This window comes from Tenrec ecaudatus, chromosome Y (assembly GCF_050624435.1).
Source record: "Tenrec ecaudatus isolate mTenEca1 chromosome Y, mTenEca1.hap1, whole genome shotgun sequence".
Classification (NCBI taxonomy): domain Eukaryota; kingdom Metazoa; phylum Chordata; class Mammalia; order Afrosoricida; family Tenrecidae; genus Tenrec; species Tenrec ecaudatus.
Window position 1 is genome coordinate 1,244,432 of NC_134549.1, and position 60,948 is coordinate 1,305,379.

Sequence of the window (60,948 nt, forward strand, 5' to 3'; positions counted from 1 at the left end):
CCTATCAACAGAAACTATGAAGAAGTGGAAAGAGTGGAATAACATATTCCAAAAATTAAAGGAAAACAATGCAAACCCAAGAATACTCTAACCAGCCAAATCATCGATCAAGATAGATGGAGAAGAGTCTTCCCAGACAAGGAAAAACTCAAAGAATACGTTAGAAGAAATCCAGCCCTACAAAAAGATCCACTGACCCAGTATGGGAAGAAGAATAACACTCACCAACCATAAATAAGAGACCGCCACATAGAACAACCTCACTCGGGCAAAAATGAGAAAACAGACCTAAAGATAGCATTGGCTTAAAGATGGAAAGAATTCAGAGGTTATCAAGCCCCTGGACCAGATGGCTTCACTGGATAATTCTACCAAGCATTTAGAGAAGAACTAATACCAATTCGACCCAAACTCTGCCAGAACATAGAAAAAGACGGCAAACTCCCGAACTCCTTCTATGAAGCTAGTATAACTCTGATACCAAAACCAGGCAAGGATCCCACAAGAATAGAGAACTACAGACCAATATCCCTAATGAACATTGATGCAAAATTCCTTAACAAAATACTAGCCAAGAGAACACAAATGTATATAAAACAAATAATTCACCATGACCAAATAGGATTCATACCAGGGATGCAAGGATGGTTCAACAAAAGAGAGACCATTAGTATTATTCATCACATTGACATGAAAAACTATAAGAACCACATGATAATATTGATAGATGCAGAAAAAGCATTCGACAATATCAAAAACCAATTCCAGATTAACACACTTGAGAAAATAATAATGGAAGGGAAATTCCGCAAGACAATACAAGCTAATATGAAAAACCAACAACCAACACAGTAGTCAATGGAGAAAAGACTAACACAATCCCACTGAAAAAGGGGACCAGACAAGAATGCCCCTTGTCCCCACTCTTATTTAATATCATGCTGGAGGTTTTGGCTAACAGCATAAGGCAAAGAAAAGATAGCAAAGGTATTAGTCTGGGGAAGGAAGAGGTAAAACTATCGTTATTGGCAGATGATATGACTTTGTATATGGAAAATCCCAAAAATTCTGCAAGGGGAGTACTGGAAGCAATAGAGGAGGCTGGAAGAGTGGCAAGGTACAAAGTCAACAAACAGAAGTCCATTAGACTGTTATACACATCGGATAAGACCACAGAAGAGATCAAAAAGGTGGTACCCTTCACAAGAGCCAAACACAAATTCAAATATCTAGGGATACACCTGACTAAAAGAACAAAAGATCTAAATGAGGAAAACTAGAGAATACTATTAACAAGAAACCAAGAGCGACCTCAGTAAATGGAAGAATATTCCACGCTCGTGGATTGGAATACTCAATATAGTCAAGATGTCAGTTCTGACAAAGGCACTACTATGTAAGTTAAATACAATCCCAATACAATTACCATCATCTTTCTTCAAAGAAATGGAAAAACTGTTGACCAACTTCATATGGATGTGGAAGAGTCCAGAATTAGCAGAGAACTCCTCAAGAAGGACACAGCTTGAACCTTAGGAAATGCGATGGTGGTGGTCTTGAGGCTGAGTGCCTTCAGCGGTGCCCAGGAGTCCGAAATCTGTTCCATCGAACCCCAGTGGTCAGACTTGCACTTGCCTCAGCATTTCTCCAGGACCACTCTACTCTGGGAGTGCAACACATCTACCTGTCCCCAGTCACCACGCTGGCTCCAAGGCTTCATTTATCCATTCGACTGGTGAAAGGGTGGTCAAATGTTTTGCTCCTTGGCCTGCTCCAAGCTGCTTATTTGAATCCCTGCTCTGCAATGGACTACTCCTTGACAGCAACCCTCACACTTCATGGTCACTTGGGCATTGGACAAGCTGTTACTATGTACACGGGGATACTTCCCAGAAAGTTGTCAAGGCAGGCCTGTTGGCACTCTCAGCTGTAACCTTTGCTGGTCTTTGTTACTTCAACTACCACGACGTCGGCATCTGCAAAGCTGTGGCCATGCAATGGACACTCTGACTCTTTTTACTTCACACCCTAAAAATTGATTGTACACTTCTTTGCCTCTGCTGTGTTATGCCATTCACCTGTCTATAAGGAGGAAATAACAGATATGTCCAAAGATTAAACCTGCAGAGAACCATATGACTAGGAAAAAGTGTGAGAAGAATTGTATTCATGAAGAAGACTGAGTTCCATTTTCTAGTGAGATGATACAGGAACTAACTCTTAACTACTCCCCAACCCCACAGTATAACAAAAGGAATATGAGCCCTTGCCTTTTAATTGGGTAGTGTCTAAGTGAGGATTCAGTTGGTTACTATCAGCACGTTATGATTAAAGGTCTTCAGTGTTCGTTCAGGCAATGACGGAAAATGGGCAAGACTGATAACTCTTAAAGATTTAACAGAAAATTAAACTATGCTTAATTGTTGAAAACTGCTCTCTCTTTTGTTGAAACCTCTTACTGATGCCCTAGGGTAAATTGAAAGTTAGCGAATTTTGGTAATCTCATATTATTAATTTCTCAATCCTAAGAGTAAAAACTTGAGGAAATTTTGAATATAGAGAAGTTCCATTGAGAGAAGAGGTTGCCTTGTAGATTTATTAATTTCTTATTGAGTCCAAAATGAATGTTAACCTTAAATATTCTTGGCTAATCTCTCAACAAATATAAAATTGTGAGGCAACAAACTTCTGTTTTCTTACTTTTGTCTTATGGGAACATGTACTCTATGAGAACCAAAAACTTAAATGCTCACTAATTAAAGTATATTCTACTCTTGTAAAAAAAAAAGAAGAAGAAAGACACAGTGGGAGGGCTTGCTTTACTTGACTTTAGCATATCCTACACAACCTCAGTTGTCAAAAGAGCATGGTATGTGGTACAATGACAGCTACTCAGACCAATGGAAAAGAACAGAAAACCCAGAAATAAAATTATCACCATACAAACAACTGATCTTTGATAAGGGCCCCAAAAATATTCAATGGGTAGCAGATGACCTCTTTAACAAGCAGTGCTGGAAAAAATGGATATCTACCTGCAGAAAAATTAAGCCAGACCCTTATCTAACTCCAAGCACAAGAATAAATCCAAGGTAGATCACAGACCCTAAAGTTAAACCCCAAACTATTAGGGCCACCAATGAGGAAATTTGGACCAACTTCAGAATTTTGGCACTGGGAATACATAGGCTATCAGAAATAGGGAAGGACACAAACAGAAGGAAGCACAGTATAACAAATAAGATATACTGAAGAGAAAATTCACCAAGAGCTTAATAAGAGAGTCCATGAACTGGGAAAACATCTTTAGCAATGACACATCAAAGGCTTATTACGAAAATCTACTCTGCTAGCTTCCAAAAACAAAAGAACTAACTGCCCAATGAGAAGTTGGGCAAAGGACCTGAATAGAAGTTTCAGAAGCAGAAATCCAAATGGCCAACAAACATATGAGAAATGTTCCTGATCTTTAGCCATAAGAGAAATGCAAATTAAAACAACAATGAGGTACCACCAAACAGCCTGAAAGGTAGCCCAATGCAAAAAAATCAGAAGGCAACAAGTGTTAGAGGGGCTGTGGGGAGACAGGAACTCGCATCCATTGCTGGTGGACCTATAAGTATATACAGTCACTATGGAAATCGATCTGGCGATATCTAAAACAGATGGAAATCGAGTTACCATTCAATCCTGTAATCCCCCTACTGGGCATATACCCTGAAGAGGCAAGAAGCAAACCAAAACCAGACATCTGTACTCTAATGTTCATTGTGGCACAGCAGTTCACAACAGGAAGGATTTGGACACAACCCAAATTTCCATCAACTGAAGATTGGATTAAAAAGCTGTGGTATATACATACAATGGAGTTCTACACATCACTAAAAAGCAGTGATGAATGTATGAAGCACATCGCTGCATAGGAAGAATTGGAGGAAATCATGCTAAGCAAAGTAAGCCAAGCACAATAGGGCAAGTACAACATGAGTCCCCTAAGGTAAGCTTTTTAAAAAAAATGCAAATGGGGCATAGGGAAAAAACTACTGTATACAAACATTCCTGGGGTGAAGACCAGGTAATATGGCAGGGACCAGACAAAATACAGGGATACACAGGGTAGACAACTAAAAAGGAGGTGGGGAAAGGAAAGAATAATAACAAAAAATGAAATGGGTAGTGTGGGCACAGGGCACTAACCCACCCAAGGGGAGGGTATTGTTTATATCTCCACAGGGAAAGAGGAACCAGACTTCAAGCCAGTGCACCAAGATGTGAATGCAACTTGCTTCCATAGAGTAGGGAACCAGGAGAGAGGTCTGGGGAGCCAAGCCGAATCTGAACTACTATATGGACACCTGCCTGCCCCTCCCCCAGAATTTGTTTCAAAGGACGGCATTGAATCTGCAGCTCCAGGAGAGGAACATACATAACTGATGGGAGCACATGGGAGCAGATGAAGGGGGAGGAGGAGTGGAGCACATCCTGACCCACCAGGCCAAGGACAATGTTCCTAATTAGAGCAGCCAGCCAACAGAGAGGATGGCACATGGCTGGCCCCACTATGAGACATTTCACCCCTCACTGACCTATAGCTCTAGAGGGGACAACATAAGAGATACAGTGTGGGAATTGCACCAGATCTCATCCTGCCATACCAAGGCAAAACACTAAGGGGATTCAACAGAACAGCATGGGAATGGAGCGGCTAGGTCCCGAAGGAATTCTGAAGGTGGACTTTGGGGCCAGGACCCCCAAATGGACTGAATGGACTGAAAAACACTCCTAAAGACCAACAAACAATCCTTAAACTAACTACAAGCTTTTCTTTCTTGTTGTGCTTTGTCTTGTTTTTTGTTATTGGTATGTTGTTGTTGTTGTTTTGTTGTATCTTGTTGCTTGGTTTTGCTCTGTCTTGTTTTTGTGCATGTTATTATCTCTGCAGGTCTGTCTAAAAAGGCTGGATAAGCAATCTGGAGAAAACAAGGTGACCAACAGCTCCAAGGGGACATGGGAGAGTGGGAGGTAGGGGGAAAGGTAGTGGTGTTAACAAACCCAAGGACAAGGGAACAACAAGTGATCCAAATTGGTGGGGAGCAGGGTGTGGGAGGCCTGGCTGGGCATGATCAAGAGTAATGTAACCAAGAGGAACTGCTGAAACCCCGGTGAGGACTGAGCATAAATAGTGGGACAGGAGGAAAGGCAAGGGAAATAGAGGAAACAGCTGGCAGGCAAAGGGCATTTGTAGAGGTCTAGATAAAGACATGTACATATGCAAACATCTTTATATATAAGGATGGGGAAACATGTATGTGCATAGATTTATAGGTTTAGTATTAAGGTAACAGAAGGACAATGGGACTCCACTCAAGGACTCCATCATACAAGAATACTTTCTTCTATTAAATTGGCATTTATAATGCTCACCTTCCCAACACAAGCACTGAAGACAAAGAGGGTGAACAATCAAATGTGGTGAAGAAAGCTGATGGTCCCAATGGTAGCCAACCAAACACCCCTTGCTGAGGGGTTGTGGAGAGGAGATGAACCAGGTAGGGTGCAGGGTAGCATTGATGAAACATATAACTTTCCTCTAGTTCTTTAATACTTCCTCCCCACCACTATCATGATCACAATTCTACCTTGCAAATCTGGCTAGACCAGAGGATGTACATTGGTACAGATAGGAACTGGAAACACAGGAAATCCAGGACAAATGACTCCTCCAAAACCAGTGATGAGAGTGATGATGCCAAGAGGGTGGAGATAATGTAGGGTAGAAAGGGGGAACTGATTACAGAAATCTTCGTATAGCCTCCTCCCTGGGTGAGGGACAGCAGAGAAGAGGGCAAGGGGAGATGTCAGACAGTGTAATATATGACAAAATAATCATAATATGTGAATGATGAAGGGTTCATGAGGTAGGGAGGTGTGGGGAGGGAGGGGAAAATGAGCAGCAGATATTAAGGGCTCAAGTAGAAGGCAAATGTTTTGAGAATGATGATAGCAACAAATATACATGTTTTTGACACAATGCATGTATGTATGTATTGTGATAAAAATTGTACGAGCCCCCAATTTTTTTTTAAAAAAGAAGAAGAAGAAAGCTGATGATGCCCAGCTATCAAAAGATACAGTGTCTGGGGTCTTAAAGGCTTGAAGATAACAAGCGGCCATCTAGCTGAGAAGCAACAAAACCCATATGGAAGAAGCACACCAGTCGGTGTGATCATGAGGTGTTGATGGGATCAGGTATCAGGCATCTAAGAACAAAAAAATCATACTATTATGTGCTCAACTTCCTGATATGACTGCTGAAGAAAAATGGGTGCATAAACAAATTTATCGAAGAAAGCTGATGGTTCCTGGCTAGCAAAAGATATAGCAGCTGGGGTCTTAAAGGCTTGAAGGTAAACAAGCGACTATCTACCTCAGAAGCAGCAAAGCCCACATGGAAGAAGTACACCAGCGTGTGCAATCACAAGGTGTTAAAGGGATGAGGTATCAGGCATCAGTGGAACAAAAAGATCTTACCTTGGTGAATGAAGGAGTGGGTGGTGGTGCAGAGTGGACACCCAAAGCCCAGTTGTAGGCCATTGGATATTTCCTCACAGATGGAGGGTCTCAGGGAGGACAGGAGCCAATCAGGGTGTGATGTAGCAACGATGAAAAATACAACTTTCCTCTAGTTCCTAAATGCTTCCTACCCATCCCACCCCCACTATCATGATCCCAATTCTACCTTGCAAGTCTGGATAGATCATAGGATGTACAATGGTACAGACAGGAACTGGAAACACAGGGAATACAGTGCAGATGATCCTTTCAGGACCAGTGGTGTGAGTGGCGATACTGGGAGGGTAGACGGAGGGTGGGTTGGAAAGGGGCAACCAATTACAAGGACCTACATGTCACCTCCTCCATGGGGGGACTGACAACAGGAAAGTGGGTGAAGGGAGACGTCAGACAGGGCAAGATCTGACAAAATAATAATTTATAAATTATCAAGGGCTCATGAGGGAGGGGGGAAATATGAGGCCCTGATGCCAGGGGCCTAAGTGGAGAGGGAATGTTTTCAAAATGATGAGGGCAATGAGTGTACAAATGTGCTTTACACAATTGATGTATGTATGGACTGTGAAAAGAGTTGTGTGAGCCCCTATTAAAACAATTTTTTAAAGCTTCAGTGTATAATTTACTTTTAAGTTTTGTGCTTATTTCTAGTGAGTCTTATCACATTTTTAAAAAGCTATTGGTAATATGAAGTATAACTTTTCCTGTAATGTTTAAATCTGAAAACCTTCTTGAGTTTTTATTGCAATTGCACTCATCAATTTGGGGAGAATTCTTATCGTTATAATGTTAGTTATTCCACTTTACAACTCTTTTTTAACTCAGGTCTTCTTATATTTAAGACATATTTGTATTGTATTGTTAATTTAACAAATATCTATAAGGGGTACCCAAAAGAATCCAGAGTTGTGTTCATCAGAGCAATGCTTTCTTAGTACACATTACTTTCTCCATAATTTCTCTGAGTTAGTAAACCCAGTGGTTTTGCTTGGGAATGTTCTCTTTTTTTCTTAAAGGCAATTTTTCTCATTGCTTTTAGTGATGGCCGATTTAAGAAAACAGCATGCAGCTGTGAAATTTTGTTTCCTGCTTGGGAACAAATGTTACAGAAGTGTTGCGTTGTGGAACACAAATTACAAGGATAGCACTATGGTAAAACAAGTGTACCAGTAGTTTTCTTATTTTAAAAAAAAGATGAAATGTCATCAATTAATGACAAGCCTCCTCTGGACCTCTGGAATCACAGTGTATTTGGACTTTATTCCCCACATCAGACTGTTAATCAAACTTTCTATTTAAAGGTTCTGAAAAGACAGCATGAAAGTGTGTGCCGGTCTATCTAGATAAGATAGGCGGGATGAATAGTCCGGAGTAGAAAACAATGGGACTAATGGTTCTGGGGGAACATCTGAGAGAGGGAGGTGGGGGAAAGAAGGTGGTGTTGACCAACCCAGGTAGGGGAACAACAAGTGATCCAAAGACAAGGGTGAGGAAGGTGTAGGAGTCCTGGTAGGACTTGATCAAGGGCAACAAAACTGAGAGAAATCACTGAAATCCAAATAAAAGCTGAGGTAAGTAAAAGGAAACAGGAAAAAACTAGGTGGCAAAGGCATTTATACAGGTCTAAATACAGGCATGTACATATGTAAATATATTTACATGAGGATGGGGAAATAGATCTATGTGCATAAGAATTTATAGGTTTAGTATTAAGGGAGTATATGGACATTAGGCCTCCACTCAAGTATTCCTTCAACACAAGAACACTTTGTTCTATTAAATTGGCACTCCATGATGTTCATTTCCTAATAAAATCGCTGAAGATAAATGTGTATATACACAAATGTGAACTAAGCTGATGGTGCCCAGGTATCAAAAAATATAACATCTAGGGTCTTAAAGGCTTGAAAATAAATAAGCGGACATCTAGTTGAGAAGCAACAAAGCCCACATGGAAGAAACACAGCAGCCTATGTGACCACAAGGTGTTGAAGGGATCAGGCATAAGGCATTAAAGATCAAAATATTATATCACTGTGTGCCCGCCTTCCCTATATGATCGCTGAAGACAAATGTGTGCATAAGCAAATGTAGTAAAAAAGCAGATAGTGCCTGACTATCAAAACATATAGCGTCTGGGGTCTTAAAGGCTTGAAGGTAAACAAGCAGCCATCTAGCTCAGAAGCAACGAAGCCCACATAGAAGCACACCAGCCTGTGTGATCACAAAGTGTAGATGTGATCAGGTATCAGGCAAGATGGAACAAAAAATCGTATCATTATGACGGGCAGTGCAGATTGGGGATCTAAAGCCCATCTACAGGCAACTGAACATACCCTTACAGAAGGGTCACAGGGAGGAGATAAGCCTGTCTGGGTACAGTGTAGCAACAATGAAAAATACAATTTTCCTTTAGTTCTTAAATGTTTACCCCCCACTCCCACCCCACTATCATGATCCCAATTCTACCTTACAAATATGGCTAAACCGAAAGGATGTACACTGGTACAGATAGGAACCGGAAACACAGGGAATTCAGGACAGATGATCCCTTCAGGACCAGTGGTGAGAGTGTCAACACCGTGAGGGTGGAGAGAAAATGGGGTAGAAAGAGGGAGCCGATTATAAGGATCCACATTTAATCTCCTCCCTGGGGGACAGAGAGAAAGGTGGATTAAGAGAGACGTCAGAGAGAGTAAGTTATGACAAAATAATAGTAATTTATAAATTATCAAGAAGGGTTTATGAGGAAGAGGGGAGCTGGGAGAGAAGGGGAAAAATGAGGAGCTGATACGAAGGGCTCAAGTAGAAAGCAAATGTTTTTTTGAGAGATGAGGGCAACAAATGTTCAAATGTGTTTGACATATAATGGATGGATATATAGATTGTGATGAGTTGTATGAGCCCCCAATAAAATGATTCTTTTTTTAAAAAAGAAAGTAAGTGTAAATAATGGCCTGGTTTGTGGCAGATAGATAACTGTTTTTGCTACCACAACAATACACCGCTCACACAGCTATGTCAGTGTGCCAGATTTTGGCAAAATACAGTATGCCTCTCTTGCCTCATGCACTTTACCTGCCCCGTCTCTGTTCGACTTCCATAAATGAAGAGGGACATGCAAGGATTATGATTTAAGGACTCAGAAAAGGTGACAAAAAAAAAAACAAAACAAGGAAGGTGCTGTCAGCCATCCAAACAGATGAGTTTGAAAGTATTTCCCAGAATCAAACTGTAGATTTGACAAATGCATTATGCATATTTGAGAGTACTTTGAAGGTAATAAGGTTGTTTTGTTAAAAAAAATTTACATACATAGCTTTGGAAAAATATTGTTCTTTTTTGGGGGGTATAATAATATGATTAACTAGTAAGAGCAGACATAAGAGATTTGCTAGATAAATATATATATATACTTTTTGCAAAGGCCCATACATAAATTCAACCAGTACTCCATTTAGTGGAATATATTATCAACCCATTTTGAACTAAAAAACCGATGTTGACAAAAAAAAAAGGCTTATTTAAGAACAGTTTTTCATAGTTTCTCAATCTTGCCTGAGTCTATTCTTAAGTGTTCTATAAAATGATCTGGAACTTCAAAATTTTCATCTACATATGCTATTTTTATAATCAAGTACTTAATATAGAGACTACTTGATTAGTAATTAAAATATCACTTTAACAACTCTCCTTTCATACATCACACAACTCCAGTCTGTCTGATATTGTTGCTGCTGTTGTTAGGTGTCAAGGAGTCAGTTCTGGCATATAGCAACTTTATGCAAAACAGATCCATCCTGACAATCTTTTCTATGTTTGAACTCATTGTTGCAGCCATGGTGTCAACCCATCGTCTTGAAAGCCTTTCTCTCCTTCACTCACCGTTCTAACTTTACCAAGCATGTTGATAAATATTATATATATATATGAAAATGCTTAAAAGGATACACAAAATCAATAGAATAAGACATAGTCACACAGAGAACCACTGACTTTACAGGTATAAAATCCATATGGATGTTTTTCTTTCCCAAAAGAAACTGATAAATCAAAATATTTTTTGACAGCTTTTTCACAGCTAAAGATCTGTATAAAGATTATTTTTAGAAAGTATTTGTCTGTCTTTTATACTGTTCTTTCACCTATGACTCTGTACACCAGTTAACTTTGTAACTCATTCGTCTTCTCATATTTTTAACTCAATCTTAGCTGTTTCCCCTGCTAATCTTCTCACTAACTAGTCATTTTATAATCTATGGGATAACTGAAGAGGAAAATAAGAATGATTAAATTTCACTGTCCCAAGTATACATATTTAATATACACCACAGTTACTACAAGAAAATCAAAATAAGTAGACTGTTTAAATCGAGATATAATTCAGTATAATACACAGACACAAAAGAGGTTGAGGTATAAATGAAATTCATTACAAATAAACAAAAAAATCTGTCATCTAAACAATTGCAAATTATTGACCCTATGCAGTTTTCAAATTGTAACTGTATTCAGAAGAACAGAGTTTTTCTTTCTCGTGAAAAGCAGTTTGTAGGTTTGAACTGCCAACGACGTAGTTAGTGGTGCATATACTTACCTGAAAACACATAATAAAAATCTCATTACTATCCGATGCTGACTCAATAAAACTGAGTATAACTGCCCTGTGAGTTTCCAGGACTCTACATAGATGGAAAGTCCTGTCTTTTTCCAATAGAGACACCACTGGTGATTTTGAACTGCTGACCCAACACACAACCATTACAATTAACAGGGCTCCTTCTAAATGAGTAAAAATCATGAAAATATCTTTAGGAATGGCAGGGCTGATAAAGAAATAATACTTAAAATATATGGAAAATTGCCACAACTTAAGAAAAAATAACCCAATAAAAAAACTAAGCAAAATAAAATGGAGACCATTATAGAAGATAGTCAAAAGGACAACAGATACATGAAGCGAAACTCATATAATTAGTCAGAGAGAAACATAAATCAAGAACACAATGAAGGGCAACAAACAGACCTTGAACTACTAGCAATTTTTTTTTGGCTTTCTTTTTGTTTTGTCTTTTTTTTTTTGTACGTTATAAATTTTGTATGTTAGTGGCTTTTCTGATTATCAGCGTGTCGGTTTTGCTGATGTTGAAGCCATGTTCTTATGGGCCACTTGGGCTCTGTCAACGTCATCTGCATTTGTATGCACATATTACTTTATCAGCAGGTCCACCTAGACAAGATAGGCTGGACAAACAATGAGAGAAGAAAATAACGGGACCAATGGTCCTGGAGGGTCATGAGAGCATGGGAGGTAGGGGAAGGGAGGAGGTGTCGGCCAACACACGGACAAGGGAACAGCGAGTGGTTCAAAACCAGAGGAGGGAGGGGATGGGAGGACTGGTAGGGAGTGACCTAGGGCAAGGTAACTGAGAGGAATTACTGAAACCAGAATGCAGGCTGAACATGGTAGTGGGATGGGAGGAAAGCGAAAGGAAATAGAGCAAGGAGTAGGAGGCAAAGTGCATACAGAGAAGCCTAAATACCGACATGTACATACGTAAATATATTTATGATTATGGCGGAAAAAGACTTAGGTGTATATATTTATAGGTTCAGTAGTAGGGTAGCAGATGGACATTGGGCCTCCTCACGCATACTCCCCCAATACAATAGCACCTCACACTGCTAAACAGTCATTGCAGGATACCCACCTTCCTGACATGATCACTGAAGACAGACGTGTGTGTAAGCAAACATGGTGAAGAAAGCTGATTGTGCCCGGCTATCAAACAGATATAGTGTCTGGGGTCTTAAAGGCTTGAAGGCAAACAAGCAGCCATCTAGCTCAGAAGCAACAAAGCCCACAGTGAAGAAGCACACAGCAAGCGAATACAAGGTGTTGAATGCACCATGTAGCAGACACCAAGGAACAAAAGCAATCATTGTGTGATCACCTTCCTCACATAAACGCTGAAGACGAAGGTGTGCATAAGCAAGTGTGGTGAAGAAGGCTGATGGTGCTCGGCTACTGAGCGATATAGCGTCTGGGGACTTAAAGGCTTGAAAGCAAACAAGCAGCCATCTAGCCCAGAAGCAACCAAGCCCACACGGAAGCAGCACACCAACATAGGTGATTGTGAAGGGCAGAGGAGACCAGGTCTCAAACAACAAAGGCTGGGAGTGGGGGTAGGAATCACATCACCGTGAATGAGGGGGAGTGCGTGATGGGGACCCAATGCCCATCTGTAGACAGCTGGACATCCCTTCCAGAGGGGTAGTGGGGAGGAGATAAGTCACTCAGGGTTCAGTGTAGCAACAATGAAACTCAAAACCTTCCTCTAGTTCCTGAACGCTTCCTCCCCTCCCAATTATCATGACCCCAATTCAACCTTGCGGACATGGTTATACCAGAGGATGTACATTGGTGCAGTAGGGATCTGGAAACACAGGGAATCTAGGATGGACAAACCTCTCAACACCCGCGGTAGGAGTGGCGACACCAGGAGGGAAGGGGGTGTAGAAAGGGAGAACCAATCTTGGAGATCTATACAAAAGTTTTTATTTTAACTATGATGGAATGCAAAGTAATTTTTTTCTGAAAGGCAAATAAGTTAGAGAAACCATGCTATGAAATCTCATCTCCTCTCCTCCATCCCCATCCCCGCCCACCAAAGTGGCTTGAGGATTTGAACCAGAATAAGGGTATATGTGATTATGTGCATACATATTCACATACACAATAAAATACACAGGGACACAATTACAAATACTTCTTAATCAAACACTTCATGTGATCATTTCCTAAGTTTGAATGCTGAAGACTAAATAAAATCTCCCAGAACAATTCAGTCAATCAGTTAACACAGTTATACAGTATATCCTGGTTTGCTAAGTAGTGCCTCAGAATTTAAAAAGGTAGAAGTGGTCATAAAAGATACAATTATTTGTCTCTACATGTCTGAAACAAATGAAAAACAGAACCAAATACCCAAGGAACTTTGTGGACAAGTAGTCTACATGAAAACTTGGGGGATCAGATTGAACCTGACCATGTCTACTGGTGATTCTAATCTGAAGCACACTATATGAGCTCTGACAGAAAGGGAGAAAAAGAAAAAACAAAATTACCAATTCTCTTAAAATCCAAGATGCTTAGATTGGCTGAGACTAAAGGGCCCCTGAAAAGATTACTATGGCTCTTTGAGGTATTTTATTTCATCTGAATGAACTATAAACACAAAATTTTTCACTGATACTAGTGTTTTTATAGTTTGTTTATCAAGTTTTCTAGTGTTTTAGCTAGGATATTTGTAAACCTATACTCTAGGATTTTTTAGAATAAAATCATAAAGAGGGAAAAATATGCACTGCCATCTTGTCAATGCTCACTCATAGCAAATGCCCTGGGGTTTTCCAAGACTGTAACTATTTTCAGGGGTAGAAAGCCCAGTTTTTCTCACCCAGAGCTGCTGGTGGCTTCAAACTGTGTGGATAACGACACAACACATAACCACTTTGCCACCAGGGCTCCTAAAGGGAAAAAATCATTGTAATTCAATGTAGAAAGATTTTATAACATATTTGTTAGACATTAAATGTCTAAGAAATATTACACTTAAGCAGTTTAAAGGTGGATTAATTCCACAATATTAAACTTTATGGTAAAGATCACTATGGATTCTGTGTACTCTGGTATGGTAAGATGTCTATGGTTACAAGAGTATGAAATCATGAGCTACCATCCTAGGTGGTGACACTTCTCAGAGAATCTTCAATTTTTGGACCAAAACTATCCTATGGTCACCTTTTAATAATAGATGGAGCTCTTAAAAACAAAAAAAATATCACTATAAATACTGAGATCCTTTAGGAAAAAATCTGAGACCAAAAAGGTCAATAATCATTTTTTGGAAGGCAATAAAACTAGACTAGTTGAAATGAAAGAAGTTGATGATAATCATTTGACCATTCAAAACACTGTGAATAATATAGGTGATACACACATGGCCTGAAAAATAGTCACTGCTAAACTGTAACTTAAATTGCTTTAACGTTTACTAAAAATACAATGCTTAGAGAGAAAAAAAACTGCCTCACCCAAAAAAAATATATACAATTCACAGGAGAATTTTACCTAACTTTCAAGAAATATATGTTGTCTTTTTACACAATCTTCAGAATAAGGGAAACTCTACAAATGGTTTTCTAAGGTTAACAAACGCTTGGTATTATAAAGTTTTTAAAATTCTACAAAGGAAAATTACAGAGTAAGATGTAACCATCCTGAGAATTCAATGTATGTTTAAAACAAGAAAATCTAGGATGACAATGACCATATAGAATTAAAATGAAAAAAGGATGTAATCAACTCAATATAGCAAAATCATTTTAATATGTAACTCTTCATATTAAGAAAATTTTAATTGTAAACAGAGAAACTAAAAAGAGTATTCAAGAAAATACTAAAATGTAAAGTTAAACACAATAAATATATAGAAAAGGCAAGGAATCAAAAACTAGTGTTTACTGTACATTTCTTTTTTTTAAATCATTTCATTAGGGGCTCATACAACTCTTATCACAATCCATAATACATCAATTGTGTAAAGCACATTTGTACATTCATTGCCCTCATCATTCTCAAGACATTTGCTGTCCACTTAACCCTTTATCTGTGCATTTCTATGAATTTTAAAATGCCCTCAAGTCATACAATATGTCACTGGTTAGTATACCATTAAGAAGCCAAGTAAACTGAAAAAATTTTAATATCATCTGAAATTTTTATTTTATTCATGTAGTATAATCCTGACCTATTTGTATAGCACAGTCTTGGCTTATTATATCACACTATAAATCATATTATTTTTGTCAATGTATAAATGAAAAATATGATAAAAACAAATTTTTCAGGTTAAAACTCCATATTCAGAGTGCTACTCTGTATAATAATCTACTTAAAGCTACTCAATGTCCTTAATTTTCTAACCAAAGTTTTATCTTACCAGTAGTCTGATGCATGAAGCAATCTTCTCCAAAATCTTGCAAGTCACATTATAATGCACGGTTACTGCTTTTATTTTAGCAACCAACTAAATATTTTTCAATTATTTTCATCAACAAAGCCATGCTTTTGTAATTTAACCAAGTTTATAATCAAATTTGAAAAATTGCAACTAACAGACACAACTCAAAAATCAATTATCCCAGAAGTATGGCATGAATCAATCACAATGACCTTAAATGGCTTTGTTTCCACTTTTCCCAGGAATGAGGCAGTTTAATTCTACCCTCAGTTGCTTAAGTTGACAGGTATCAAGTTACTGTAGCTATTATTAATCATGTACATCTCATTTCCACTAATGATCAAATACAGTCTTGAGCTTACACACACATTAAGAATACTGCCTAATGACTAGAAGACCACTATTTCAATGATGTTAAAACATTACATGAATTCAACAATGCTGCATGATCAATACATAAAATTTAACAGAAATTAAAGTAAATTAAAAATCACAATACCTAACAAAGTTTGCATACACTGCATAAATTTATGCCTTTATAAAAGGTAGTATGCCAAAAAGTATAGAATCTGGAATAAGAATGGCTAAATTAATGGTAAAAAGATTGAAGTTGTCAAGGATTTGATCTTGCTTGGATCCACAATCAAGGCTCATTAAAGCAGCAGTCAAGAGATCAAATGATGTAGGGCATTGGGTAAATCTTCTGTACAAAACTTCTTTGAAGTGTTGATAAGCAAGGATGTTATTTTGAGGACTAAGGTGCATTTGACAAAAGCCATGGTATTTTCAAATGCCTCCTATCCATGTGAAAGTTGGGCAGTGAAGTAGAAAGATTGAATAATGGATGTATTTGAATTACGGTAATGGAGAAGAACAGTCAAAGTACCACAGACTGGCAAAAGAACAAACATGTCTGTCTTGGAAAACGTACAACCAGGATGCTCCTTAAAAGGGAAGATGCCAAAATTTCATCTCGAGTACTTTGGACATGTTAGCAGATGAGATTACCTAGGTCTTGGAAAAAGACATCATGTCTGGCAATGTACAAGGACAGCAAAAAAGAGGAAGACCTTTGATAAGATGGACTGCCACAGTGGCTGCAACAATGGGCACACATTTTTTAGGTTGGTTTATTTGTACATTGGGTCACTATGGGTTAGTAATGACTGGATGCACTTAACATAAAAATTAAAAATAAAATGATTTGTTTTAAAACATATATGTATGTTATACATGCTAATTTGAATCTATTTTTCTTTCTGTCATATGAAAAAAATCAAGTGCTTAAAAACAATTAGGTCAGTGAACTAAAGGACCAATGTGCACCAGTCTCCAAGATCATTAGAAGAAACAGATGACACCTGTGATCGATATCCAGGGCAGTGAAACGGACCATTTTAGAAGATTCTCAATAAAGAAAAGGGATGTAAAAAAACTTTTTTAAATGATTAAAAAATAATAGCCTTACTAGTCAGTTAAGAGTTTTAGAAGCCTCTAGATCAGTGGTTCTCAACCTGTGGGTCACGACCCCATTGGGGGTTGAATGACCCTTTCACAGGGGTAGCCTAATTCATAACAGTAACAAAATTAGTTATGAAGAGCAATGAAAATAACTTATGGTTGGGGATTACCACAACATGAGGAACTGTATTAAAGGGTCGCAGCATTAGGAAGGTTGAGAACCACTGCTCTAGACTATAGCACCCAGTCACTCATCATCTGGAAATGAACTCATCCGTGGCTCAATTATCAGCTTAAAACAATTGACAGGTCTATAAAGAAGCCATTAATGCTAGAGAAGTTACACACCCATTAGAATAGTTAAATACTTGGGATCCACAAAACAGAATATTCCCAAAGACAAAGTTCAGGAAACTACAAACAGAAAGGATATAAAGCAGGAACTCTATAGAAGTTCTATTCTGGCCTATAGGATCATTTTATGTACATTTGTAATTGATTAAGTGGTAACAGGTAGGGGTAGGTTCAGTTTTATGAAAGCACACACACAAGCTTAATACTAAAAGACTACCTTCAAATTAAATTTTACTCAACAAAACAGAACATAAAGCAAAACATCAAGATACATTAGACTGAGCAAACACATTAATATGTTAAAAATCAACAAACTTTTTATCCAGAAAATAAAAAAACAACATCCATAAGTCAATTAAAAAACACACTTAAAAACCAAAAAAAAAGTGCTAAGGATATACATAAGCATTTACATAAAAAGAAACAAAAAAGGCCAAAGAGATGTAAAAGAAACCAAAATGACCAAATTAATGAAGGAAAAACTAAAAGCTCAAAATCTACCTTGAAATCTAATTAACAAATGTAGAAAATTGAAACAGCAAAGACATAAAACTTTATCTACAAAAGATTGAATTTAAAATGTCATGTCTGACATTTCTGACATATATGAGGGATAAAAATTATACAGAAAGGTGCATATTTTGAAATTTCAAAGAACTAAAAAACTACACTAAAATACAACCATTTAATCTATATACTGCAATATATCTAATTTGACGGAATTCAAGTAATAATTTCTCACATATTTTTACCTCAAAATCCTTTCACAATCGTTAAGTTTTGACCCAATTTTTAAGTGGGCTACATCCATACTTATGCTTTTAGATATTAAAGCAGAATAATTATGAAAACAATTCAAAACTTGCAAAGCAATAATTTCAAATTTCCCAAATTAAAATTAGTTTTACAAGTCTTTTTAACATCTAACTTTAAAAAACAGCCCAAGAGCTTTGTTGTGTCAGCACTCACTTTTTATAATTTCATCAGATAAAAAGAAAGAAGAAAAAAACACAATACCAAGTTCCAAGCCATCAGGCTGACTTAAGACTCATAAAACCCTACGGGGCAGGGTAGAACTGTTCTTGTGGGTTTCTGAGTGTAACTCTTTACAGTAATAGAAAACCTCAACTTTCTCCAATACAAACCAGCTGGTGGTTTTGAACTGCTGACCTTGCAGTTAGCAATCCAATGCCTAACCAATATATCACTAGTTTCCTGGTATAACTCCAGGTAACCTCTGGAAAACTTTACTTAATATCCCCAAGAAAACCAAAGTTAAATGGCAAATAACTTAAGTTTTTGCCAAACCCACTGTCATCAATCTGATGTGGACTCATAAGACCCTCTCAAACCAAAACCCACACTCACTACTATCAAGAAGCAGCAATCATAGACACCCTAAATGATTAGGTGAAACTTTCCTGTAAAATTTTAAAACTAAACTCTTTACAGGAATAGAAAGTACTCTCTTTCTCCTGCAGAGCAGCTAGTTGTTTTGAACTCCAGAAATTGCAGTTAGCAGCCCAACTTGTAACCATCATACCATACCACAAGGACTCATATTTGACCCTCTAGGACAAATAAACTGTTTGGGCAACTACTATGTTTCATAAAACTTTATTTCTGCTGTGTTGAATATAAAATGGAAATAAGACTTCTGGGTAGAGGTGTTGAGGAGGAAACTAAAAATTCTAGATAGGAAACATAAGGGCAAGAAAAAGGATAAACAAGTGGCCTTCAAAAAAATCCTACATTTACATGATGGAAAGAAGAACCATAGAAGATAAACAGACTTCTTTGGTGTGAAACAACCATCTATATGCTGTGAAATTATTCCTCTAATTTGGAAAATACTATACTGAAAAGCAAGAAGAACAAAAAGAAATACTAATGAAGCACTATCAAAAGGAAATAGAAAACATATGAGGATTTTTGTTAAAGACAAGCAAAACTATGAATATTTACAATATAGAAAGCATCATAAATTCAGAAAAGAGCAGAGAAAGAAGCAACTTTCCAATCAGGACAATTATTGGACCAAATGCTCAATTAGAAGGTCCATTTTTCCTTCCTTTTGTAAGGTGATGTTGAGTCCGTTCAGACTCCCATTGACCCTATGCAAATAAAATTAAGCACTGCCTGGTCCTGCACCATCCTCACAATTGTTATGTGTGAGTCCATTATTAAAGCCAGCTTGTCAATCCATATTGCTCACAGACTTTTTCTTTTTCCGCTGGCCCTCTACTTTACCAAGTATGTCCAACACAACACCATGTTCAAAGTACTTAAGATTAAGTAATCTGCTGTGGTACAGTATTTCAAGGACTAGTCTTCAGGATTTTAAGAGTCACAATAATCAATTTGAGGCCCTATGGAAAGGGAGGTCAGGGAAATATCAAAACCCAAACTCACTGCCATCAAGTCAAAAAAATTTTATAATACTTTTATTGTGATATACCTCACATTCATACAATTTACAGTAATAGAAAACCTCAACTTTCTCCAATACAAACCAGCTGGTGGTTTTGAACTGCTGACCTTGCAGTTAGCAATCCAATGCCTAACCAATATATCACTAGTTTCCTGGTATAACTCCAGGTAACCTCTGGAAAACTTTACTTAATATCCCCAAGAAAACCAAAGTTAAATGGCAAATAACTTAAGTTTTTGCCAAACCCACTGTCATCAATCTGATGTGGACTCATAAGACCCTCTCAAACCAAAACCCACACTCACTACTATCAAGAAGCAGCAATTATGTTACAAAGAATTAAGCAATCATCACCACAAGCAATTTCAGAACATTTTCCTCTTGTACTGTCATTAACTCTTCATTTCCCCATTCTTACCTGTTATCCCCCAAAGTAATTACCAATCCAGTTGCTGTCTCTTGAGACCTACCCATCCTGGGATCCTTATATAGAAAATCATACGAAATACAAAAAAGAAGCAAAAAAACAAGCAAATCTCAACTCTCAACTAGACAAATCAGAAAAATCTCCATCAACAAGAAAGTCTCAAATATTAAAAACTTACACAACTTCAAATTAGATCTTTTAAAAGGAAGTCAAATGATAAGGTATAACATTTTAACCTAGCATCTTTCTCCTGCTGACCAGAAGAAAAAAAGCTAAAGTAACAATGTTCTTCTATTATAAAGAATGTAACTAATGTAACTGAAAACACATGTGTAGAAAATATTGAGTGTGAACTTAAATTGCTATGCAATACCAAAATAAACACCAAAAAGCAAACACCAAAATTCAGAGCCATCAAGTTCGTGACCAAATCACGTCGACCATATAGGACATAGTACAACTGCCTGGTGAGTTTCCCAATTGCAGATCTTACAATTAATAGCCCAACATTTAACCTGTGTAATACAATATATTTTAAATATACTTTAATTTTTTAAATGCACAATAAGAGAATTAAAATTGAAAATATGCACAAATACAAATCAGCAGTAAGTGGTAATAAGAGTAAGGTCTGACAGTAAATTTTTACAAAACACACTGAGTATAAATTTTTTAAAGGGCTCCTTAGCATTCATCTGAAAAATAAGTTTAAAAACACTTCATTTATACAAGGTTAATGTTTCATGAGTTTTTCACATCAGAATTATTTTGCAAAAAAAAATCACATATATATATATAACTATTGCTACCCCAAAGACTTTATCTATCTTAATTATGCAACTTTCAACTAAACTTCTTAATCTTTAACATCTTTATTGTTGCTATCCTGAACAACTATGCAGCTATATAATTAAATAATATTTGTTAATACGTCTTCCCAACAGTTAAGACATTTTAAAAAATCCTTGATAATTCAACAACTCCAGCCTGCCACAGATTGCTTACTGCAATCTACTGTTCTCAATTTAAGTCACAGCTTTAGAAAATCTAATAAACATGAATCTCCAATTCCCTTTTCCTCATGGAACACCAGTGCTATGACTTGTTCAGTGTACAAAAATGAAGACATTTTTTCTATTTCAAAAATCTGAAAGTTTCATTAGCATACCAAAAACCAAAACCTGCACTCTAAAAGGTTATTTTTCCCTAAGTGAAGGGCAACATGTCGATGCCAACTAATAATGGCATTATAGGGCATAGAAGTGCCCCTGTGTAGAAAGTCAAGTATTTCATCCTTGGAAAGAAAGGCTATGGTTTCAAATTGACCTTGCAGGTGGCAACCAAATGGATAACCACCACACTACTATGGCTTCTAAAGTTTGTATAGGACCACCAAGACCAAACAATTTGTAAATGCCCTCATAACGTACTTCTCAAAAACTGCCTTAAAATATTTAACTATTGTAAATTAAACTTACTATAAATGCTGTAATTTTTAGCAGAAATTATTTAGGATTAGACTAAAAACGGAATAAAAGTAACACTCTACCTTGCAGAGATTAAAACAGCAATGTTCTTAATAATTTTTTTTGGTAAAAATGTACGAAGCACTTTGAATTTACTACGCTCATGATTTCTCAACTTTGAAACTCTTCCAACTCTTAGTGTACACAAACAAGCACAGTCAAGTTTATCACTTCTTTACCACTTTGAAAGCTTCTTGGCTCTCTGTCCTTCTAGTAAACACATGTGCTTTCCCACTCGGCTGAGTTCAATCCATCACACTCAAGACACATTGTATGTTTTCCTAACACATATTCCAATTTCCAATTTTGGAATGCTCTTTCTCAACCACTACATTTACCTTAAAAAGCTCTACCAATCCTTCAGTAAACTTTTTAAATTGTTACTTCAGGAATTATTTTCAGATGTTCTGGAAATTATCTTTCGCCTTTTGAGTCTCAACAATCAAAGTCTTGCAATATTTTAATAAAACTTAAAATTTTTCTTATCACCTAGCACTATGCAACTTTAGCAGTTTCCAGATTGTGTAATGCTCAATCAAAAGTACTTTGAGGGGAAAAAAGTTATTTTAGGAACGGGACTCTACCTTGTAATTTGTTAAATAAACATGATCTGAAATCCAAGTAGTATAAAAAATAAAGTACAAAAATCTCATCAATTCTCCCTCAAATAAACACAGGTTCAGCCTTTTCCCCCTATTTTCATATAGAATAAAATTAGTACAAAGATATTAGGGTTTCGAGAAAGCGGTTTGCAAATGAAAACGTCAAAATGTTTTATCTATGGATCAGTGATGTCCACTTGCATATTTCTTTACTTTTGTTTGCACTATTAGGCCACATGTTTTATGAATTTCTGGCTTGCAATCAACTCGCTAGTAATGGGAGGGTTTTTTGTTTGTTTTGCTTTTGGGTGGGTAAACTAACTACTCAGATACAAAAGGAAACTGTTGAAGATCTCATTTGCCTTTAAACAAAAAGCCGTGATATCTATTACAAATTCAGGGAACAAGTTCTAAGTAACTGCAGCAGTTAAAACACTAAGAGCCGCTTGTAGTGGCAACGGTAAAATAGAGAGACGGCTCAGTGCAATTAAAGTTGCAATTAGGAGACTAAGGTAGAGAAAACAAGAAGGTGGCGCTGCTGCACAGTATCTGGAGCCTTCACGATCATGGCGTCCAGCGTAATAACCAGGGCGGTACGCCCCCAGAGCACGCAAAGGACGCTGCACCGGGACTCCTGGGGCCAGTCACCGGCGCCTAGTACTCTCCGCCCCTCAAAGTGTTAAGGAATTTTCTCACGATACCGCCTTCAATATGGCGCCTCACGCTCCCGACAACCTTTTCAACCGTCCTCAACAGTAGCCGCCATTTTACCCCCCATCCGCTTCCCTCCCCCCTCCCACCCCCTCAAATATTTACATAGCAAAAATCACCCTAGCGGGCCTGAGGCCTTCACCCCACGCCTGCATCTTTCTTCTCCTCGCAAAGTCTCGACCTTGTGCACTGCCGCAGATCGACTGCAGCACTAAAGTCCTCCAGCCGTCTCACCCGCTACCCAGCTGTCTCCCATAGTCCCCGCCCGCCTGCCGACCGCGCCTCCGCCACCGACCGGGAAGTCGGGCTCCTCCCCGGGCCTAACTGCAGCCTCTTCAGCGCCTGCTCAGCGCCGTCAACAACGCCGTTCAGCCTAGCGCGAGAGAGCACTTCGCGGGCGGTCGACCAGGCCAGGGCCAAGACCAAGAGCCTCGCTGGCACTAGGGACTCACCGGATGGACTTGTGGGCCGTAGACGACGGTGGCGGGCGCTGTAGACCGGTCTTTCTGTAAAGCACTGGGCCGAGCTCCGGATGGTGGGACGGGCGGAGGGAGGGAGGAGGGGCCGATTCTTAGCTGACAAAAAGCGGCCCAGCTCCCCGGCACGGGCCCGCCGTCAGCACGCACGTCACCGACCGGTAGAGAGACCCAGGAAAATGCGGAAGGGTACAGAGACCCCTCTTCCGCCTGGTGTGTGCCCCCGTACCTGGGGTCAGAGTAGTTTGAGGCCCCGGGAGTGGAGTGGTCTTGTGGCACCCGGGCGTCCGAGACAACGCTGTACTTTACACGTTCTCTGCGTTCTCGTCCGTAGCTGCCTCTTCGAATGTACAACCAGCGCTTCGCTCACCCGCGGAGAAGCTCCCTTCAGGTTCCTGAACTGTCCGCCTCCCATACATCTACAGTGAGCTTCGGCTGTTCCCTGAAGCTCTGGGCGCCTGCTACAACTGTTTGCAGGCCTTCAGTGGCCCAGGAGAAAGAAAGACAAAATTAGCAGCCTGCTGTCAAGTGGCTTCAATTAAAATTTTTTTTAAAATGAATTTGGCAATTTAAATTTATGTGTTCCCCGCAAAACGTGGGCTGGGAAAAATAGCGCAACAATGAAAACACTCGTGTTTTTGTTTTTTAAGTTCAGCATAGAGCCTAATGGATTTGGTGTACGGAAGATTAAGGGAAAAGATTATTTTTACATCATTTTATGTAGCAAATAAAATTCTAATATATAGGTTTGTATGTATTTCTGAGTTTGGGACCAATGAAATGTAAGTCCCCTCATTCCCCACTCCTACCCCAAAACCTTGATTTTGTTTTTCCAGAATCCTTATCTTGATACTTTTTGTTTCCAAAATAAAAGGATACAATGTAAATCACCCAAGAATGCCCAATCAGCTGTTCTTGGCGTGGTTTAGTTAAAGAGCATAAAATTCTTCAGTGAATGCGTTAGAGAGAAACACTAAGAACTGTGCAGGCCTACAACATGATATATTAAGAAACAATAACTTCATATTTTGACCCATTGTTTAACAAGGGTATTATGATTTTGTAGCTATCTTTTTAACTTATCCTCATTTCTAGGACTCTTCTCTTTAAGACAATATAGTAATCTTGCATATATAGATCTCATTGTATTTCTTTCCCTGTTGAGGGAGAATTTTACATATATCTGCTCTTAATTTTGCTTTTAATACCATAAGTATGCATAAATACATACATATACACACTCAGGACTTCAAGAAGTTTCTAAAAATCTGGAATTAAAAGACAAATATATTTTATTCTTCAACATAAATTCCAGGAAGGAATTTGTAATTTATACTACCAGTTATTTAGTCCACATGAGAAACTAGAATGTAGGAATTTAATCATCTCACTAGTGACTGAAGGTAAATAGACCCTTTAGGGTTTGGTTTTTCTTTATTTTTTTTTAGACTGATAACAACAAGAAATCCAAAGGAGCTAAGCTACTATGGCAATGATTTCCCATTAAACAGTACCCAAAGTACCATTATTTTGTGAGAAATAAGCAGGAGCACTACTGGGGTTGAGGACTTATGATGGTGTTGTGCTACATTTTTGGCTAGCTTTCTCAAAAGACTGTAAGAAGTAGATCACATCATTCACTGATCTTTCTAGAAAAAAACAAACCAAATATTTTACTGTTGTCCTTATGTACTTTCATTAGTTCCAACTCATAGCCCACCAACAACAGAATGAAACTCACCTTGTTCTGCACCATCTTCACAACCCTTCTGTTCGAACCCATTGCCTCAGACATAGAATCAATATGTCTAAACCTGGATTTTGAAATGTTTTCACTGCCCTTCCGCTTTACAAAGCATGATATTCTATTCTAGAAACTGGCCTCTCCTGATAACATGTACAGAGTACATGAGATGAAGTCTTGGTGTCCTAGCTTCTAAAGAACATTCTGACTATACTTCTGTTGCGCCAGGGACAGGCTGTCAGGAGCCTCAACCCTTCTCCCTGCACAGACCACGAAAGGAAGCTGACAGACAATTCTCAGAACCAGTTCCAAGAAAAAACATCTTTCCTCCCACCTGCAATGGCTGGACAATTAGACTAAGGGAAAGCATGAGAGCAGTAGAAAATCCCCAGCAGCTGCAGGCCCAACCCCTTCCCTAATGGACACTTCTTGGCCCCCTCCTTTAAAATCACGACTCTCTTCACTGGGCCTGACTTCCCTGGACTACTTGCTAGACCACAGAACCTCATCCAGGAGCTTCTTTTCTAATAAAGAACTGTCACAGCCTCTTTTTCTCTCTTTGTTCTTGTGCCTCAGTTTACCTCTCAAATTCTTCCAAGATAGATCTATTTGTTCTTTAGGCAGTCATTGATATTTTAATTCAATATATTCTGCAAATACTATAATTCAAATTCATTTATTGTCCTACAATATTCCTGATTGAATCAAGATCCAACTTTCCTGTGCACAGAAGGTGATTGAAAATATCATTGTTTTGTCAAGTGTCCTTTGGTTCTCATAACACCCTCGTTCTTCAACGCCCTAAAGAGGTCTTGTGCAGCAGATATACCCAATGCAATGTATCTTTTGATCTCTTCCAGCTGCTTCCGTGAGTATTGATCGTAGATCCAAACAAGATGAAACCCTTGAGGATTTCTCTTTTTTTCTCTCCATTGATCATTATGGTACATATTGATCAAATTGTGAAGATTTCGGTTTTCTTATATTGAATCATGATCCATACTGAAGGCTGAAATCCTTGATCTTCAACAGAAAGCACTTCAAATATTTCTCAGTTTCAGCAAACAAGTATGCAATCTGTTTATCAAAAGTTCATAATAAGCCTTCCTCAAATCCCATTGACACATCCTTCTTCAGAGTCCAGATTATTTGTTCAGCATTTAGATAGAATAAGTATAGTGAATGGATATTAACTTGATGCACACACTTTCTGATTTTAAACTAGGCAGTATTACCTTGGACTATTCAAATGACTGCCTCTTTATCAATGTTTAGGTTCCCTACTAGCACAATGATGTATTCTTCTAAATGCTATAAATACATAGGTTATCATCCACACAGAAAAATATCATTTTATAATCAATAAAACACAAAATGTCTAACATTCCTGCTTTCAGTCAAAAACTATCTGATGTCAACAGTGATATACCTTGTTCCATATCCTCTTCTGAATCTTATCTAACTTTGGGCAGGTGGCTGCCAACATATGTAAGCAAGCTTTATCTAGTGTGTAATATTAATTATATTCTTCAATAATTTCCACATGTTGTGGGATAACCAGGGAGGAGCTCTAGTGGCAATGGTAGTAAATCATTGGGATATTAACCACAAGGTCAGAAGTTCAAAACCACCTGCCATCATACTGGAGAAAGAAAAGGCTTTCTATTCCCATTAAGAGGGGCAATTCTACAATGTTCTGTAGGGTCATGATGAGTCAGAACCATAATGTAGAGTAACTATTCTATGATTTGGGTACTTAGAGATAAAGATACTATCCAGTCAATAATGTAGCTCTCTTCTAATTTTGACAGATGACTCCTGGCAGAGTGGTTCCAGTGCTATGACAGCAAGTTGAAACATTTTCAAATAGTATTCCACCAAGTCCTGTGGCCTTCTTTTTAGCTAATGTTGTCAGTGTAGCTCAGATTTTTTTCATCATACTATCATCCCTTCACCATGTTACTTCTTGCAATATTTAAGTGTCAACTAGTCCATTGTTGGTATAAGGATTTTGTGCATTTTTCTATCTTCTTTTGATGATTCCTATATCCATCAAAATTTTGGTGATAGAATTTCAGTGTTTCTTTGTCTAACTTTAGGTTTTTCTATAGTTCTTATAATACTTCACCATTTCTTCTTGAGCTGCCCTGTGGATTTTTCTGTTTATTTCTAGTACTTCATTATTTCTTTTATTTGCCTTCACAGCTCCGTAACTTAGAGCAAGTTTCAAAATCTTTTCGGACATCACTTTAATTTTTTCTTTGATACCTGTCTATTTTATGTCCTTTCTTCACTTATGATGTGATTGACATCTTTTCCCAGGTCATCAGTTCTTGTATCATTAATTAGTGTTCAATGCAGTAAATTTGATTTTGAGAAGTTCTCAAAATTTAGGGATAAAGTCAAGATCCCCCCATTTGTGTGTCATACCATTTGTATGGTGGTGGCAGCTGAGTCACTGGTATTTCAAATACCTGAATGATTGTCCAAAATGAATAAGTTTTAAAAGGCTGTCTACTTATGAGGGATTGGCTGTGAAAACTTTATGAATATTATTGAATTACAGTCACATATTAAAGGCCTACTGAATAGAAGCAGAACATTGTCAAAGAGGGCCAGGTGACAAGACCCTTGATTCAGAAAGCACTCACTAGATTACTGAGGATGAGTTACTTTCACTAAGCAAAACTGACCATAATGTTGTGATTGGAGTAAACCCTGTGGAATTAAAGTCATTAGGGTCTTCATTTGCTGGGGGATATGCATATAAAAATTTGATGGTGAATACAAAAGATTAAAGAATAATACATGTGTCTGAATTACAAGATGAAGGATATTGGAAGTACCATGGACTACCTAAAAAACAAGCAAGTCTGTTTTAGAAGAAGTAGAGCAGAATGATCCTTAGAGGCAAGCATGGTGAGACTTTGTCTTATGTACTTTGAACATGTTATCATGAGAGACAAGTTCCTGGAGAAAGCTATCATGTTCAGTAATTTAGATGGTGAAAATAAGAAAGCTCTTTAAAAGATGGATTGACATAGTGGCTGCAATAAAGGGCTCAAGCATAAAAAGCAACTTTGAGGCCAGTATAGGATAGGGCAGAGTTTAGTTCTGTTGTATATCAGGTCATTAAGTGTCTGAATTGATTCATGGCACCAAGAATAATAAGGTAGTATATTGGCTCCCCTGACTTATTTTCAGTTTCCTCTACTGCAATTTCAACATACATGTGAGCAATTGATGATCTGTTCAATAGCCAGACCCTGAGCTCAATTTAGCTGATAATATTGAATTTATTCATTGTCTCTTCTTATAGATGTAGCCTTTTGATTTCCATATATTCTACCAAGAGAAGTTCTTGTACATGTCATTGTGTTGTTGAAATAAGTTATTTGCAATGAAGAACTCATTGTTCTTGCAAAATTCTATCATGCATTCTATCTTCAGTTTCATTTCCTGCATCAAGGCCATATGTTGCAATCTCTTCCTCTCTCTGTTTCCAGCTTTTGCATTACAATTTCCAGTGTTTATAAATTGCATGCTTAATCAATTTCAAATTGAAGACATTAGTAAAGTTCTTCCATTTCTGCAACATTAGCTTTAATGGTTGGTTCATACCTTCGAATAAGAAAAAATAGTCATTGAATTTTCTTCATTGCAAATACTTATAATCCATCATCGAGAGCTTTCTTCTTAAATATATATCTTTAAACCTTCTTTTTGATGATGGATGCCACACCATTACTTTTGAATCTGTCATTTCCAGCATAGTAAACCATATGGTTTTCTGTTTAAACAGGTCAGTATCCAGTCCATTTCAGATCTTGGACAGTGATCTTTATGTGTTCCACTTCACTTTGCTGACTTCCAATGTTTCTGTATTCATGCTTTGGACATTTGAAGTTCTGATCATTAATAGATGTTTGTAGGGTTTTATGTTTGTTTATTTATTTATTGTCGTTTTGGGTCATTACTCATCAGTAAATGAAAGTCCTAAAGGCTTTACTATATAAATACCATTTGGGCAACACTACTTTGAGAAGGTAGCTATTCATCAGTCTATTTTGAACTTTCCAACATGAAGACCTCATCTTACTGGTAATGTTCTGCTATACATGAGGTTTTCAGTACTTGACAATGTTCTGCTGGTGTTCAATTTTTCAGTGGCCAATTCCTCCAAAGTGGAATTTTATGGGCAAATCCCTTCTTTGTAATCTGTTCTTAGCCTGGAAGCTCTATTGAAACCTGTTCATTTTGGGTGAACCTGTAAGTATTTAAAATAACAGTTACATAGCTTTCAGCATCACCACACCACTTAAGGCACTATAAAGCTCAACCAAAACACTGAGATAAGCAAGCCAGTGCTGATGAATTCACCAATACTTCTTAAAAAAACAAAATTCCTGAGGGACTGAATTTCTGGGTTTAAATTAAGAATACAGACTCTGGGACCTCAGTAGCATGGCACAATACAGTACATAAAATTATATTCTACTTTGAGCCTCAAGGCTAAGTACATATAGCTACAAAATCTCTTCAATCACATACATCCTTGTCTCTAAGATTTTTCTTCCTAGATTAGCTTCACACTTTATTTCATACTATCATCATTTACTGACTTAAGTATATTTCAGTGGGTAAAGTGGACATCGCTTTAAAGTAGGGTCATGGGGAAGAGACCTTATAAGTCCATGTCCATAAGCTAAGTCAAATCAGGACAGGCCATCCATAATGTCAACAGCAAAATGCACCAATTCACAGGCTCAAAAATTTATCTGCATCTGGTCAATTTCTGGTCAAATTAATATGGGCCTCCTTGCTTAGCCTCACCAGGGTGCCAATTGGCTACCTCATCTTTTGACTATAGGCCCCTCCACAAAATCGCAACAACTGTAACCCTCTTGGGTGAGGTCATGCCACACGTACGAACAAGCCAAATCACTTTTGTCTCTCCTCTAGTGCCTGTGAACCAGACCCACATGTGTCAGTGGCCAGACTTGGCATATCTCTATTGCTGCCTTTCTCCCATTTCTACACAAGTGTATTCAGATGGTCACCTAGCAAGCATTTCACACTGCCTTAAGCCTCTCTTTAAACATTTAGCCCTAGAGAAGAGGGTTCCTTCCTGGTTCCAGATTTTTCCACCTTCAGGCACAAACTTCTAGTTTAAATTTCAATGACTTCTTTTTTATCTTCAGTCTACCAACAGATAACTCAACAAGTGTTTTCAAATATAATGTCCTGAGCACATAGGCCCTGGATAGGGATTACTTTTCTAAGATTTCTTTGCAGGCATTCTCTACTAAGCCACTAACAGATCCAATTTAATATCTGAAGGCTGTGAGATTACAAACTATTCATACTTCTCATTTCTACCATACATTATATCATTAACAATAGAGAGGAGAAATCAGTATAATCCTAATACAGCAAGATCCTAAAATTGTCAAATTCAAACCTTTCTCTTCTAAAGTATTCTATTCATATGAAATATAGTCTTAGACCTATGGCTGCATCTAGCCAGGGCCTGGCTTTTGGTTAGCCATTTAGAATAAGCAATATGACCTCAGAGAATTTCAAAGAGCAATTTCACCTCCTGAGTTCAAAATAAATCCAGAAACACCTAAATATGCACACAAAAGAGCTTTGCATCAAGAAATAACTATATATCAAACAAACATCCCCACCCAATCCAGATCAAGTCCATAAGTTAACTACTAGTCCAAAAGTCCCTCTTAAGACTCACAAAGTCATATGCAGAATGAAGTACTATCACAGCGGATGGGGAAAATCTTGTGGATCCAGTGGTGGTGGTAGCATCAGAGGACTCTAGTAGAAATGACAATCAGCCAATAGGAAAATGAAGGCAGAGAAAGAAGGGCGGTTTGTAAGACCCTCCTTATGAGAAGGTCATACCCACAAGGAGGTACCATCAGTCGGTGACCTGATTGACAGATTAGATGCCACCCCTACACTTTTATATCTTCAAGTTGACATGAAATCATGTAACTAACACATTTGATAATTAGACTTTGTCTATTCTGTCATTGGTTTAAAAAAATTATTCCATTCAGTGGGATCTCATTTCACTCTCCTGATAAAGCCACCCCAGGTAAGCACCTGGACCAGGAAAGACCTGTCAGGAGATTTAGGAAACCATGCTCCATTGGCTAGTGTCATGGCTGATGAAAAGGGAATCTCAGCAGAATTTACCTAATTATCTTTATGCTGAGAATCCTGCAGTTTTCTCCATCTTTCTCCTGAAATACTAAAACAATTTTTAGATTTGTTTTGTCACTATACAAAATATTAATGTTCCTGGCTAAGAAGATATCCAGAATAATACTAGTTTACCTTTAATAATCCATTTAGATATAGTTACTACAGCTACACCTCACTTAGGATTAACCTCACACTGTGGCTTTAACATCAAAGGATCTATTAACAAAAGGTATTAGAAAAATTCAGAAAATATTGGAGGAAAAGAGGGAGGTAAACAATCTATTAAAGAAAGGTGCTACTCCCTCAATACATGAATACTTTATTTTATTAAATTGGCACTCTACGATGCTCACCCTCCTGACACAACCGCTGAAGCCAGAGCAGGTGAACAAGAAAATGTGGTGAAGAAAGCTGATGGTGCCCAGCTATCAAAAGAGATAGCATCTGGGGTTTTAAAGGCTTGAAGATAAACAAGCGGCCACGTATCTCAGAAGCAACAAAGCCCACATGGAAGAACACCCCAGCCTGTGTGATCACATGTTTCCGAAGGGATCAGTTATCAGGCATCAAAGAACAAAAATCATATCATTGGGTGCACACCTCCATGATATGATAGCCGAGGACAAATGGGTGCATAAGCAAATGTGGCGAAGAAAGCTGATGATAGTACCCAGCTATCAAAAGAGATAGTGTCTGGGAGCTTAAAGGTGAACAAGTGGCCATATAGCTCAGAAGCAACAAAGCCCACATGGAAGAAGTACACCAGCCTGTGTGACCACGAGGTGTCAAAGGGATCAGGTATAAGGCATCATCAGAAAAAAACATCTTACCATATTGAACGAAGGGGGAAGTGCAGAGTGGAGACCCAAAGCCCATTTGTCAGCTACTGGAGATCCCCTCACAGAGGGGTCTAGGGGAGGAGATGAGTCAGTCGGGGTGCAATGTAGCACCAATGAAGAATACAGTTTTCCTCCAGTTCCTAAATGCTCCACACCCCACCCCCACCCCCAACTACCATGATCCGAATTCTACCTTGCAAGTCTGGATAGAGCAGAGGTTGTACACTGGTGCAGAAAGGAGCTGGAGGCACAGGGAATTCAGGGCGGATGATCCCTTCAGGACCAAGGGTGTGAGGGGGCGGTACTGGGAGGGAAGAGAGTGAGTGGGTTGGAAAGAGGGAACCAATTACAAGGATCTACATGTGACCTCCTCCTGCAGGACGGACAACAGAAAAGTGGGTGAAGGGAGACATCGGACAGGGCAAGATATGACAAAATAATAATTTATAAATTATCAAGGACTCATGAGGGAGGGGGGAACAGTGTGGGAGAGGAAAAAAGAGGACTTGATGGAAAGGGCTTAAGTGGAGAGCAAATGGTTTGAAAATGATGAGGGCAAAGAATGTACAGATATGTGTTATATAATTTCTGTATATACGGATTGTGATAAGAGTTGTATGAGTCCCTAATAAAATTTTTTTAAGTTGCTCGTGTTATTTTAAATAAATAAAAAACAAACACTTTTTCAAAAAGTTAACTTGTAAGGGGTATCCACTGAAATTTATAATAAAGACAGGACTTTGTTACAAAACAGGATTCCAATACAATATAATCTTTGTGTGTGTGTGTGTGTTGATGCATTTATTTTCACTAAAGAGAACACACTTTGTATTTGGGAGGAAAAACCGCTTAGTTGTCAGGAGATGCTTTTGGACAATGATTAATAAGCGCTCTGTCGATAGTCGGATACTGATACCAGGGCCCATCACCTCTCGCCCGCATTAAGGCTTGGACTTCCAGCTCCTTTAACCGTAATTCCATTTTCTCAGCTTCAATTTCAAGGATAGCCATCATTCTTTCATAATTCTTTTCGGGAGAGTCAAAGAAATTACGGGCAATCCATCTTGATATAGGATGCTTATAATATTCCCAATGTTCAGGTACATAGCCTTCTGGAATCTCTGCTAATTCAGCTTCACCAATGAATACATTGATCAGAGTTATGCCAATTGCTACTGATATCCCAGTCAATAAAATGTAGAATTTCAGTAAAGACAAAAAACGCTGTCGTAAAATCTGGAGGGCTTGATGATGAACAGCCTTTTCCCATGGCCTCCACTGTGTCGAACAGAGACGTCAGTCTTCGGAAGGCCGCGGGCGAGGAAGGCGCCGGGCTCAAGCCACAATATAATCTTATACTGGGAAAAATATTAAAATAATTTACCCCACAGTGTTGTGTTATGACATAGTCAGTCACACTATAAGTATGGTGACATTAAGTTAATTCTGACTTATAGCATCAGACAATGGAGAAAAATGTCTTATCTTTTTCTGGAGGAGAGGATCTAGTAGTTTCAAATTGCCAAACTGCCAGTAGTAGCCTCACGTGTACTGCTCCATAATGATTTGGAAGGACAACTCTCATATATTGTTAATGGTTGGGGGTGGACGAGGTAGGTAAGAAAATAACCTCCAGAGTACAATCCTGTTCCCATTTTTAAAATAATCACACAGACACACACACACACACACGTTTATATAAATATACAGAAAGAGAAATGTGGCAGTATATGCTAAATTAATAGGGCTATGCTAAGTAAAATTTTTCTTTATGTACACCTTTCCATATCACTGTAGCAATTATTGGTTTTAAATGTACAAAGCAGTTTTATACCTATCTAAACTGTATGAGTGCAGTAACACATAATAAGTGATGTACATCACAATATTCCAAGAGATTCTTTACAAAACAAATAGAATACCTGAATAAAAGCTCAAAGGAACTTAACTACTATTATTTTTTCCCTTGGATAATGGATTAAATCTTTGTTCAGAAGTTCTAACATTCTGTTCTTAACTAAAACTATATTCTCTATAAGACCAAAACTAACTGCCATTGAATCAACCTTAGAGGACACAGCAGAATTGTCCCATTGGGTTTTTAAAAGTACCTTTTAATCCAAGTAGAAAGCTTCATTGGTTTCCTGTGAACAATAAGTGGTTTTGAACTGCTGACTTCTTGTTTAACAGCTCAATGTGTAACCTAGTATGTCACCAGGGCTCTCCATTTTCTCTATAGACACCTGATTATTCTTTGTTGTATAACATACTATATATTAAACACTTAAGGTTATCAGTTCCTACTGTATTAACAATTTTATCTGCCATCCAGGAAAACAATCTAGCATTGCCAATACAGTTTCAGAATTAGTCAACTTATATGTTTTCATTTCCCTTCCTTTTAAACATGTTCCTCCTTTTAAAAAGTGTATAAGGTAGTTGTAATTACCTCTCTAAAAGTAACAATAACTGATAAACACCCTTAAAGGGAAATCAATAGAATGGAAAGCATCCGAGTTAAATGCTAATAGCTAAGGTCCTTACCAATTCTGGAAAACTGAAGACCTGGAAGGGCGTGTAGAAAAAGATCTCTACAGTTTGAGATAGAGGTAACACCAAATGCACCTTCTCCAGATAGAGAGATATCCAAAAGAGACATCCTTAAAAGGACTATTATACAGATGTTTCCTACAAGCACCTGGTTGCTCATTGTTTGGCTGGAGAATTACTTTAAAATTCCAGTCAGATTATTTTGTACTTCCTGATAAAGATATTTTCTCTGGGAAACTAAAAGTGAGGAAAATAGGATGAGGATTATATCCCCAAATTATAAGAGAGGGAATCTGGAAAGCTAGTATTACATGGTAGGAAAGCCACCACTGTAGTAAGTAAAAGTTCAAGTAAATTATCCTGCTTTAAATACCATTCCCAGAAATACTGCTTAATAGCTATCCTGCCTTAAAGTGAGCCCATGGTTGATTTTATCTCCCTACAGAAAGAGACATCCTATTGCTATCTCTTCTCTCTTTGCCACCCAGATACCCTCTTATCTTTCCCCAATGCAGGTATTAGGTTTCCTCACCTGTGAGCTCAGGACCTTACTGAAATTCCACACACCTTGTGACATATGTAAATATTGAATATGCATGTCTTATGACTACCTACAGTGGAGGTGGGAGGAGGAAGCATTAAAGAACCAGAGGAAAACTATATGCTTCATTGTTGCTACACTATACCCTGAATGGCTTGTCTCCTCCCTGCGACCTTTCTGTAAGGGGATGTCCAGTTGCTACAGATGGGCTCTGGGTCCACTCCACACTACCCCCTCATTCACAATGATGGGATTTTTTCTTCTTCTTTGATTTCCGATACCTGATCCCATCAACACCTCATGATCACACAGGTCTGGGTGCTTTTCCCATGTGGCTTTGTTGCTTCTCAATTAGATGACCACCTGTTTATATTCAAGTCTTTAAGACCCCAGATGCTATATCTTTTGATTGCCAGGTACCATCAGCTTTATTCACCATACTTGCTTATACATCCACTTTGAAGGAAGGTGAGCATCATGGAATGCCAGTTTAATAGAACAAAGTATTCTTGCATTGAGGGAGTACTTGAGTGGAGACCCAATGTCCATCTGCTACCTTAATACTAAACCTATAAATATATGCACATATATCTATTTACCCATCCTCATATATAAATATATTTATATATGTAAATGCCTTTATTTAGATCTCTATAAATGCCCCATGCCTCCTAGTTCTTTCCTGTATTTCCTTTTATTTTCCTCTTATCCCACTATCAGTCTCAGCCTTCATTTGGGTTTCAATAATTTCTCTAAGTTAGATTGCCATTGATCAAGACCTACCAAGTCTCTTACACCCCTTCTCACCACTGATTTTGGAGCACTTGTTGTTTCCTTGTCCCTGGGTTTATTAACATCACTTACTTTGATCCACTTCTCTCTTTCCCATGTCCCCTGGGATGATTGGTCCCATAGTTTTCTCATCCAGATTGTTTATCCCAGTGATGTTATCTAGATAGACCTGCAGAAAAAAATAATATGCACAAAAAATAAGATGGAGTAAAAAAAGCAACAAAACAATAACAACAACAAAATGACTAAAAATGAGAAAAGCCTGCAAATAGTTCAAAGTCTGTTTGTTGATCTTTAGGAATGTTTTCCAATAGAATTGGATGGGCTGTCATGCCCTGGCCCCAAAGCCTATTTTTGGTATTCCCTGGGAACTTTGTTGCTCTGCTCCCCTTGCTGTTCTGTTGCATGCCCTTCGTGTTTTGCCTCGATGTGGTGGGGTTAGATAAGATGCAATTCCCACATTGTGTCTCCAGTGTTGTCCCCTGTCTCCTGTAGTGCCTTGGGTCAGTGAAGGATGTCATGTCTCATAGTGGGCTGGCCATGTGGTCCTCTCTGTTCATTGGGTGTTCTGAGCAGGGATATCATTCAAGGTTTAGTAAGCCAGAATATGTTCCACTCTCTCTTCCTCTCCCTTCGTTTGCTCCTGTGTGCTCTGATCAGACATCTCCCTCTCCCTGAGCTATAACTTCAGGACTATCTTCTGAAGTACATTTTTCTTGGGGTGTAAGGGTGTCCAAGTGCTGGGATTGGGGCCAGCCCCTTAGACCGTTGGAGTCTGGATCCTTCTGACACTTGTCCTTCCATTCATGGAAGTCAACTCCCTTTGATACTTATCATAGGGTTTTTCTCCGGCGAGCTTAGGGATATCCAATTTTAAGCCAACACTCATTCTATTGTGCATGTGCCTGCTGGATGTTTGCAAGCTTCATGACTATGTAACTCCATTAGGAAACACATTCACTCTCTTGATTCCAACATTGGAGGAGATGAGCCCCTGTGCCTCACCGTCTGTCATTCTTATTTACCTTAATTGCACATATTGCTCATAAGGACTCTTTAACTGTAGGTCTGGATCCCACAACCAATAAGTCAGGGTTCTGAAGTAAAGTCTCTTGGAGATACTTGAATTTTAATATGTACTCACAGACAAGTTCAATGCTGCATTTCAACCAGGCAAAAAATAGAATGACATGAGATCCTTCTCCTATTGTACCAACATAACAAAATTCAGAAAGAAACCAATCTTTAAAAGTTTTACAAAAATTATCATATGCACCTATTGTATTTTACAGTTATAAAAATAACAAAAAAGATGCTAAAATAGTCCCAAATAAGCTTAAGCAACAGATGGCAGGCAGTAATTCCCTTTAGAATGACAATTTTCTGTTTGTTTCCCATTTAAAAATGAATATCAATGCTACTTCATACTGCCATTGAGCTGATTACAATTAAAAACAACCCTATATAGGGTTTCTGTGACTTTAAATCTTTATTGGAATTGCATAGCCTCATCTTACTCCCAAAGAGTACCTGGTGGTTTTGAAACAGGATATTTTGTGGTTACTAGCCCACCTTCAGTACAAACAGGACTCCAGGAACCTGTATACCAGTCTCTTTAAACTTACTAACATAAAAGTGATTATTAAAGAGATTAAAGAGCACAAGTAAGAAAGAGTTGCTTGGCTAATTAAGAATATTTCCAATAAATGCAATTTGTTGCTGTTGTCAGCTGCTATCAAGTCAATTCCTATTCAGAGCAATTTCATCATAACAGAAAGAAGCACTGTCCTATGTTGTATCATCCCCACAATTGTTCTATTCCTGATCCTATTGTTCCAGTCTCTGTACCAATGCCAATCAGTCCTGTAATTACCCACTTATTTATTTTTTCTATGTTTTGTTTGATTGCTTTGCTTTTTTTTTTGAGGTTGTATTTTTCTGTACAGGAAACCCAGGATAGGTAAGTCTATTAAAGTAGTTTCTTGAGGTTGGGTAAAGAATAAAATATTCTAAAATTGACTGTAGTGATAATTACACAACTCTGCAATATGTTTAAATTATTGTATGATATGTGAGTTATAAAAATATATCCATTAAATTGTTTTTTTAAACTTGGCTTAATTACAACTCACCGCTCACAAAATATCTTTAACTAGAAGTCCAATTCTTGACCCACAGAAACCAAACCATTAAATGGTTGCTTTAAGCAAACTGTATTTGATTTTTTTTAAAATACAACCTCTTTTTTAACAGAAGAGGAAAAATATCTAGGAAGATAATAAAATATAAATTATAACACTTTCATTTAGAATTATCTTTCTTAAGCAAGAGCATTTGGTTGATTTTCTTAATACTCCTAAATGGTATGCTTGTGAAAAATTGATGATACCAACAACAAATCTTGACAGCTTAGGGTGGAAACCCTACTTTCTGCATTTGGAATCATTTAAACATTGTATTACAAATTAAATTTAAATCCAAATAAAACTATTTGTCAATATATAGCAAAAGGTATGCAGATATTAAAAACTCAAAAGTATAGACATTCACATATTTTAATCAAAGCTTTGAAATATTTTATTATAAAAAGTTAGGCTGAAGTGGTGAGAGTGGCGATACCAGGAGGGTGGAGGGAAGGTGAGGGAGAAAGGGGTAATAGATTACAAGAATCTACATATAACCTCTTCCCTGGGGTACAGACAGCTAAGAAGAGGGTGAAGGGAGATGTCAGATGGTATAAGATATGACAAAATAATAATAATTTATATATTATCAAGGGTTCATGGTGGAGAGGCAAGTAGGGAGGGATGGGGAAAATGAGGAGCTGATACCAAGGGCTCAAGTAGAAAGCAAATGTTTTGAGAATAATGAGGGAAAGATCTGTAAAAATGTGCTTAACACAATGCATGGATATATGGATTGTGATAAGAATTGTATGAGCCCCCAGTAAAATGATTTTTTTAAAGGTAAACTCATATAGAGCCTGAGCATGTGCACAGATGGTAGGGGGACACTAGAGCAGGGAGGGCTCGCTTCAGCATCTATGCTGAACAGAGACAGACAGTGGCGATGGGGCCCTTCCCCCAAAGACACTGGAAAAGTTGATTTGGAAAAGCTTGTTGCAGTAGAACCCCACACAGTACTGCATCCTCCATTGCAGGGAGGTTATCAAAAAGAAAGTAACCACCCAGTCTTAGTAGCTTTTGCAAAGAGACCGCAGAGCTTCTGAGAGCACTCAGACTGTGGATCACTCTGAAGAGCCACAAAGCTTTTTAAGTATTCTATGCATGAGAAATCAAACAAAGAAGCGAAAATGGTGCTGGCCATCTTCAGCTACCTCAATCCTTGGGAGCAGTGCCACTGAAGCCAGATAAGCATCAAGTGGTCCCAGCTGGCCAAGATGTGCTCACTATGGAAACATCTCTACCTTTTCCAGTGGGCCAGAGGTGACTGGAATTGCGGTCTGGCCACATGAGCTGGACACACAGCCAGGTAAGGAACAGGTAGGATGAATGTTGTGCTTTCCAAGAGTGGGATGAAGACATATAGATGAGTCTTTGAGGTCTGGCGTGGAATCAAGTACCATCAGCACTGCACCAAAGAAAAAAATGTTTGCTCTGTGCCATAATTTTCTACCATATGTGGGCTCTTCTGTAAAAAGCCTTGTATTAGCACACAGCTCAGAGGTTTCCAGCAAAATATTTAGACTTCAGAGCTATGCCTGAATCTGGAGCATTTGGATCTCACTCAGACTATGCCTTTGAGTACTGATCTTTTCTGGGCTGCTGCCAGAGTCTTTGGCACCTGACTGTGAGATCACCAAGGTGGCTGTGAAGAAGATCTTGCGAGTAGTTGAGGTTCTGACTTCTCATCAGATTGGCTTTTTTAAAAAACATCTAAAAGCAATGACCACGGCTACAAGATAAAACAGATATAATGACACAGTCAACCTACCCAAACACTTTCACTAACAAAGTCTTCCAAGAAGAAATCAATAATAAGCAGTTCTGGAAGAAGCTGGTGTTTTCTGAACATTTCAGCTTGCCTTATGTGTGGCTGCTCAATGCCAAAGATTTGGTGGATATTGAATATGTGGTGGAATGGAGGCACAGAAACATCGAGAGCCTTTGCATCATGGAGATGTCCCCCAACTTTAGCTGTCCTACCTCTGGGTAACACAATAAAGACATCGTCCTACTAAGGATTAGTGTCTTCGGGCAGCAGCATTGCACTTCTCCTGCTTTTACCTACTATGACCATTCATTCTGCTGTACAGGACCGTTCTAAGAACTATGCCCGCATACCCAGAGTCCTCTGTGCTTTGTAGGAAGGTCCCCAGCACTAAACTTCCCACCACATAAGACTTTATTCGGGAAGTGAAAACTCGACTTGTCCTTCTGTTTCTCAGTCTTTCTGGATGTTACCAGATAACAGACCAAGGTTTCAGGATGATGAGGAGTCGTGCTTCACTTGGAGAACCTGAATATCTTGGGCTAACTTATGTGATGGGAGTAGGCCTACTGGACTTGACCTCTGTGTGTCCTTCCCTGAACATCGAATACTTCTACTGTAGAAACATTAATGATCCTCACGCTGACATAGTCAGCAGATGCCAGAATTTGCAGTGTGGTTTCTGAGCCAGTTGCTGCTCTGGAGAATGACTGCCTCCAGCCCTGTGTCTACTCCACTTAACTAAGCAGTCTTCCTCTTATGCACTTTACTCATGGTACCTGTCACCCGATAACCAATAGAGGCCACCCGTCACAGCCTATTGCCATCCAGGAAATTCTGACTCATCAGTCACTCTGAATCATAAGCTTTTGAGGCTATAAACTTTACAAGAACAGATTGTCAATCTTTCTCAGTGGCCTGTGGATTTCAAAAGCTAGCCTGAAAAACTACTGTCTGTCAACAATGCCATGAATAGCCCAGACAGGCACACACATGTATATAAAAAACTCAAACTGAAACAATATATCATCTCAAACAATTTAACAATTAATTTTATAAAACACAAATTCAATAATTAATTATAAGTATATTCAAGTTTTTATCCCATATTGCATGAGTGCTGGTAACTTGAATTTTATAAGAAAAAGCCGCCCACACCAGCTACATGGACAACTGCCCCGCACCCCAGAAAATTTACTTAAGAGGAAAGCACTGAAGCTGCAGATAGGGAAGAAGGGCATGTTTGATCAGATGGGAGCAAAAAAGGGGGGAGGAAGAGAGAGTGAAGCATATCCTGGCCCATCAGGCCTGGAAGATGATATTCCTGCTCTGAACAGCCAATGGACAGAGTGGACAATATGGTTGATACCACTATGAGAAACACCGTTCCTTGATGGCCCAGGGCCCTATGGGGGACAACACTGGAGACTCAGTGTCAGGACTGGACCAGACTGACTCTGTGACACCAAGGTAAACCACTAAAAGCATGCAACAGAGCAGGGAGTGCATGAGGGACTACAAAGGACAGACTCTGGGGCCAAAGCATGGTCTCCCATTGGACCTGACTGAAGGACATGCCTAGAGGTAAAAAAAATCAGACCTTTATCTATTTACAGGCTTTTCTTTCTTTAAAAAACATTTCTTCTTTTAATTAATTTATTCTTCTATGGGTAATTGGTTTCCTTTTTTAGTTGTCATCGCTCTGTTCTCACACATTGCCTATCTTGCTATGACTTGATTTTTGGTGTATATTATTATCTCTACAGAGCTAGTTAAATAAGATAGACTGGATGACTAGTCTAGAGGAAAAAACAATGGGACCAGTGGTTCCAGGGGGACATGGGTGAAGGGAAAGAATGGGGAAGGAGATGGTGTTGACCAGCCTAGAAACAGGGGAGCAATAAGTGATCCAAAATCAGGAGCAAGGAGGGTGTGAGAGGCCTGGTAGGGATTCAGCAAGGGTAAGGTAACCAAGAAAAATTACTTAAACCCAAATGAAGGCTGAGCAGGATAGTGTGACAAGAAAAAGTAAAAGGAAATAGAGGAAAGAACTAGGTGACAAAAGGTATATATAGAAGTCTAAACACTGGAATGTACATATGTAAATATATTTATATAAGAGTGTGGGGAAACAGATCTATGTGCATACATTTATAGGTTTAGTATTAAGGCAGCAGATGGACATTGGGCCTCCACACAAGCACTTACTAAATGCAAGAACACATTGTTCTATTAAAATGACATTCCAGGATGCACACCTTCCCGACACAATCGCTGAAGAAAAATGTATGCATAAACAAATGTGGTGAAGAAAGCTGACAGTGTCTGGCTATCAAAAGATACAGCATCTGGGGACTTAAAGGTTTGAAGATAAATAAGTGGCCATCTAACTGAGAAGTATCAAAGCCCACATGGAAGAAGCACACCAGATTGTCTGACTATAAGGTGTAGAGGGACCAATTACCAGACATCAAAGAACGAAAAATCATATCAATGGTGTCCACCTCCCTAATACGATCAATGAAAATAAATGTGTACATAAGCAAAAGTGGTGAAGAAAGCTGATGGCGCCCAGATATAAAAAATATATAGTATCTGGGGTCTTAAAGGCTTGAAGATAAACAAGTGGCCATCTAGCTCAGAAGCAAAAAAGTCTACATGGAAGAACACACCAGCCTGTGTGACCATGAGCTGTCAAAGGGATCAAGTATCAAGCATCAAGGAAGAAAGTATCATATAATTGTAAATGTCAATGAGTGCAGAAAGGAGACTCAAAGCCCATTGATAGCCAACTGGACATACCTTACTGAAGGGTTTGGGGAGGAGATGAGCCAGTCAGGGTGCAGGGTAGCAACAATGAAACATATAACTTTCCTCTAGCTCTTAAATGCTTCCTGCCCCGCTAATCCCTCACTATCATGATACCAATTCTAACTTACAAATCTGGTTAAATCAGAGGATATACATAGGTAAAGATAGCAACTTGAAACACACAGAATCCAGGACAGATGACTCCTTCAGGACCAGTGGTGAGAGTGGCAATGCCTGGAGGGTGGAAAGAATGTGGGGTAGAAAGGAGGAACTGATTACAAGAATCTACGTATAGCTTCCTCCCTGGGGGATGGACAGCAGAGAAGAAGGCAAGGGAGATGTCAGACTGTGTAACATATGACAAAATAATAATAATTTATGAATGATGTAGGGTTCTTGAGGTAGGGGGGAGTGGAGAGGGAGAGGAAAAATGAACAGCCAATATTAAGGGCTCAAGTAGAAGGCAAATATTTTGAGAAGATGATGGCAACAAATGTACATATGTGCTTTAAATGTGATAGTGGTTTATCACTTCTTCAATCTTTGTTAAGAATGTCCATTTCCACTGATTTACTGTACAATGCTTTTAGTTTCAATTTCATTCAAATTTTATTTATCTCTTTCTCTGCCCATTTTGGATTAATATTGGGGATTTAAATACTAAATATATGATTGCCAAATTGCTAATGTAAGTTTTTAATATCACATTTCCTGTCAGTATTGTTGAGCTAAATATTTTAGTCAACACACTGAAGTACTATCCAATCCACCTGCTGAATACTCTCATACAGTCCCAGAAACACTAACAAGCAATTCTACTCTGTCCTATTAGATAACTAATAGAATTAAGAATTGTACTCAAAGATAGTGGGTGTGTAAGGGGAGGGTATTGTTGTTGTCTGGTTGTATATTGTTGCTTTGTTTTCCTCTGTCTTGTTTTCGTGCATGTTAGTGTCTCCACAGGTCTGTCTGAATAGGACAGGCTGGAAGAACTATCTGGAGGAAAACAATGGGACCAACAGTTCCAGGGGGACTTGGGGTGGGGGGGATGTAGGGGGGTAAGGAAGTGGTGTTAACAAACCCAGGGACAAGGGAAAAACATGGGACCCCAAATGGTAGAGAAGGGGGAGTGGCAGGCCTGGTGGGAAATGATCAAGGTTAAGGTTGCGTAGAGAAGAGGTATAGCTGTAGCCCAGGTGGGGACGGAGCATGGTAGTAGGGCAGGAGGAAAGTCCAGGGAGATGGAGAAAAGAGCTAGGAGTCAAGGGGCATTTATGGAGGTCCAGACAAAGACATGTACATGCAAATATATATAGGAGGATGGGGAAATAGATCTATGTGTCTATATATAAGGTTTAGTATGAAGGTGGCAGAAGGACCTTGGGCCTCTACTCAAACACTCCCTGAATGCATGGATACTTTCTTTTATTAAATTGGCACTCTGTGATGCTCACTCTCCTGACACAACTGCTGAAGCCAAAGCAGGTGAACAAGTAAATGTGGTAAAGAAAGCTGATGATGCCCAGCTATCAAAAGAGATAGTGTCTGGGGTCTCAAAGGCTTAAAGATAAACAAGTGGCCATCTAGCTCAGAAGCAACAAAGCCCACATGGAAGAACACACGAGCCTGTGTGATCACATGGTCCCGAAGGGATCAGTTATCAGGCATCAAAGAACAAAAATCATATCATTGGCTGCACACCTCCATGATACGATCGCCAAAGACAAACGGGTGCATAAGCAAATGTGGGGAAGAAAGTTGATGATAGTACCAAGCTATCAAAAGAGATAGTGTCTGGGAGCTTAAAGTCTTGAAGGTGAACAAGTGGCAATCTAGCTCAGAAGCAATAAAGCCCACATGGAAGAAGCACATCAGCCTGTGCAATCACGAGGTGCCAAAGGGACCAGGTACAAGGTATCATGCAAAAAATAAAAAGAATATATATATATATACCATATTGAATGAAGGGGGAAGTGAGAGTGGAGACCCAAGGCCCATTTGTTGGCCACTGGAGATCCCCTCATAGAGGGGTTTAGTAGAGGAGATTGGTCAGTCAGGGTGCGAGGTAGTACCAATGAAGAGCACAGCTTTCCCCTACATCCTGGATGCTTCTTTCCCCCAACAACCATGATCCGAATTCTACCTTGCAGGGCTGGACAGGGCAGAGGTTGTATACTGGTACATATGGGAGCTGGAGGAACAGGGAATCCAGGGTGGACGGTACCTTCAGGACCAGGGGTGTGAGGGGCAATGCTTGGAGAGTGGAGGGTGAGTGGGCTGGAAAGGGGGAACTGATTACAAGGATCCACATGTGTCCTCCTCCCTGAGAGACGGACAGCAGGGAAGCAGGGGTAGGGAGACTCCGGATAGGGCAAGATATGACAAAATAACAATCTATAAATTATCAAGGGCTCATGAGGGAGGGGGCAGGAGGGGAAAAAAAAGAGCTACCTAATGTAAAGGGCTCAAGTGGAGAGAAATGCTTTGAAAATGATTAGGGCAAAGAATGTACGGATGTGCTTTATACAATTGATGTATGTATATGTATGGATTGTGATAAGACTTTTATGAGCCCCTAATAAAATGTAAAAAAATAAAATAAAATGAAAAAACCTAAAAAAAAATAGTGGGTGTGAGTGTTTTGCTTTTCCTGCTGAACTGTGAATCACAATTCTGATATATTTCATTTTCCTTCAACTCAATTCCACTATCCACTAGAATAGTAGTTCTCAACTTTCCTTTAATACAGTTCCGCATGTTGTTGTGACTCCAACCATAAAATTATTTTTGTTGCTACTTCAAAACTGTAATTTTGCTACTGTATTAATAGTAATGTAAATATCTGATATGTAGGCTGTATTAGATGACCCCTGTGAAAGTGTCGTTCGACACCCAAAGGGGTTGCAACCCACAGGTTGGGAACTGCTGCACTAGTGAAATATACATAAGGTTCCTATAAGATTATTACTAGATATTATTCACTGTAACTGAGTGATTACAACTCATAACAGAAAAGGGTAGAACTCCCTCCACACACATAGTTTGCAAGACTGTAATCTTTACAGATACAAAATGTCCCATCATTCTCTCTCAGGGTTAGTCCAGGTTAAGTAGAGAAATAAATCCAGAGACACTCATATGTGTATATGAAAGCACTTTATATCAAAAAGTAATTGTATATTAAGAAACCATCCCAGCCTACTCCAAATCAATTTCATAAATATGAGATTAGTCCATATATCCAATACTAGTCCATGAATTCCTTATCAGTTTCATGTAGCACAAGCACTGATGTTGAATGCAGAAAGATTACAGGCCGGTAGATGAAAATGTTTTTGGATCCAATGGATGTGTAAGCATCTCAGCTCTGGTGCAGGTCTCCACTTGGCTCCTCCAACTTCACAAGTATCTCAACAGCAGGAAAGTGAAGCAGAGAGAGGGTGTCCTCGCAGGCCTTAGTAAGTTTCTGCCGGGCTTGTCAGGAGGAAGATGAAAAGAGAGAGAGGACATTCTCAGAATCCTCATGAGAAGGCCACACCCACAAAGAGGCATCATTAGCCTATGATCTGATTGACAGGTTAGAGTCCATCCCTATACTTACTTATCAAGTTGACATGAAGTCATGTAACTACTACAATAACTTAAAGGTTGGCAGTGCAAACCCACCTTGCTGGAACCCACCTTCCTGACTAGACTATCCATTCTATTGACTAACCAAAAACCTAAATCACAACTAAAAAAATCAATGCTGACTCAACCCTGTGGGTTTCTGAAACTCTAAATGTTTACGGGAGTAGGAAGTCCAGTCCTTTTCCCATTGACTTGCTGGTGGTTTATAACTGCTGACCATGAGGATCATTGCCCAATACATAACCACTATACCACTATGTATATACACACACACAAAAATGGCTACCTTACCTCTAAATAAAAGGAACCAAGCTAATAAACTACCATGTTACTTTCAGCTATGAGAACTCTACAAGACAAAATAGAACTATAAGTTTTCCAAAGTTGTGGTCTTTACACAAACAGGCCACCATATATCACAACTGAAAAACATTTCATGGATTAGCAGTTGGGCTCTTGATATACTTTATGCCAATGACAAATTTGTGGATATTATAATTTAGTTTGATATTATACTATAACTAATCAGGAAAATAGAATAAGGATATTCGGACCTTTAGTGTCCTATCTTTGTCACTTTCTATTAATCTATCAAAATCATTACTGTGTTAGTCTGGGTACTTTAAAGAAACAAATCCACAGAAACTCTTGTATAAGAGAGTGTTCTTTATAAAGATTAAGTGTACATCGAGAAAACATCCCAGAAAGGGAGCCAAGGGATGGACATCTTGTCATTTTTTCCCTTTGAATAAATGTCACTTTTTGTGGCAAAAAACGAAGAAAACATCCCAACCAGTGCTACCCAAGCCCACAAGTCAAACAGTAATCCATAGGTCTGATACCAATCTACAAAGTCCTCCTCCATCTCCTAAAACACACACAATGACACTGACTGCAGGAGGAAAGCCAAATCAGTGAATGTGTAAGCATCTCAGCATTGGCAGGGGTCTCCACACAGCTGCCCCAGCACCCAGGGCTGCATTGGGGTAGGTCCATGCGGCTTCTCCTTGGGGTTGTCTTGCAGGAACTGAGCCTTGCCAGCTAAAGCAGGGAACTGACTAAGGCAGCTGTACGCCAGCCCAACCATCAGAAAGCAAGAGCCAAAGAACTAGAAAGGCGAAGCTCACTGAGCCATATCTCTCTCCACCCTTTAATTAACCCCACATGTGTTAATTAGCCAGGTTGTCACAATAAACTTTAACTAAATCAATTGCCATCAAGTCAAATTTTTAAGTCAAATAATAGAAATTAATTGAAAATCAAGTTCTGGAGAAAATAATTCACATGAGAAGGAAAGAAAAGCAGATGTGGTAGATAGATAAATTAATGTCAATTTTAAGATAAATAAAAGTGTAAATGATGATATTAAACCTGTCAATCAGGTCACAGCCTGCTGGAACCTTCTGGTGGGTGTGGCCTCATCATAAGGAGGACTCTGGAAATCCCCTCACTTTTTATATGCCTGCACCTGCCTACTGATCGACCCTGGTTAATGTGAGAGCCCTGGAGATGAGCCCACTGCCATAAGACTTTGCAACCACCAGTCTTGAATTTTCCTACACTCTGCATGTACCTCGGACTGGGCTGGATTGTTTCCTTGATGCATAATTAATTCTTGATATAAAGTACTTCCTTACACACATATGTGTGTGTGTGTGTGTGTGTGTATGGACTTGTTTCTCTAGTAGATCTGGCCTAACACAGGAAACAACTAAATTGAGAATTTTAATCATTATTTTCAGTGACTCAATCATAAAATTAACAAGGTAAAATATCTGGACACTATACACTAGTGTTTCAAAAAAATAAAAGGTCACTGGGGTCACTGGAATGATCAAGGGAGCTGCAATAGCAGATACTGGCACTTTATCCTTGGTTATCAACTGAAGTATAAAAGGTTTTTGTTTGTTTTTTATTGTAGGAGGTAGAAAGACACAAGCAATTTTGTTTCTGCCAAGGGCATTACTACTGTCATAGAGTCCATCCCAACTCATAGTGACCCTACTAGGCAGGATAGAACTACCTAGAGGGTTTCCAAGACTGTAACTCTTTGCCAGAGTAGAAAGCCTCTACTTTCTCCTAAGGAGTGGTTAGTGGTTTCAAATTGCTGACCTTGCAGCTAGCAACCCAATGTATAATCACTAAACAATCAAGGCTCCCTGAAAATAGGACAATAGGTCAAAAATTTTGGTAACCTATGCTACATAACCAAGCCCCAAGCTGCACCTAATTTAAGGGACAATCAACAAGAGTAAGTAAACATAGTAATTATCTATACATTCAATGAAAAAGCCCAGGCATATAAAATAGAAGTGAGAAGAGAAATAGACAACTCCATATTAAAAGTAGTACATTTTTAGGCATTGCTTTTAATGAAAACAGATATATAAATTCAAATAATTTACATCAAAATACTGCAAAGTATCGTATCTGATAAAACTGCTACAATTTAAAAACAACTACTGGAAAATTAAGGAAACAATTCAAACACATGGAAATTGTGTACTAATTGGTTAGTCTTAATTAATTCAATGGTAATAGCTTTTAAAAGTAGAATCAAGCAAGACAGCAAGTTCACAATTACAAAAAAAAATAAATCAATAGTTTCAAGCAGTAATAAATGAAACAGACAACTACACCGAATTAATAAAATTTACAAAATATGGTGTCAACTAACTCCACATGGAAGAAGTGCATCAACCTGTGTGATCAAAGGATTATAAATAATCTAAATTTAAAGGAGGGGATATCAGAGTTTAAATGGTGAACCTTTGCAGAAGACTGTGGACAACAGTGGAAGCTCAAAAACCAATCTGTAAGGTTCACATATCGATAAAGCTTTGATGAATTGTGGGATATTAATAGTTTTGTGTGTTAGTATTTTTTTGTGTGTGCCCACATGGCTTCTGTAGGAACATGTGGGTGGAGTTTGGCCTGGTAATCAGGTCACAGATTGATTGGAGGGTGACCAAGGTAAATGGCTCTCTTCCTCTTTTTTCTCCCTGTGCCAGACGAGCAGCTCACTAACTGTGGGTGAAGCCAACCCATGGATCATTGTGGATTGTATCTCTTTACCATGGGTCTCTACACCCTAAGGCTCCACAGCAACCTGCTTCACTATGCTGCTGCACTACTGGCCATCATGGGTTGGCTTCACCCACAGTTAGTGCAGAGCAGCTAACTCAGGCAGCAATGAGCTGCTTGTCTGGGATATTAATAGTTTTGTGTGTTAGTATTTTTTTTGTGTGTGCCCACATGGTTTCTGGTACCCAATAATTCTCTGCTATTTCACACTGAAGTGTATGGTTGTCTGGCTCATCTTCCTACTGTTGCCACCCACCCTTCCCATGGCTTCTGCTGTGTACTGACTCTGCTCATATCACCTGCAACTGGACTCTGAACCTCCTACAAGTCACTTTTCTGTTTGCTTGACTGTGGTAATCAAAAATGAGATAAAACACCTAAAAATTTGGACTCATCAAAAATGAGATGAATTATCCTCAGTGTTAGTGAGCAGAAATGAACCAGGATTAGTGATTTTAAACCAAAAAAAGCATGCCATTTCTATAACCAAAATGACAAATCAGGAAGAATGTAATGCATTCCCTGTCAAAAGGACATTTCATGATGAATCTTGATGTTTAATGTTGTCTGCCTGTGAAAAGATAATATCTGTCAGTTTTCAAGGAAATCCAATCTATACAACTATTATTCAAATTTAAGCACCACCATGATATCTAGTGATGAAGCTATTGAAGGATTCTACCAATGTCTTCAATTGGAAATTGATGAAACATGAAATCAAGATGCATTGATAATTATTGACTATTTGAATATAAAAGTTGTGGGAAAGGGAAAGAAACAATAGTTTGAAAGTATGCTGTTGGTGACAGAAATTAACCTGGAGATCATTATGAATTGTTCATAGCAAATACTTTTTTCAACAACAAAAATGGCAACTATACACATACACTTCTACAGATGAAATACATGTAAATAAAATTGACTACACCTGTGGGAAGAGACCATGGAGAATCTCTGTATCATCAGCTACAATGAGTCAATGTTCGGACTGTGAGTTTGTGTGTGAGCACACACAAGCACACATGGGGGTGGGGGGAAACTATCAATGGTTCATACCTAAAATCAGGTTGAGTTGACCAAAAATCAGGTTGAGTTGACCAAAATTAAAACATGTCCATTAGATCCAAAATATTACCTTGAGTCTATCCCACCTGAATTTTGAGTATATCTAAGAACCTATTTAACTCATTAAACACTAAAGACAAAAAGACCTGTTGAGCTGTGGGAGAACATTAAGATCACTCATGACAAAATATATTTACTTGTGTTTTGTTCAACTGTATGGAACATAATAAACTATGGATAGCCTTGAGAATGGGATTTTGCTAATACTTAATTGCACTTATGGGGAAACTATCCATGGATAAAAGGCAGTTATGTGAGCAAAACAAGGGAATATAGCTTGGTTTAAAAATCAAGAAAGTTATATTTACAGCAAGGGGAGAGTAGGAATCCTTGTAGTGGTGGAGTACACATAATCTAACTGGAGGAATTACAAAGAGGCAAACCAGGGGTGAACATGGTAATGGGGTAGGAGGAAGGTAAAAGGAAATAAAGGAAAGAATTAATAAACATAAGTATTCCCTCTACACAAGAACACATTGTTCTAATAATGTGGCACTGGGCGATGCTCACTGCCCTGACATGATCACTGAAGACAAAATGGGTGCATAAGCAAATGTGGTGAAGATAGCTGATGGTGTCTGGCTATCAAACTATATAGTGTCTGGGGTTTTAAAGGTTTAAAGATAAATAAGTAACCATCTATCTTAGAAACAACAAAGCCTCCATGGAAGAAGCACATCATCCTGTGTGATCATGAGGTGTCTATGGGACCAGGTATCAGGCATCTAAGACCCAGAACAAAACCATTCCCAATTGAAATAGGTGGGTGGGGGCAGCATGGAGTGGAGACACAATGCCCATTTGTAGACTATTGGACATTCCCTCACAAAGGGGTCACAGGGAAGAGATGAGCCAATCAGAGTGTAGTATAGCACCAATCAAACACACAACTCTCCTCTAGATCTTTGGTGCTTCCTAACCCCCACTATCATGACCTCAATTCTACTTTACAAATTGGATTAGACCAGAGCACGTACACTGCTACAGATAAGAACTAGAAACACAGGGAATTCAAGAGAGATAAACCCCGAAGGGCCAACAAGGAGAGTAGAGATACCAAGAGAATTAGGAGAGGGTGGGGAAAGAAATGAGGAACCAATCACAAGGATCAACCTAGAACACCCTTCCAGGGAGATTAATAATATAAAAGTGGGTGAGGAGTGGCAGAGGACGATGTAAGTTATGGAAATAATAATCTATCTTATTAAGGGTTTGTGAGGGAGGGAGGGTTAAGGAGGAAGGGGAAAGAAATGGGGAGCTGATATCAGGGGCTTAAATGGAAAGAGAATGCTTTGAAAATGATGATGGTAGCATATGTGCAAATGTGCTTGATAGCGGATGAATGTATGGTTTGTTATAAGAGATGTAAGAGCCCCCCCCCCATTAAAAGCATTTCTAAAATGATAAAATAAAAACAATACATAATATATTAAGGGTTCACTTGGGTGGCAGGGAGTGGGGGATAAGAGTGATATCAAAGGCCTCAAGAAGAAAGCTAATGTTTCAAATTTGTTGATGCCAATAATTGTACATAACCTCTAGAGATAACAGGTGTATGTTTTTAAATGTAAGAGCCCTCAATAAAATGAGTTATTAAAATATAATAAAACATATTTCTCAATGTTCTAAGTTAAAATATATACACATATTACAGGGTTGTGTCCTCAGCATACTTAATCAATCTGTATGCAAGTATTAATCAAAACAGCTAGATTATATAAATAACTCTCTATCATCTAGGGAATTGGAGTGGGTTGGAGGAAAGCTTACAGGTATACAGATGACCCAACCTCTGAGGATTTGTAGCTCCTTGCAAATGAAAATCAAGGATTGCAGCCTTCAGTATGGATTACACTCAATGCATAATCCTCAATTAAGTAAGGCCAAAATCTTCACAAGTGGACCAACAAGTAACATTATGATAAATAAAGAAAAAGATGAAATTATCAAGAATGTCCTATTAGGACCGAAAATCAAAGCTCATGAAAGCATGAGTTTTAAGCAAAGAATTATAAGTCTTTGTCACATTATAGTATGAAAAAGTACTAAAAGTAGAAACTGTTCTAACTATACCTTTAAATAACTAGGATACAATGTAAAATGAAAGGTGAAAAATGCTTGTTACTTATCTAAAATCTTTTTACGTAATAATATTTCTCAATAGTGGAAGATTCACTGTTGTGTTAGGGCGGTTAACTAGAAAACAAATCCAGTGATACTTATTATGTATAATATAAGAAAGAGCTTTATATCAAAAACTAATTATATATCAAGAAAACATCCCAGGTCATTAACTCAATTCATAAATCTGATAGAAGTCCCTATTCAAACTCATGCAACCACATGCAATGATGCAGAATTCAGTAAGATCACAGACTGGTGGGTACAGAGATGTAAAATATAGCAGGGATCTGGCAGCTCTCAGGGTTAAGCAGGGTCCCAGGGTCTTCTTTCTGAGAAGGCCACACTCCCAAAGAAGCACCATCAGGTGTTTTTTTTAATGTCAGTTGACATAAAATTTCTAACTACCACGAGGGCTTACTAACCACATAACCTCATAAGATTCACTGATATTTGCAAACTTTCAGCACTAGCTTTCTGTATTTTAATTTAATAACAGACTAAGGAGGGAAAATGGTTTGTTCATATAATCAATTACAAGAAGTTGAATTTGAATCTTTTGATTTCTTTTTCACTCTAAATTTCAAAAATAAACAAGCACCAAATTTGGAGAGGAAGGTGATTGTCAAGTGTGAAATAAAAGTAAATTATGAATTTTACATTCATTTAATTTGTTGGCTATTTTCTAAATATAAAATTTTCCCTAACATTTTCTCTTTTCTTAAAAAACATATTATTTTCTATTTTTTCATAGTTTATCATTTTATTATGAAGAAACTTATTCATTAAGTTAGATGAGCTTTCCAAAAACTTACAATGAAGATATGTTCACTAATAATCAATAAAACATCAGCAGAATTATTATACTGGGCAAAGAGGCAATACACAACATACAACATAAAAAAGATACAATAAGAGAAAGACAAAAAGCAGCAGTACAGCATCTCGCAACTCACCTTCTTCAAGCATTTTCTGCAGTTTTTCTGCCCCTTCTTGAATTCTTTCTTGGTCATTGCTATTTACCACAAAAATAAGACCCTGGGTATTTTGGAAGTAATGCCTTGACGACCTACATCCCATATCATGAAAAATGTTCTTGTATTCTCTTTCCACATTAAAACCAATAGTAGGAATGGTGGTGACTATCTCTCCTAACTTCAGTTTATACAGTATGGTCCTTTTGAGAGCAACATCCAATCCAACCATCAAAATGCACATCTACCTGATCCCTTCTACACCTCATGTTCATACAGGCTTGTGTGCTTCTTCTCTGTGGGCTTTGTTGTTTCCGAGCTAGATGGCCGCTTGTTTGCCTTCAAGCCTTTAAGACCCCAGACACTATATCTTTTGATAGCTGGGTACCATCAGCTTTCTTCACCATGTTTGCTTACGCACATGTCTGTCTTCCGCGATCATATTGGGAAGACGAGTATCATGAAAGGGTCGTTTAGCTGAGCAAGATGCTCTTTTATTAAGGGAATGCACACGAGGAGGCCCAATGTCCACCTGCTACCATATTACTAAACCTATAATTATATGCACATAACTTTATTTCCCCCATAATTATAAATATATTTACATATATAGATGTCTATATTTAGGCTTCTATATATGTCCTTTGCCTCCTACTCCTTTCCTCGGTTTCCTTACACTTTCTTCCTGTCCCACTACCATGTTCAGCCTTCATTCTGGTTTCAGTAATTCCTCTCAGTTACCTTACCCTTGGTCATTCCCTACCAGTCCTCCCATCCCCTCCCTGCCACTGGTTTTGAACCACTCGTTGTTCCCTTGTTCCTTGGTTGGCCAACACCTCCTCCCTTCCCCTACCTTCCACACTCTCATGTCCCTCTGGGACCATTGGTCCTGTTACTTTCTTCTCACATAGTTTGTCCAGCCTATCTTATCTAGATGCACCTGCGGTTATAATAATATGTGCATAAAATTGTGGATGGCTTTTACAGCACCAAAGTGGCACATAAGAACATGGCAATGATGGCAGCAACACCGACAAGCTAACACAAAAAAACCACTGACATACAAAATTTAAAAGAAGAGAAACAAAACAAAAAAACAGAAGAAAAATAAGCCTGTTAATAGTTCAAGGTCTGTTAGTTGACCTTTAGGAGTGTTTTCTGGATGAGTCTGGTGGGGTGCCACATCCTGGCCCCAAAGTCAATCCTTTATACCCCCTCAGGACCTCCTTGCTCTGCTTCCCCTGCCGTTCCTCAGTGTGTTCACACTCAGCTCAATAGCACATCCCCACTGTGTCTCGGGTGCTGTCCCATGTAGGGCCATGGGTCAGTGCAGGATGCCGCATCTCACAGTTGGGCCAGCTATATGGTTCTCTCAGTACATTGGGCCTTTGAGCTGGGCTATCATCCTTGGTGGGTTCAGGTGTGGTTCTTCCTCCTTCCTTTGCTTCAGCTTTCTTCTGGGTGTGGTGTGGTAGGTCAGTTCCTTTCCTACACTAGACTATCTATTTTCATTTTCTGTGGTACTCCCTTTGATCATGGGGGTCAGGCTAATTCTGGTTATGGAAGGCGTATGGTCCAATCCCTTTATGGATTCCTCCACACGTTACATTGCTCTCCTGGTTTGGTGCGTCATGGTGGAGTCTGTATGCACTTTCCAGTTCTGTGGGGATACAACCAATACTCTCCCCCTGGGTGGGTTAGTTCCATGTTCCCCCAAGCCATCAACTCAGCTTCTCCCCACCCCTCTTGTGTGATCACCTTCCCCACATAAACGCTGAAAGTAAACAAATGGCCATCTAGCCCAGAAGCAACAAAGCCCACATGGAAGCAGCAAACCCACATGTGTGATCATGAAGGGCCGAGGGGAACAGGTTTCAAGCACTAAATGTGTGGGGGTTAAGGGGGAATCATATCATCGTGAATGAGCAGCGAGCGTGATGGGGACCCAATGCCCATCTGTAGACAACTGGACATCCCTTGCAGAGGGGTAGTTGGGAGGAGGTGAGTCACTCAGGGTTCAGTGTAGCAACAATGAAACTCACAACCTTCCTCAAGTTCTTAAATGCTTCCTCCTTCCCAGTATCATGATCCCTCCCCACTATCATGATCCCAATTCTGCCTTGCAAGCCTATTTAGACGAGAGGATTCACAGCGGTACAGATGGAAACTGGATACACAGGGAATCCTGGACAGATGAACCTCTCAGGACCAGTGGTGAGAGTGGTGATACCAGGAAGGAAGTGGGGGTAGAAAGGGGGAACTGATCTTGGGGATCTACATATAACCTCCTCCCTGGGGGATGGGCAACAGAAAAGTGGGTGAAGGTAGACACTGGGCAGTGTAAGATAAGATAAAATAATAATTTATAAATTATCAAGGGTTCAGGAGGGAGGGGAGGGGGAGAAGAAGCGAAGGGGAAAAAGGAAAATGAGGAGCCAATTCCTGGAACCCAATCAGAAAGCGAATTTTGAGAATGATGAGGGCAATGAATGTATAAGGGTGCTTTACACAATTGATGTATGTATGGATTTTGATGAGTTGTATGAGCTAAATAGAATGATTTAAAAAATAAAAATAAAGTCCCTTCTCCATCTTCAAGTGACATCCAATGCACCAGGAAGATGGCAATGCTTAGTTAACAGTGGCCTGCTCCTGCTACTCACTCCTGTAATGTCCTTGCCTCCTCCACCCACTACTGAGAAGCACTGCTCCAAGTAACAGAAGCACTGCTCCAAGCAGAGGAAGTCACAGAAGTTACAGGAGGCTTTTAGGTATAGAAGTGACATAAAAGTGGCATCTTCAGAGAGAAAAAAGAGGAGCTGATACTAAGGGCTCAATAGCAAATAAATGTCTAGATGTAATGAGGGCAACATGTACAAATATGCTTGATGCAATTGGTGTGCGGAGTGTGATAAGAGGTGAAAAAGCACCAGTAAAATGATCTTTTAATAATAAAAAAAATGTGCATCTACTTTTTGCGGAAGAGGCCGGAGAAGAGACAAGATATAGTAAGACTATTTGCGGTGGGGGCACTTGTGCTGGGCAGGAGCAGAAGGTGTTTGGGGGGCGTCCCCTGGCCTTTTCTTTCACTTTTCTGGCAAACTGAATGAGAAAGAAGAGAAGAGCTGAGGAAGATAGAGGGCGTGGGTGGGGACTAGGATGGGGGCAGACTGCTCTCCGGTGACTGATGGGAGGAAGCTCTGGGACCCTGGCAAAAATAAGCAGGGAAAGGACCTACTACTCCGCGACTGGTTGTACCACGTCATACGGCGACTGAGGCGACTCCGGCTCACTTACGTCAACTATTAGGAATAGATTCTACCTAGCAGTAATGACAAGAAAACAAAAAGTTGTCTCACCCTAGAAAAATATATCCATGTATATTTAGAGTATCAGATTATTGCAAAAGTAAACATTATTTTACATTTGTTTTTTTTCACTTTATACTTGTTTCCCTGAACAAAACAAAGTCTTAATTTTCCTTTAAAGCTTCTGTCATCTGCATGATCTGTTAAAATTAACAGGGAAAATTTTAAGAAGAGAAACATATAATCCATAGGAAGGTTACTCTCAATGCATCTCCACCCGCCCTTTCGCTGCTTGTTCTAATAAATGATCAGACTAAATTTCTATCTGTACAGTACTAGATATACTTCTACAATTAGTTTGAAACTCTCATTGAGAGTTGCAATAATGATTTTTTAAAAGTTTTTGTAATTTGTATTTACTTTAAAACAAATTTGAAATACTTATTTCTACAGTAGAACTAAACTCAAAATCAAACTCACTGCCATAAAATTGATGCCAACTCATAGCAAGTCAAGGTAGAACTGGCCTGTGGGTTTCCAAGACTAACTCTTTTCTTTTCCGTTCTTTAAAAAAATTATTTTATTTGGGGCTCATACAATCCAAACATACATCAATTGTGTCAAGCACATTTCTACATTTGTTGCCCTCGTCATTCTCCAAACATTTGCTCTCCACTTGAACACTTGGCATGAGCTCCTCATTTTTACCCCTCCCTTCCCATTCTCCCCTCCCTCATGAGCCCTTGATAATTTATAAATTATTATTTTGTCAGATCTTACACTGTCAACCTTTCCCTTCACCCACTTTTCTGTTGTCCATCCCCCAAAGAGGAGTTTATATGTAGATCCCTGAAATTTGTTCCCCCTTTCCACCCCACCCTCCCTCCACCATCCTGGTATTGCCATTTAAAGCTTGAAGTATCCCCTTGTCCTGATCACAAAGCTGCTTCTGTAATAGACCAGGTTGACCAGAGAAAACAAATTCAGACACTCATATATGTATAAGAGATAACTTTATATCAAGAAGTAATTATGCATCAATAAAGCACCCCGACCCAATCCAGATCAAGTCCATAAGTTCAATATTAGCCCATAGGTCCAATATTAACCCATAGTTCCTCTTAAGACTCAGGAAGCACATGCAATGATGCCAATGCAGAAATAGCACAGGCCGGAGGGTACAAAGTGTTGTGCATCCATTGTTGGTGGAAACACACCTAGAGCTCTGATTGTCATAAATGTCATAAATGTGGCTTTATGTGTCTTGTCTACAGGAATATGAAACAGAAAGTGTCCCACCTCTTTAGATGGCAGAATCAAGAAAGAATTCCTAGAATCCTAATGAGAAGGCTATGCCCACAAGGAGAGATCAAGTTGACATGAAATTGTCATGAAATTGTATAACTAGCATAATTTGGATTCAGGTACATGTTCCACAGGAGCACAACTAAGTATTCTGGAATTCCCATATGTTCAAGGCTATCCACAGGTTTCTATGACCCACCCAGTAAGATGCATTCTCAAAATCAATAAAGTACATCTGCTAGTATTCTCTGTTTTCAGCCAAAACATCCTATATCAGCATATTCCTTATTCTGCATCCTCTTCTGAATGAGTCTGCACCTTTGGCAGCTTCCTATAAATGCTAAAAGACCTTAAGCAAAATTTAACTTGTATGTGCTGTTTGTATATATGATACTGTTCTTTTTCCTGAGTGCTTTCGGTACTTCATGAACTTGTTGAAACATTTTAATTGGAATTTCTTCATTTTATGAGTTTTGTTTTGGCTAATACTTTTAGGGTAACTTGGACATTTTTTTCAATACTATTGGTTTGATCATATACACCTGTTGAATGATTCTATGTCAAAAGTTATTTTTTGTACAGTTAATTTGTGTATTCTTTTTTTTAATTTTAACAATTTATTGGGGCTCATACAATTCTTTTCACAGTTCATGCATATACATACATCAATTGTATAAAGCACATCTGTACAGTCTTTGCCCTAATCTTTTTTTCTCCTCTTTTCTTTTTTTTACATTTTATTAGGGACTCATACAACTCTTATCACAGTCCATACATATACATACATCAACTGTATAAAGCACATCCATACATTCCCTGCCCCAATCATTCTCAAAGCATTTGCTCTCCACTTAAGCCCTTTGCATCAGGTCATCTTTTTTTTTCCCCTCCCTCCCCTTTCCCCCCTCCCTCATGTGCACTTGGTAATTTATACATTGTTATTTTGTCATATCTTGCTCTATCCGGAGTCTCCCTTCCCCCCCTTCTCTGCCATCCCTCTCCCAGGGAGGAGGTCACATGTGGATCCTTGTAATCAGTTCCCCCTTTCCAACCCACTCACTCTCCACTCTCCCAGCATCGTCCCTCACACCCTTGGTCCTGAAGGTATCATCCACCCTGGATTCCCTGTACCTCCAACCCTCATATGCACCAGTGTACAGCCTCTGTCCTATCCAGCCCTGCAAGGTAGAATTCGGATCATGGTAGTTGGGGGGAGGAAGCATCCAGGATCCGGGGGAAAGCTGTGTTCTTCATCGATACTACCTCACACCCTAATTAACCCATCTCCTCTCCTAAACCCCTCTATGAGGGGATCTCCATTGGTCGACACTTGGGCCTTGGGTCTCCACTCTGCACTTCCCCCTTCTTTACATCATCTTGTGATGATCCCTACATCATTCTTTATTTTACCAATAGAATCTTTCAATATTGGAATTTAAGATTTTCATTTTTTTCTTGAATTCTTTCAGTTTAAGATATGCTGAACATGTCCTTCCATTTTGCTTTTCTAACTCTCTTTGCATATTTCATGATATTTGGCTCTGTGTTTTCAATATTCCCTTTGAAAATTTCTGTACAACTCTTTAATGTCATGTGTTTTATGTGCTTTAGCTATTCTACAATTATGATCATGTTTTAGGTTTTTTTATATCCACTGTTATCCTGTCTTTCTTTTTGGTCTCTTTAATAACTTTTTTATTTCTTCAGAGCATAGTGGGTTAATTATTGTTCTCTTAACCAACAGGTCAGTAGTTCTTAACCACCAGTCACTCCTGAAGAGGTTGATAGTTTTGAAAACATACAGGAGCTATTCTACCCTGTCCTAAAGGGCTACTATGATATAGAGTCAATTCAATGATAGTGAGATTGGTTAGGTTTCAGTTTTATTGTTTCATATATAATGTTCTTGATTTAGCACTGCAGCTAATTAGGTGTTCTATCATTAGTGTTCAATGCAGTAAATCTGTTCTAGGTAGAAAATTCAGGTAGAAAAGACTCAAGGTCACTTTTAGGCTATCATGTACTTAAAATTTTTTTTCTTCAGTTCAGTCTGAATTTACAGGTAAGCAATTGATAGTCTGTTCCAAAGCCAGGTGTTAGCTACTGATAATGAGCTTCCCCATCATCTCCTCCCATACATATAGTCAATTTGCTTGATCCATCATCTCCTCCCACACATGTAGTCAATTTGCTTAATGTATATTCCATCTGTAGAAGTCCATGTGTATAGTAGCAGTTTGTGTTGCTGGAAAAGCCTATTTGCTATTAGCAGGTTGATTCTATTTTTCTTTTTTAAAAATCATTTTATTGGGGGCTCTTACAACTCTTATCACAATCCATACATACAGCCATTGTGCCAAGCAC

The 60,948-nt window shown here is 38.7% G+C and overlaps 3 pseudogenes; 2 read left to right on the forward strand and 1 right to left on the reverse strand.

Moving 5' to 3' along the window:
• The first annotated feature begins 1,544 nt into the window (after positions 1-1,544).
• Positions 1,545-2,010, forward strand: LOC142435598 (succinate dehydrogenase [ubiquinone] cytochrome b small subunit, mitochondrial pseudogene; annotated as a pseudogene).
• A 31,170-nt stretch (positions 2,011-33,180) lies between these two features.
• On the reverse strand, positions 33,181-36,372 carry LOC142435623 (NADH dehydrogenase [ubiquinone] 1 beta subcomplex subunit 5, mitochondrial pseudogene; annotated as a pseudogene).
• A 3,216-nt stretch (positions 36,373-39,588) lies between these two features.
• Positions 39,589-40,636, forward strand: LOC142435624 (F-box/LRR-repeat protein 5-like; annotated as a pseudogene).
• The last annotated feature ends 20,312 nt before the right edge of the window (positions 40,637-60,948 follow it).